Raw genomic sequence first — 71,883 nt, 5'->3', positions numbered from 1 at the left:
GCGCAGCTGCTTCAATCCCTGCCCCAGCCTCCAGCCCTAGATCATTCCCTCAACCAAGCTCCGTGTACCCAGCAGATGGGCCACCCGCCTTTAGCTTAGGTGTTCTCACAGGCCTCAACGGGCTAGGCCTGACCTCCTGTAGTTTCCCCGACCAGCCAAGCTCACTGATGTGGCAGCATGTCTCTGTGCCTGAGTTTGTGGCTCAGATCATTGATGACCCTTTCATCCAAGGTCTGCTGTCCAACACAGGCCTGATGCGCCAGCTGGTTCTCGATAACCCCCATATGCAGCAGCTGATCCAGCACAACCCTGAGATCGGGCATATTCTCAACAACCCCGAAATCATGCGGCAGGCATTGGAGTTTCTCCGCAACCCAGCCATGATGCAAGAGATGATGCGTAGCCAGGACCGGGCACTCAGTAACCTGGAAAGCATCCCTGGTGGCTACAATGTGCTTCGTACTATGTACACGGATATTATGGACCCGATGCTTAATGCTGTACAGGAGCAGTTTGGTGGCAATCCCTTTGCCACTGCCACTACTGTGAATGCCACCAGCAGCAGCAGCCAACCTTCGAGGACAGAGAATTGTGACCCTCTCCCTAACCCATGGGCTTCCACATATGGGGGCTCTGTTGGCAGGCGAGGCAGGCATCCTGGGGACCAGGATGTATCCGAGACTAGAAATAGGGTTCCCACCATTCTAGGTAATATAAGGCTCTATGACTATCTTCAGCAATTACATGAGACCCCCCAGTCCTTGGGAACCTATCTGCAAGGGACTACATCCACTCTCAGTCCGAGCCAAGAACCACCACCACCAGGAAACCGAGTCCCCCCAACTTCATCCTCCTCCCAGGAACGTGAGTCAGGCCAGCCTCTCCCTAAGGAATCAGGAGCCATCAAGGGAAAGTCCTCTTGCCCATTGTTCCTGAGATATCCCCCAGAGAGCAGTACTGGACAAGATAGAGGTCAAGGTGGCACAGGGAATGGCTCCACTGGCCATGGCACCAACATGCCTGATCTTGTCTTAGGGCTGGGGCATTCTGCCAATAGGGCCCCATTCGTCCCTTCATCAGTTTCCCCTATGCCAGCTACCCCTGGGACCCCCGAGCATGCCCGGCTGCCACCGGTAGCTTATCCAAGATCTGTGAGGCCCACCAGCGTGAACCAGGTCCCACAGCTGCAGGACGAGATGCGCCGGCAGCTGCCCCTGCTGCTGCACCTTCAGGCAGCCATGGCCAACCCTCGTGCCATGCACGCGCTCCTACAGATTGAGCAGGGTCTGCAGATCCTGGCCACTGAAGCACCTCGCCTCCTACTGTGGTTCATGCCTTGCCTAACAGGGCTGGGAGGTATGGTAGGCGGTACAGAGCCTAGAGGGGGTGCCCTTATGCCTGAGGATCCCCCTCTAGCTCCAGCTCCTGAGGTACCCCCAGAACAGGGCTCTGTGGAGCTGGGCCCCCATTCCACCCCTTTCCTCCAGATGTGGCAGGCTCTAAGTGGTGCCAATCCCCAGCAGATGCAGCCCGAGATTCACTTCCGGGTGCAGCTAGAGCAGCTGCGAGCAATGGGTTTCCTGAATCCCGAAGCCAATCTCCAGGCCCTCATAGCCACTGGGGGTGATGTGGACGCTGCTGTGGAGAAGCTGAGGCAGGCATAGGAGACCTGGTTGTTCAGACCATGTCTTTTCCTCTGTGCCCTTTCCCCGTATGCCACTACCCTAACTCCCCCGATCTTGAATGCAGCTACAGTATGAACCAAATCCACTATGATGCCCTTTACTGCGGGGACAATGTTGTTCCAGAGTCAATGAGGAAGAATTGGAGTCAGAAACAGGGTGGGGGTGCTATGAGTGACCCACCCCCGCCACTGTACCATCTTGGGGCCCCAGTCTGCACTCTGCTTATGCCTATCTGGAGATGCAATTACATCCAATCTCCAGTGTCTGCAGTTGCCTGAGTCTGATTCTTTGTGGGTTATGGGTAAAGGGGGGGGATATGGGACGAAAGGTGGTAATAGGAGCTGTCTCTGCATGGGTGGGGAGCGAGGCTTGGAGGGGAAGATCAAAAGTTTGAAGTTCAAAGATTCAGAGGCATAGAGAACAAAGGAGCATGAGCTGAGGCCTTCAGCTTTCCTGGTGTCCTTCCAGAGGTCCCCCAGACTTTGTGTCCTGTAGAAGCTGCCACCATGTACTTTGTTCTTTAGAGCATTCCTGCCACCAGCCTGACCAGGAAGTGGGCACAGTTTCTTATTTCTATCACCCCTGAAGAGCAACCCACAGGTGGCTCTCACTTTCTGGATTTGATGCTGATTCCTGAGTAGAATGGGAGCCCCAGGATTTCAGGCTAAGTTCCACGATTCCCTAATCCCACCAAGATCACAAAGTACTGTCCCTGGTGGGCACCCCGGATGTTGTCTTTCTTGCAGCTCAGAAATGGAGGACTCACCCGGCGCTCAGCATTCTGCTCGAGGTTTGAAATTCAACGTGAGAGTCACGATCCTCTTTCACGAGGTTATCGTCTGGTGGCATGGAGTGTTCAAACTGTAGTTGAAGAATACTTATTATATATAGTACAAACTATGATAGGTGCTGCAAGGACCAGAAGCTGTTTAACAGCAAACAGGTTTGATCTTGTATAGGGAGACAGGCAAGGCTCCATGAGTATGTGCTCTAAGCTGACATCTTAAAAGTGGTAAGAATGAAGTAGGCCAAAATGTGATGGGAAAAGGGAGAGCATTCCAGCAACAGAGCCATTGTGGACAAAGGTACTGAGGCGAGCTGTGCACAACACACAGGAGGTGCCCTCGGCATCTCACACTAAATTTTTGTTTGCACTAGAAATGCTGCCTGTTACCCGTGTCCTTCCAGGGGAAGAGTGATACAGTTCATGAATCAAACAAGCAAACCATACCTCCCCCACATGAGTGAACATTCTGGAGAAATGCACCAACATACAGTGCGTGTTCACACTTAAATCCATCACTACATGGCCACATCTGTGTACATGTGCTCACACATACACGCAGAACAGTCTGCTAAAGTTTCATCACAGAATGAAGGTGTAAACACAAACATTAATGTGACCTTCTTGTCAAGGCAGGGAAACGGGTCTTTAACAGAGGGGACCACTATGGTAAAAGTGGCCGTGGTATGTACTTAAACATCAGAGACCTGGCATTGGGGGTTCTTCAGGAACTTGGAGAAACAGAACCTCTGCCTGGGACCCAGGATGCTGTACTAACCAACCTGTCTTACCTTTTAGCGGCCAGCAGGTGTCAGCGGTGAAATGAACTTTGCAACTTCCTCCCCCTGGTTTTGGGTTCAGTCTCTAGGTGAAGCAGGAGGCTTCAAGCCTCCTTTCTACCTCCTCTTCCCTCCCCCTCAGTTGGGCAGGAGTTGTCCTCATCAAAGGAACTACTAGGCAGGGTACTAGGCAGGCAGGGGACAGTCTTTGCCTGTCTGTCCCCTGTAACTAACAAGGTGGGTGCTGTGGACTGCCTCTGACCTGGAAAGGTATACAAGGCAATCTCTAAGTGGAATCCCCAGAAGGCTAGGTAGGTAAGACAAAAAGCCTCTGGGAAAGATATATGCCTTTCATTTGTCTTTCATTGGGCCAAAGGAGGCACGAGAGCTCATTTGGAGTAGGTCTCAGGGCAGATAGGGGATGACAGTCTGGGTCTAAAAGTTCTGGCTAAAAAGGAGAGTATTCATTTAATAGACTGTTTCCTGGCCATATCTTAGGAGAACCCTGGACAGTGGATTGGGTGTTTGGAGTATTTGCTGTAGCCTCATCAGAGACTGAACTCATGGACACATGTCCAGCTCCATGGTGGTGTCCAGGAAGAAAGGGGTTCCTGGGGCAGGGAAGGTCCTTGTCAGCCACCTAGGACTCCACCTAATGTACGGTCTGGCACATGGAAAGCAATCAAAAACACTGAATAAATGAATGAGAGTGATGAGTGAGGAAATGAGCAAGAAAATGAGAAAGAGGTTAGGGAAATGAGGCATACAGGGATCAAAAGAGGGTACCATGGGATGGGGCTTGGGAAAATGGCAGCCATTGGAGTTTGGGAAGAGGGAATCCCATCAGGCTGATGTTACTGAAAGGGCAGCCCTCCCGAGATGTCCCACTTTCTCCCTGCTCTGATTCCTCTGTTAGTAGAAGTCCAAGACCAAGTGATTTGCTAGAAATAAAAAAGAACAAACAAACACCCCAAACCCCCCCAAAAACAAACAAACAAAAAAACCAGCATTGAAGCCTGTAACGCTGCATCACAAATAGCCAGCCAGGTAGGTGGACAGCAATTTAAAAGGAAGGTGTTCTTCAAACAACAGAAAGTGCTTTTATGCACCTGTTCTTTTTTTTTTTTCCTTTAGATACTCCCCTAATACCTCTGTCATAAATATACGCACACATTTTTTTTCTAGATATTTTAGGGTTTCACTACTTAATTTTAAAAGTTAATGTTTATTGAGGCTTTCCAAATGCCAGCCCTGTTCTGAGCAATTCCTATCTGGATCCACACAACAGTCCTCTAATGCAGGTGGTGTTACTATTCCCATCTTTCAGAGGAGAAAAACTGAGACTTAGGGAGAGGGGAAAGTACACTGCTTAAAGTTGGGTAGCTCCCGCGCAGCCGAGGCAGGATTTGAAATTAGTCTATTCCAGAGTCCACTGTACTCAGTCAAGTTAATTCATGCTTTAATCCCTACCCAAAAAATTGCAAAGGGCAGGGATTTGTCGTATTTAATTGGAATTTTTGCCTCCCTGCAAATAACTACACTGGACTGAATATTTCCTTTGCCGTATCTTATATATGCTTCTACATGTGTATTTATGGTGTTTTTAAAACAATCTACTAGTGCCACTCTTCTTAAATTGTTTTAACTTTGAAATATTTTTAAAAAAAATTTTAGTGGTTATTTTTGAGAGAGAGACAGAGTACGAACCGGGGAGGGGCAGAGAGAGAGGGAGACACAGAATCCAAAGCAGGGTCCAGGCTCTGAGCTGTCAGCACAGAGACTGACACAGGGCTTGAACTCACGGCCCATGAGATCATGACTTGAGCCAAAGTTGGCTCAAGTCATGATCTTAACCAACTGAGCCACCCAGGTGCCCCTTAAGTTTGAAATATTTGATGACAAAATTTTCAATGCTTGACTCCTTATTCCTTTGCAAAATACCATTGTCTAATTTTGTCTCTTTTTCTTCATACACTTAGAGTAGATGTCAAATTTCAGAAAAGGCCAAATGAGATCTTGATTGGCTTTCCTCTACATTATGATAGAGGGAATCGAGAGAGTTACAATAGCGCTCTTTCCTTTTAGAATAGGGAATGTGTCCATTCAAGTTTCCTTTGTTTCTCTACAAAGAAGGGTAGTTTCTCCAAGTGCTGGTTAACTGAGGAGGAGCAGTTGGGAGCAGACAAAATGGATGAACAGGATTAAGGGGTATAGAAACCTCCAGCCATAGAATAAATAAATCATGAGAATGTAATATACAGCATAGGGAATGTGGTTAGTCATATTGTAATAGCATTTCGTGACATAATGTATAAAAATACCAAAGCACTGTAATGTGCACCAGAAAATAAGAGGATATTGTGTGTCGATTATACTTCAACAACAATAACAAAAGAACTACAGTTTCTTTATGTAAGTCCCACACATTTGGGTTTATTTAACTGTTATATTTTTCTGATTATTTTGAGTGAAATTTTTTCCATTATATTTCCAGGATGGATATTATTCTGATGAAACTGCTGCCACTGGTTACATTATGAATCCTTATTTTACACAGATTTTTTGCTGATTCCCATGCAAACAACTATATGCGTCCTTGAAAAACAGTTATAAAGCCTCTACGGTTCTGTTAAGCCTCTTTTCTAAAATGTAATTTAACTTGTTTTCTCAGTTTAAAAACAACATAGAAGTACAGTTGATCCTTGAACAACACGGGTACAAACCATGAGGGTCTACTTCTACGTGGAATTTAAAGTTTTGTTACGAGTTGAGAGCAAAAGCCACGAGCCATTTATTTACAACTGCCTGCCCCGGTCTCTTTGAGACCCAGTACAAGGCAACTGGCACAGAGGTCGTAACGGCTGCCCTCTGAGTACCTTGGGTGGTCCCCAAAGGCCAGGATCAGGCTGGGCTGCGGGTCACCCCATGTGCCCAAGGTGCCTCACGGGCATGAGGCTGGGCTGAAGTGGAGGAAGACGCCCAGAGGGCAGGGATGGCACTGTGCAGGGAGTCCTGCACCCCGTGTCCCCTCCCCCCCCTCCCCCCGCAGAAAGGCCAGCGCACTCACTTGCAGCGGCAGGTGCGGATGGCCAGAGGTGGGCGGCACAGCTCCAGGCTGTTGTTGCTGTCCACAGTCACCCCAGGGGCCACTGTAGAACACTGCTGTCTCCGGGCCAGGCCCATGGCTCCCTCCCCTGCCCCAGCCCTATGTGACCAACCGCTTACAGACAGATTTTCCAATAAATATACATACAATACTGTTTTCTCTTCTGATTTTCTTCAACGTTTATTTATTTTTGGGACAGAGAGAGACAGAGCATGAACGGGGGAGGGGCAGAGAGAGAGGGAGACACAGAATCGGAAACAGGCTCCAGGCTCTGAGCCATCAGCCCAGAGCCTGACGCTGGGCTCGAACTCACGGACCGCGAGATCGTGACCTGGCTGAAGTCGGACGCTTAACCGACTGCGCCACCCAGGCGCCCCTCTTCTGATTTTCTTAATAACACTTTCTTTTCTCTAGCTTACTTTATTGTAAGAGTACAGTATATAATTCATACACAAAATATGAATTAATCTACTGTTTATATTATCAGTAAGGCTTCTGGTCAACAGAAGGCTAGTAGTAGTTAAGTTTTTGGGGAATCAAGTTCAGTTTTTAGGGAATCAAAAGTTATATGCAGAAGATTTTTTATTGCATGGGATCAGTGCCCCTAACCTCGGCATTGTTCAAGGGTTAACTGTATATATCAGATAATACAGATAAGCAAAGTAAGAATATAAAAACCAGAGATGCTGTTACCATGATGTTTGTCCTTCCACATATTTTACAAAACAGTGATTCTATTATACATAATGTTTTATAACCTGTCTTTTTAACTTGATAACATATCACAAAGACTTTTTCCAAGTTGCCAAGTAGCTTTTGCAACTCATACTTTAACCAATATTTCCTGAAGGCTTATTAATGCCAGAAACTGTGTTTGGTGCTAGGAATTCAATGGTGAACAAGACTGATAAAGTTTTTGCCCTAAAAAGCTTACAATATAGTGGAGATAAGACACTTCAAAAAAACAAGAAATAGAATAGCTAACAGAACACTCACTGAGAACTAGGCATTGTTCCATAAGCGTTGTGCATATTAACATTTAATTCTTACAACAACCCCCAAATGTAGGTACTATCATTAGCCAATTTTACAGATAAATAAAGACATAGAAATGTTAAGTGTCTAATCCAAGGTTGCACAGCTAGTAAGTAGTGGAGTAGGAGCTGGGATTTGAAACGGCGTTTGTAGAGGTCACACTTTTTTTTTAAATGTTTATTCATTTTTGGGAAGGGGGGCAGTGAGAGGGGGACAGAGTATCCAAAGCAGGCTCCACACTGTTAGAACAAAACCCAATGTGGGGCTCGAACCCCAGAACCAGGGAACCATGGAACCGTGAGATCATGACCTGAGCTGAAAATGAAGTCAGATTCTCAACCCACTGAGCCACCCAGATGCCCCCAGAGGCCACACTCTTAGTCTCTATTCTATTGCATGTAATACATGCATATATTGCATTTAGAGAGAGGAGAAATATATTTTTAGAAGAGTGGTGTGAGTGTATCTCTCTGGAGGGAGTATTTATGTAGAGACTTGGAGGGTAAGAGGAAGTCAGACATTCAAAGAGCTGGGGGAAGAGTGTTCCAGGTAGAGGGGAAAGTGTAAAGGAGCTCCCTGAGTTAAATTAGAGTTCAGGGCACCTGGGTGGCTCAGTCAGTTAAGCATCTCTTGATTTCCACTTAAGTAAGGATCTCAGGGTTTGTGAGCCCCATGTGGGGTCCTGAGCTGACAGTGCAGAACCTGCTTCGGACTCTCTCTCTCTCTACCTCTCTCTCTGCCCCTACCCCATTCATTCTCTCTCTCTCTCTCTCTCTCTCTCTCTCTCTCTCTCTGTCTCTCCCCCACCCCCAAGTTAAACACATTAAAAAAAATAGAATTCAACACGTTTGAAGAAAAAGGAATGAAAGCCAGTGTGTCTGGAGTACTGAGAAAAGGAGGGAGAGCACTTCAAAGTGAGGTGGGAGAGATAGTGAGCAGGATGGCACAGGGCTTTGTTACCCCACATGGAGTGTGGATTTCATTGTCCTCTCTGTGGAGCATGAATGAGAAGGTGGCAGGGGTGGAAACCAAGTCAAGAGGGAAGATCCTGCCATCATCCAGGTGAGGGATGGTGTTGCCCTTAGATTAAGGTTCTCTACAACGGCATATGGCAAGAAGTGGACAACTGAAGAATTTTGGAAATGGAATTGAAAAAACCCTTTTGATGTGCTGATAAGACTGGGCGTGCAAGATTAAAGAAAAGGAGGAATTAGAGATTCATTTATTCAGCTAACACTAATTGAACACTCTATCTCTGTCAGGTTCTGTGCTGGGTGCTGGAGATGTTAGGTGTTCTAGATCACAAAGCCCTGCCTTCATGGAGCCAACAGAGAGGAGGCAGACATCGACTAACTGTGTAATGTAATTTCAAGCAAAAGAAGAGGCTAAGAAATACAGAACAAGGAGACCGAGATTGACAGGTGGACTTTTTGAGCTTGTAATCACCAAGAACATCACCAAAGACAGCATTTAATCAGAGATATGATCAATAATGTGAGTGAGCAAGTGAAAGTTAGGAGCAAGAGTTCCCACACAAATGGGATGTCAGTTAAAAACCAGGCATGAGCTGGGTATGTTCCAGGAATACAAGAAAGCCACTGTGACCGGGGCAGGGTGCTCAGGAGATGAGTCAGGCAGTCAGCCCGGGGCCAAATTGTCAGAGCATTTTAGACTTGGTAAGGCATTTAGATTAATCCAAGTAGAACAGGAAAAGCTTTGGTAGTTTTGCATAAAGAGGTGAGGTTTGGGGTGCCTGGGTGCCTCAGTCGGTTAAGTGTCTGACTTTGGCTCAGGTCATGATTTCACGATTTGTGAGTTCAAGTCCCACATCAGGCTCTCTGCTGTCAGCATAGAGCCTACTTAGGATCCTCTATCCCCCTCTCTCTCCTCCTCCCCCACTCATGCTCTCTCTTTCTCAAAAATAAATAAGGGGAACTGGGTGGCTCAGTCAGTTAAGTGTCAGACTTTGGCTCAAGTCATGATCTCACAGATCGTGAGTTCAAGCCCTGCATCGGGCTGTGTGCTGACAGCTCAGAGCCTGCAGCCTGCTCCGGATTCTGTGTCTCTCTCTCTCTTTGCCCTTCCCCTGCTTGCACTCTGTCTCTCTCTCACTCTCTCAAAAATAAACATTTTAAAAACAGACAGAAGTGAGGTTAATTGACCTATATTTGTTACTGTGGGAAGTAGTGACTCAAATGGGCCAAGAGAGGAAGTAGGGAAACCAGCTAGGAGGCTGTGGCGTTGTTGGAAGTGTCGAGGTGATCAGAGTTAGGATTTATGTCAAAGAAAAAGGCCCTAATACTTGCTGATAAATTAAATGTGAAAAGAAAGGACTCAGGGGTGATTCCTGTGTTTCGGGCCTGAACAACTAAATGAACGATGATCTTTTGAAAAGGGAGAAGAGGCCAGGGGGAGCAGTAACTTGAGATTCTGTTCTGACATTAGCTGTCTTGTTTGTCAAACAAGCCGGGATAAGGAAGACTATGGGAGAAACAGGTTTGCGGAGAGAGAGTCAAGAATTCATTCACTGTTTTATATGATTCCATTTATCATGACAACAAAGGATTCTTGTATATGTTTGCTCCACATTCATTCTGTTGTTGGATTTTATTTAGGTGAGCAAAACGTCACAAACTTCCATGATGATAAATCATTGTCTGTGTCCTTAATTCAATTTCTCTTTCTGCCTCCTTCCCTTCCTCTTTCCCTTCCACCTTTCCTTTCTTCCTTCCTACCTGTATTTTATTAAGGGCCTGCTGGCAATGGGGCTACAGTAGCAAGTAAGATAAGGTCCTTGTTCTCATGGAGCTTATATTCTAGTGAAGGGGAATGGAAACATAAAATGAATAGTAAAGAAGAAATATGACATAATAAATTCTGTGCAGATAATTAAAATAGACTGATAAGATACAGAATGGTTGGAAAGGGTTTTGTGAAGAGATGATCTGAAAGATAAGAAGGATGAACCTGTAAAGATTAGGTGGACAAGCATTAAAGGTTTAGGGAACGGCAATCGCAATGGCTTTAAGTATGGGGAGGCACTTGGCCTGTTTCAGACATAAGAGGGAGGCCAGTGTGGCCAGGTTTCATAAGGAAGGAGAAATCACCATCAGAAAGTCAAGGTGATAAGCAGGAGTCCAACCAAGGAAGGCTTTGTAGCTAGACAAAGGCTTTGGATTTTATTGCAAAGGTGATACGGAGGTAATCTTTGCTACTCCCACCAGGGGAGTAATCCCTTCTGGGATTTAGTTAAATTTATAAGATTATCATAAATCACACTTGGCTCAAACCGACTCAGTGGAGTATAGAAAGGAAAATAGCTCACTAGCACGTCAGAATTAGGCATTTTTCATTTAAGGGGAATCCTTACAGCAGTCCATGTCCAGTTAGCATGGCCACCCAGGAGCCATCTTCTCCCAGGTGACAATTTTTGGTTAAAAAAAAAAGTTAAACTCTCATTAGTTTTTTCTGGAGCAAATTGCTGACAAAAACACTGAAACTGCATTTAATAATAAGCTTTTCATAGAGTTTGATGTCTAATAAAACTATTATTGAGATGGGAAAACCTTAACCAATCTCTGTGAAGAATATGGGAATGTAATATGTTTTCTGGAAATTAGATCTTAATATAATAAACTTTAAGGCAGGTGCATAAAGTCAGTGCTTTATTGAACTGGTTGGACTCCTAAGAGGAGACCACACTTCCCTCACCAGTCCATCTGGAGTTGTCTCCATCATCTGCAGCTGAATATGCCTCTGGGCACTTGGTCAACTCTAACAGACATACCTATTCTCCTTGTCTCCCAGTCTAGTTACAGACCTGACCGCAGGATGTGCCAAAGCTTGGCATTGACTGTGGTATTGAAGTCATACTCAATTTGAGAAGTGTGTTCTCTGTGCCAGGTACTTTGGATGGCACTTTGTATGCATTATCTCCTTGAATCTCTAAAACAAATCTATGAAAAACTACCCATTTATAGATGATAAAACTCTGGCTTACAAAAAGGATAAATGACTTATTGATGGTTATAAAGTAGTAGGAGTGGGATTTAAACCAGGGCTACTTTACTCTAGAGAGCCCATGTTCCCCATTTTCCCCCTGGGTAGTAAGTTTTAATTGATTAAATAAAATAGCAAGTTGACTGTTTTATTTTCTAATGATAAAATGAATATAGGTACACTGTAAAATATTCAAATGGTGTCAGATTCTCAGGAAGGATGAAGTGAGATTCCTGTGCTAAATAACTCAGTGGACAATGTGGGAAAGGCATCCTCATTGAGACACAAGTGTATGAATGGTCCCCTTGTCTCCTCTCTTACAGGTTCTATTGTCAGGATCTGAGATGTCTCCTTCCTGAGCACCCACCTGACAAGAGAACCTGTGAGAGAGGAGACAAGGCAATGGTTCACCTCACAGGCTACATGGGAGGAAAAATCCCTGGAAACATGAGATATGCGAAGGCAATTCTGGAAAACTGTTACCTGGAATGTTCTTTAATTCCTGTTACAGATTAATTTATTAGTTAATGAAAAGCCAGGAAAGTTAATTTGACTATCCAATTCTGCTGGGTGAAACTCAAAGAAAATTCCCACAAGGAATTGTTTGCTAATAATATTCATACGATATAAGTTGTTCTGAGGTCTGGGCATTCCTAGGAAAGGCCCACTAGACTGCTTGCTACCAGCCAGCCATGAGGCTCACTGTATGAAGTTCCCCAGGACTGAAGAGCTCTTTTAAACTCAGAAATTACAACTTATCAGAGTCCTGCTATTAGTTTAATACAGGAGATGCTGATTCAAACTAGTCCACGTTTGGGGCCCCTGGGTAGCTTCAGTCGTTTAAGCTTCCGACTTCGGCTCAGGTCATGATCTTGTGGTTTGTGGTTTCAAGCCCCATGTTGGGCTCCACACTGACAGTTTGGGATTCCCTCTCCCCATCACTCTCTCTGCCCCTCTCCCACTCAGTCCCACTCACTCTCTCTCTCTCTCTCTCTCTCTCAAAAATAAATAAACATTAAAAATTTTCAATTATCCCAAGTTTAAGAGCATATATCAATGTCCCATAAACAATTTAGTTGTAGAGGGATCTAGATGCTCATGTTCCCCACGTCTAGCAGAACCTTCTGAAGGTGGTCTTGTAGACAGCTAAGTTCTAAATTTATAGTCCTTGGAAATCACAGAATCAGAAAAGGGGTCAAGTATATAATGGCAAAAGACTGACAGCCTGACATCTTCACAGTTAAAATACAATTACCTCAGAGATCTGACCGACTTTACCTGGGGTCTCACCTGCCTGGAGTGGTCAAAACAGTGCCTTAGAGAGTCACCATTTTCTGCTTTTTCAGCTGAAATATGTCCCCTCCCAAGTGACAATTTCCTTTTCAAATGTATCTTAAATCTAATCATTATTAAGTCATCAAGACCTAGAGTAGAATTACTTTCTCATAATCTCTTTTGTCTCAGCTCTGATCCTCGAGAGTTGAGATCCGACTTGATCTCTCTAAGAACAACTGAGTTCACAAGTTCTTGGGGAACATGATGCTGTTTTTCTTAGAACCATGTCAATAAGTCACTCAGCGTGGTAGGCCTCAGAGATACAAGCTTCCTACAAGCCTCGGATGAGGCCAAATGGACTGGTTATACTTATCTTCACTCTGTTCATTTAGAAACAAGGGAACTTATGGCCTTGACTGGGCCATGGTCCCAGTACAGTAATTTAGTGAATGACAGGTGACTAGAATCAGCACTTCCTGAGCCAGATTCTTAAGCCAGCGCCTTTTCTGCTCAGTTACATTCGTTTACCAAAAACTCAAGAGGTATGATTTTCAACAGTGAAATAGGCTGGTGCAAAACATGTTTCTAGACAGAAACATTTAATTTTTTTCTATTGCTATTTAAGTCAAATTGTAAACAGAGCCAACCTCACACAGGGAGAAGAGACCTCTGCCCTTCCCCCATTCTGGTCTACTTCTCAACTGTGACCTCATCACTGACATCATATCCCCTGAGGCTGGCCCTGGCGAAGGGCTGCTGACACCCTATGGGAGCCAGGTGGCTGCAGGGCTGCATTAGGAGGTGGTGTCCGGAGTTCGTGGGTGAGTGGACGTCCCTGAACACCCATGGTCCCTGCATCCAGGTGTGCTTAGTGCTGCATCTGGGCTTCTACATGTCCGCAGGTGGCCCTGGATTTCACGCTTGAGGACATATGGCCCGGGCTAGGGAAGAAGCAGGGGACAGCCGGCTGGTATCTCGTAGGGAGCCATCATCACGCATCATCAGAGTGTCTGTCAAGACCCCACAGGACTGCCAGGAATTTATGCTGGCAGAAAATAGCAGTGTCCACTACTTTAAGAAACAGATCTCTAAACGCCTTCACTATAACACTGACCAGTTGGTGCTCATTTTCACCGGAAAGATCCTCCGGGATCAAGACATACTGAGCCAGCGTGGCATCCTTGATGGCACTATGGTCCACTTGGTGGTGAGGACCCACCTGAAAGGAACTCCGCCTGGTCCCGGAACTCTGCTAGGCCCCACCGGCCACTGTGTGCATCGCTCTGGACCGTCCACCTCGGACAGTGCTGGGATGCTGGCCAGGCTGGGCCGGCTGGCCCAGAGGTCCCCTGATCTGGCTGACTTTCTTGGCCAGATGGCTCAACTCTTAATGGTCTTCTCGGAAGACCCTATGGTCCAAGGCCTGGCAAATGAGAAAGCAGCCAATGCCAGCCATGCTCCTGAATCCTCAAGGCCAGTACAGAAATCTGAGCCAGCTCTTAAGGCTCTGGAAACCTTGCAGAACCCAGCCCGGCAACAGCAGCTCCTGCAGGCAGACAAGTGGGGGCTAGAGGCCTTGAAGGCAGTGCCAGGTGGTGACAATGCTATGCATCCAGTCTGCTCTGATATCCAGCAGCTCATGCTCTTCACTCTGGCCCCATTACTTGCCTCCAAAGGCCACAACCCAAGTTCAGGGCTTTATAAAGAGGAGGTCAATGCTCACAGCAGTACTGACACCACTACCAACATCCCCACAGCCTCAGCACCTGCCAGGCCATTTGCACAAAAGGTCAGTGCAGAAGAGGTTACCCAGGCCAGGAGCGTGGCCTCAAATCAGGCCAATTCAGGATACGGGACTGGTATGCCAAATGTAAGTTTGGGCCAGGATCTTCTCTTTCAGGATGGTCAGCAGCCCACAGGGAAAACCACTTTAACCGGTCAGCTTAGACCCTCACCCTCTGCCTTGCATAGAACCTTGCATGTCCTGAAGCAGAATCCAGCTCTTCTCCACCAGTTGGCAACTGGAAGCCCCCTGAGACATCACATGCCACTGCTTTCCATCCTGACCAATCCACGAGCACTGCAGGCATTGATACAGATAGAAAAGGGCCTGCAGATACTGTCCAAGGAGGTGGCTGGGCTGAGACCTTACTTATGGGGCCAGGGTAGGTCACATGGGACTAGACAGTGCCCTGAAGCTAAGGCTGGAGGGCAGGGCCAGAGAGCAGACTCCATACAACCCACCTTGGCTGTTCTTCAGCTTCTCCACGCACTGGACAATGCCTGCTTCCAGTCCACTCAATCCTCACTACCCTCATCCCCCCTCACTGAAGGCCTCTACCAGCGAGAACTGGAACATCTGAGGGCCATGGGTTTTACTAATCGGGATGCCAATCTACAGGCCCTTATGGCCACAGGTGGAGATAGTCATACTGCCATCGACAGGATGCTGGGGGTACCGGAAGCCCAGGTGCCTCCAGCTGACGCCCCCAGTGCACCACCTCATGGAGAGGGAGGGAAGGGAAGGGGGAAGGGAGGGGAGAGGAAGTAGCCTATTTTGAATCCTTCCTACTTAGATCGTGTGCACACTTGAACAACTCCCCTCCCTCACTGCCCAAGCCTGTTCTACATTAAAAACATTGCTTGGATCTCATGTGTGGTGTCAATTTGGGGGTATTGTAGGCAAAGAAAATATTGTTTGGGGGAGAGATTGATCATGTTATCGGGTCTTGGGTCTGGGCTGCACCTACTCTCATACCCCTAATCTCAGAGCTTTTTCTAAATTTGAACGTGAGGTGGGGAAATCCTGAGTGTTTCCAGCAACCTAGTTCCCTATCAACCATCATCGTCACAAGCCACCTCTGGTCCAACGCCAGAGTGACTCTGAATGAATCCCCGCTCTGCCCCCTCCCCCCCCCCCACTCCACCTCGGGAAGCCCCTCTCTCTTTTCATTTTCGGGTCCGGTGTCTCCGTATTACAGAAAACCTGTTCAACCTCCCTCTCAGCTCTGGCTCTTTCCTGCCTGTCTGTGCCAGAATCCTGCTTTAGGAGGTGAACCCCCCGCCCCCCCACCCCCACCCCAGGCAGGTTTCTTCCCTTTATGTCATAAAATACTTGACTCTGCTGCCTTATCAGACACTGAACTTCTCTCTCCTTTTGTCTCTGAATTTCGTGAAACTCCTCCTCTTTCAATACCCATGTTTCCCCATCCTCTGCAATCAGACACTTACCGCAGTGAGTCACTTCTCCTCTTCCCATTATTTTTTTTTGTATGGAGTCTTATATGCAGACCCATATAGCTGCTTTATTTACACTATTTTCTTATCCTTTTTTTGTCTTTGAGTGGTGATTCCTGTGAGTATGCTACACTGATTGATTCTCCATTCACCATTCAGGGAATTTGACCATGTCCTTTGCTGTGGCTCTTACTTCCATGTTTGTGGTTCCTTAATATCTTAGTCCATTTGTACTTTCCTTAGCTTACCAGCCTACCCCTGGGTGTCACAGAGGAACCTCTGGCTGGCATGGTCAGAAAGAGCTCAGCATCCTTCCCTGGGCCCCATTCCTACTCCCAATTCTGGGGTCCTTGTGTCTTAGTGAAAGTCACCAATACTTTCCTAATCCACTCATTCTCTTTGTAAACTGTCATCTGTCAGTGAGGAGATTCATAGTGTAGGCACATGAAGCATGACCAGAAGACCAGGGGTCATATGTAGCCATGCAGCAGGATAGCAGCTGATGAAAGAGAGGTAGGAAGCATATTAGAAGCATTACTTTGGGGAAACCAGCGACTATAGATTCAGAGCCAGCTCCAGGGGTCAACTGACCCTGGGCTGAAAAACAGCTGAATCTCGTGCTTCCTGGGGGCTAGAGAGGAGGGACATCTCTGAGCTACACACTGTGACTTCATTGTTTTGTGACACCCCATGAACCTAGAGACCTGAAGGTTGTGGCCTTCAGGGACTGTGGATAAAATACCTTTGGGACCACATGACCCACCAACGGTCCTGATACACTTCACTCTATTCTTCACTTCCCTGTGGCACCAGGATGTTAGTCTGAATTTCTGAGATCAGGGATGCACATTTGGTCCCAGGGAAGAGTGAGAGTCTGGGGTGAAGTGTGAGTGATGGGCAAGGCAGTATCCCGAGCTTCTGGAAGCATGCCTCCTCTTTTATCATGTGGAGTCCCATGGTCAGACACCTGAGTGAGGTGGGAAATCTTGACAATAATGTTAATAGTCTTCCTGTGGACTGGACCCTGCTACCTCCAGTTTTATAGAAGCCTATGGACTTCTACAAATCCCCTTCCCCATCTAGGGAACTATTGCGTTTTAGCTTCAGGATGATAAAAGGGCCAAAAACAGAACTTTAAGGAGTGGAGCTTGCTGCCAGGGTTGTAGAATCCTCCATCTGTCTATTATCTATCGTGTGTGAAACTTGGACTTCAGTCAGTAATGGGAAACCCTGGGGAAGACACGCCCAGTGCTGTATCCACAGGGTATCTGTCCGGAGTACAGGCTGTAGCTAGACCGACCCCGGTACCAAGGTGTTAGCAGCTGGGTGATCCTGCATCCCCCCTTCTCTTCTATTTTCCACTCTACCCCTGTAAGCTTTCTCCTCGAAGCTTCCTTGAGACCTCAGACATGAAAGGGGAGAATTGTTGATGAATTTGTTGGGGGAGACGAGGGAACACTAGCCTGCAAACTATGTCGGACACATTTGTCCACTCCTGAACTTAAATTTACTTACCAATACCTCAGTCTCCTGTAGCTCTGTGGTACTGTAAGTCTAGCCCCCAGATGGATGCATTTTCAATATTACTATGGGAGTCCAAAGTCCTGAATCCTGGCCCTGCCTTTGATAGTAACTTCCTGGGTTACTGACTCTCTCTTTCTTCTAGGAAAAATGTGAGGTTCACGGCAGGTAATTAGCGTGATGGTGAGCGTTACCTTGTGAGGTAGACCTTTTGATCAGATGAAGCCAGCATCTTAGGGGAGCAGGCATATGGCCCACAAAGGAGCATTTCAGGAACAGAACAGCACTTCCCCTCCACATTCCCACCTTCCGCTCCTTTGTATATATTGTTCTCTGTTCCTGAGATCATTACATCACTGGGTCTCCTTACCATTTACTGCCTCAGAAGATAACAGGTCTTCACTTCCACTACTATGTGTTTGTGCAGCTGGGCATCCTCACATGTATCTCATACTGAAGAAGGTATGAGATACTGTCCATATAGATGCATAATCTTGGCACTTTTAGCTTCTCTGAATCATAGGCTCTTAATGAAAGATGCTGATAGTAACCATGTTTTGAATTATGGGAAGGAGCAACCGGTGACTTATTTGTGTATTTTAGAACTGAGGTTACTAGGGCAAAGAAGGGCTATTAAAAAAGGCACTTGGATTTTGAAAAGGCCTCTCTGAATTCTTAATGAGGGATAATTTTATGGCTAAAAGGAAAGGGATTTCAAAACAGAAGACCAGAGGAGGAATGGGAGAAAATACAGTTTTAACAGGCACTATTCATATCCCAAGACCTGTCTAAATATTTTAGAGTTGTTATTTGATATAGGTATCATAATAATCCTGTAAAATGATATAAAACCATCCTAAATAAGTTATAAGTTGACTAATAAAGTTCAGAGTGTACATAACGTTCTCATATTTATTGGTTGACCATTTTACATGTCAGGCACTGTCTTAAGTTTTCTGCATTCATTAACTTACTTATTCCTCACCACAGCATTAACAGTTAGATATTAACATTTACTTATTTGACAGTTGGACAAACCAAGGCATAGAGAGATTTAGCATCAGGCTCAAGACCACAAAAAGAGTAAGCAGAGGAACCGGGATTCACACCCAGAAACTCTGACCTTAGACTTTTTGCTCTTCATCACTATCCAAAACATTGAAATCAGACGAATTTACCTAAAATGATCATTTTTTTAAACTTGGACTCACAGAAGAATATTTCCACTATGAAACACAGACTCATTTAAGAAAAGGAATTGACTTGATCTTTAGTAAGTCATGGAAATATTTGCAGGAAAAGAAAAAAAATCAGGAGCATTCTGCACGGGCACTATCGTAGCTACTGAGATATCTCCAAGGTGTGCTTATTCCTAATTGTAAAATTTCCCCAAGAGTAAAAATATTATCATCTCTCTGAGTTATTCAGCGTTTCCCAAAGAGCCTCAAGAATGTGGTGTGTTCAATGTGATTTTTGGTATTTCCAATTCATCTGACCTTCCCTTTGCTTCCACTACTTCCTCTCCTAAAAACACGCTTATGTCATATTAGAGGCCTCCATCCATGTAAATGTACCTAGAACGCTCAGAACCCATTTACTTTCCTTATCCCTAGCCTGTACTCAAATTTCATGTTGAAATTTTCCCCAAGTGAAGCAGCCTCAGAAGTCGGCTCCGAATCTCCTTGGTCCTAGCCCCATAGATGATCGGGTTGAGCACAGGAGGCACCAGCACGTACAGGTTGGCCAGAAAAATGTGCACATTCTTGGGGACTCGGTGCTGGCCAAAGCGGTGGGTGAGGAAGGAGAAGAAGGCAGGAATGTAGAAGACCAGGATGACCCCCAGGTGGGAGCCACAGGTACTCAGAGCCTTGTGCCTGGCATCTTGAGATGGAAGGCGGAAGACAGCATGGAGGATAAAGCCATAGGAAATGGCAATGAGGATGGCATCCAGACCCATGGCCAGCAGGGCCACAGTCAGCCCATAGACAATATTGACAGTGATGTTGGCACAGGCCAGGCGAGCGATGCCCATGTGCTCACAGTATGTGTGGGCCATGACATGGTGACCACAGTAAGGCAGTCGCCTCAACAAGAAGATGAATGGGGTCACAATGGCCACACTACGGAATAGCCCAACAAGGCTAATCATGCCTATGATGGTATGGTTGAGAATGGTTGTGTATCTCAGTGGGTTGCAGATTGCCACATAGCGATCAAAGGCCATGGCTAGAAGAACTGAGGACTCCAGAGCATAGATAGAATGGACACAAAACATTTGGGCCAGGCATCCACCAAAGGAAATCTCTCCAGCATGCAGCCATAAAGTGGACAGCATCTTAGGCACCGTGGTGGAGCTGAGAGCCAGGTCGGTGAGCGAAAGAAGGCACAGGAAGAGGTACATGGGTGCATGAAGAGCACTGTCTGTCACAATGACCAGGATGAGGGCAGCATTCCCAGCCAGCGCTACCAGATACATGGCGCAGAAGGGGATGGCGATCCAGACATGGGCCCACTCCAGCCCTGGGATGCCCGTCAGGATGAGTGTGCCTGGGAGACTATCATCACTGAAGTTGGAAGCTGACATTCTGCTTGGAAATAAACGCCTCTATCCAAGGGGTCATGGTATTCTGGCCCTGTAATATCAGGTTGTTGGGTCATTCACATAAAATGATGAACTTTCTGTGAAACCATCTTTTTAGGTGGAGAAAAATATTTATTATTATTAACTTGTTCAAGAGTCTTGAAATATGCTATCACATATAGTCTTTTTTTTCTTTATGCTAATTCCTGTACCCATCCATGATGTTTATAGTTCTATATTCCAAGCACCAAACATTTAAGCATCTTTCCAATATGATCCTTCACAACTTACCTGCTACATATCCTGTCCATCATTTATTAGTCTAGTCCACTCATATTGAGGAATATTCCTTCTCTCTTTCATTCATGCTTATAGAATCTTCTGTCTTCATTTTCCCCCTCCTTTCTAAGCTTTTTTCTCTTTTTTCTAAGCTTCAGTTAGTTTTTCTGCCTCCCAGAAGACTTTCCTTTCTTCTGGTCCTTAATGATCTTTTATTATTATTTTTTATCCTTCAACTACTTTACAAAATCCCAATGGCTGAGACTATGCCTTTATGCAATTGTATACTCTACACTGACCATGACTGAGTCCTGATGTAGACATTTTGTAAATCGTCAACTTAAGACTCAATTCCATTAACTTTACTAACATATCATTGACTTTTTGACTTCATGATATAATAATGCAATCACTGTATTTTCTGCATTTGTATGTATCTTCATAAATATACAGTGCATAACTTCATTTTATATCTTACCTGGAATGTCTAGAAAAAGGCTAGTCCACCTGATTGTGCTTCCATATCTCCTGATTATCTACAGTGTGCTGAGTATTCCCGAGGATACAGTAGAAGAAAGACAGAGATACATGAGACATTCCAGCTGAGAGACAGCACTCCCTACCGTGGCAAAGCCAACCTGAGGTCTTGTGTGACCCCCAGTGTAACGACTGGATACTGAGGCTAGATCAGAAGACCAAGTGCTGACAGAAGCACATCAGGGGAGAAAATGGAGTGTCCTGGTGTTGCTCACAGTGAAGATATTTTGGAAAGGGAATTTGTTTTTGTTGTAGAAGTCTAGCTGGTATTTTCAAACATTTTCCCTTAGTAAAACATTGTCTACTAAAAAGAAATCTGTACAGGATTCTGAGAAACTTGAATTTTAGTCCCAATTCTCTAACAGAATTGATTGTGACACTGAAGAAATATTTTTCTTCTTTGGGTTGTCTTAATTTGGAAAAATTAATGACTCAATAGTCATTCTCTGTTTTGTATCTGCTCATTATGTGGCATTGGAATAATCCCACAACATTTTCAGGCCTTCTTTTTTTATCACTAAATTTGAAATGGCATCATGCGATTTCTATCCTCAAAAAACTTACGGTTGTGCAAAAAGTAATATTCATGAAATTAAAAATATAGGCACCACAAATAATCACCCCTATTTTTTTGCAACCTCTTTATTATCTAACAACCTTCTGGAGAAAATAGAGTGCAATTATCATTGGCACTCTTAATCAATAGGAAGACAAGGTCCAGAGAAGTAAACTGATGTCATCTACATCACAGAGTATGTTAATTTCACAACTGAAATGAGGGTCCTGATTTATGTGTCCTGATTCAGATTTTTCAAGTTTTACTTCACCCAAATATGCATAAATGTGACCAATATCTGAATTCTTAGATATCTCTTTCAAATAAGGCACTTTTTCTAATATCAATTCATAAGGCTGCAATTAATTTATTAGTTAATGAATATCAAAGAGATAAAGAGAATTGGGGAGCCTCTCCTATTTGGACAGAGATTTTCACTGATGACACCAAAGTGTCTTGGTCTCAACCTTGACACGAGCCTTGACACTAGGGGAAAGAGGCTTGGATTGTAGAGGGCAGAGAGCGACAATTATTACCATCTTCCCTTCCCCTCTCTTCCCAGCCTATTCTTGCCCCTGAAGGAAGTTTTTAAGTGGTTATTATAATATAGTGGTATTCTGTGATATTCTGGGTTGTGAAGAGCAGCAAAACTGTGGTTACAGAAGAGTTGGATTTATTTCCCCTGAGAAGCAAGGGGATAAGGATATTGAGGGGGTGCCACCCTGGTACACAATGGGGGCATCCACCCAAATGTCCCAGGGTCTTGTCCTTGAGTCCCCCTCTCTGACCTAGACCTCAGTTATTTAACTCTGTGTTCTTTCATTGAACACAGTTGTTGGAATCTGATTTCAAGACCGAACCTCTGGGGTAGACACACACTTGCAGGTGGGGCATGCTGAGGTTGGAGCTATGTGAGAGGTGTCCTGAGAGTGAGGCTCTGGGGACAGAGGGTGGTCGAGTGACAGCTTGTGCAGGAGGTATGAATCTGAATACACTGTGTGACTGAAGGAGGTAAAAGCTGTGTTTCTATGCAAGTTTGGGTGGGTGTGGGATGAGGGAGCAGAGGGGGCTGAATGTGTAATCTGGGTTGAAGTAGCTGATCTTTCTCTCACCTGAGTTTTCTGGGCTCAGTGAATGTCTTCGGCTCAGCTCTATGGCCCAGCCTCCTCTGGTCAACGGGCTTGATAAGTGAGCTTATTTATTGACTCTGTCTGTGATGCTCAGGAGTGTAAAGCAAAGTGGCGACCTCCAGGGACTTGGTCCATGAAAAACACACTTTGAGAAAGAGAACAAGAAGGGGGGTGGTGATAAAATGAGGAAGAAATAAGGAAGGAGAATCTTCCTTGATGACTTTGCCAGGAAAGTGGAAATGAAACATCCGGTATACTTTGTTTTATGTTTTATCCTTTCCTCTCATCTCTCTGTTTCTCTTTTCTTCCTTGTCTCTTCCTTTCTTTTCTTCTCTTTGTTTCTGTCCTCCTGGAACTCTTCTCACTGTGAACCCACCAGAATTCTATGCTCATGGGCAGGAAATGATGGTAGTGGACAAGTGCATACATCATTGTACTGTAGGCTTCACTTACAAAGTGATCTTACAAAGTGAACACAAGTTCAAATATCAAATTGCCAAGAATTTCAATATGATGACAGCAGAGCTTTAAGGAAAGCACAAGGACCTTCTGAGCATGGGCACCATGTAACTGTCCTGCTCATTTGCCATGAAGCCAGACCTGGTTGGAAATGACATCAGTGCTCTAGGTAGATCCCCTCAGCTCCCTAACTCCAGCCATCTCTCTGGTCCCTGCACCAGGGATTCCTGGCATCAAAACCCTTTGAAGAATAGGTAATTTTTCTTCCATGACTTCAGAGTACTCACCTCTCTTATTTTGTAATATATATATCTCCTTTCAAATTATTGTAATCTAGTGGTCTTCAAACATTTCATGTGGATATACCCTAAAAGAATTTTCAAATCACTATATTCTCTTCAAAACTTTGAAAGGACTCTAAGAACTTTCATTAAAATTTTAAAGAGCAGAAAAAGACCTAATTTCTAGTATTTTGTGAATATTGACATTAGAAATAAAACTCCCATAGGACAGTTTTTAATTTATTTTATGGAAATTGTATGCCCTAGAAATTTCCAATTCAGCAATGCCCATTTAAAAGTATTTGAGCTAGATTTTCTTAATTTTCAGAAATTCAAAAATATTGCTCTCTCTCTTTAAAGTTGGTCTGTATTCCCACATGTATATTTTTGCTTGAATATCTCATTATAACACTTATATGTTTCTAATAATACAAGGAGATTTTATTTCTTGTAATTATGGGATGCAAATGTTAAAATGTTGTAATATAACAATTATTATAATAATTAATTAATAAAAGCAATATGATAATGTTTAAATTTTATAAATTATATACATAGGGCTAATTTGTTTTCAGAATATTCTTTCTTAATGAGGTTGGTGGAGCTTTTACTTTTTTCCAACTAACCTCATGTATTCATTAGTCCATATTGATTCAGTGAAGTAGGGTTTGTACTTAGATGCTCTTAATTGTACCTTTATAAAAATAAGCTCTAAGAACCCATAGTTAAGTAAGTAACTTAGTTGGGAGTGGAGGGAGTTTCTTCCGCACTGTGGGAATCCAGTCATAATTGAGAGTAACTGCTGTAATCAGCAATGGTCCTGAGAGAGGAGTTTCTGGCAAAGGAGAGTGCCCTCATAGTGGGTACTCTGAGGAGGGATTCCAGCCAGGTGATGCTGGTATATCTGAAGAACATGACGAGGTTGTTTCAAAGTAAGGACCAAAAAAAAAAAGCCACTTAAAACCTACTGTTTCTTAGAATCAACTGGTATCACCAGTGAAAACAGGGGAACCTGGGTGACACGAACAGGAACTGAGTGTGCATGGGATAATCAAATCCCCTAGCCCTGACCCAGCTCTCTAATCGGCCTCTACTGCCCTCTACTGGCAGCGTCTAACAGCCAGCCAGCAGGTGGAGGGAAAGCGTGGTCCCAGCCTAGGCATCCCCAAGCAGAGCACAGAAGGGTTTGAAGCTGAGAGACGATGGCTTAGCAAGTAACACAAAAACCCTGTACTCATATTTGTGCATGCGTGTGTTATAACCTGTATGACATTTTGGGATTTAATAAATATAAATCATATATAAAAATCAAAATAAATCCATTCGTTTAGCTATACTTGATAATTTTTTATTATAAAATAAATGAGAAACATATCACTAAGAACATGGGAAAAATTGTCTGAGATTAACGAAATTTAGGATTTAATAAAACTCAAAAATATTTTATAAAGTTTATAAAAATAGTGTTTAATGAATAATACATAACTTTTCTAACGTACATCTTCACTAAAACCAAAAACATGTATAAAACATGACATAATTTTTTTATCTTTAGAAATCATCTAATGAATTTTGAAAAATAGAGGAGTTCATAAAATATGACAGTTATATTTACAAGTACTAAATTTAATAATTCACCTTTCAGAATTATTTTTCTTTCCAGTTAACAGCATAGTCTAGTGATAGATATTTAAATAAAATTGCAAAAATTACCTGAAGTTAACCAAGTAAAAAAAGAGGTCTTTACTCTTTGAATCTTTCTTTAATTATCTTTCATGTAACTCCTCATTAAGAACTATGACTTGGGGCACCTGGGTGACTCAGTCAGTTAAGCATCCGACTTCAGCTCAGGTCATGACCTCTCAGTTCATGAGTTAAAGCCCCATGTCAGGCTCTGTGCTGACGGCTCAGAGCCTGGAGCCTGCTTCAGATTCTGTGTGTCTCTCTCTCTGCTCCTCCCCAGCTTGTGCTCTCTCTCTCTTTCTCAAAAAATTTTCAAAAACATTAAAAATTTAAAAAAAAGAACCATGACTTACTTAGTCATGACTGAACTTAGTCATGACAGAACTTTATGACCTCATTTACTTTAATTATGCCTCTAAATGCTAACTTCCAACACAGTTACATTAGGGCTTAGAACTTCAACTTCAAAAAAGTAGTGAATGGAGAAACAAGTTTTCAAACCCAAGCACTCTGATTACACCATTTGTGCTCTTATGCTCTTAATCACTGCTCAGAGTTTTGAAGCTCAGATTCAGATTCATTCCAAATATGCTGTTTTTGTTGTTATTCTACTTCATTGCCCAGTAGAATATTTCTACAATGAGAAGCAGTGTGAACTACAGATAGAGATGCATTGCTTCCTGGTAAATTATACTCCCTGTTTAGATGACAGAAAAAAATATAATCTCATTCTGGGCAATTCAGAATTGCTAAAGGGGGATATTCAGTGTAACCCTTAACATGTCCAAATTATCTGGCCATTCCCTTTTTTCCAGTGCTTCCTTACAAGTGATTATCCTTCTCACATCAAAGGCTTCCACCCATACACATGCATCCAGACAATTATCAGGTCTATTTAGCAGTCTTGTCATCTCCAACCACTGGTCAGAACTCACAATGAGACCTTCCTCATATGTAGCAGCCTCAGAAGTCGGCTCCGAATCTCCTTGGTCCTAGCCCCATAGATGATCGGGTTGAGCACAGGAGGCACCAGCACGTACAGGTTGGCCAGAAAAATGTGCACATTCTTGGGGACTCGGTGCTGGCCAAAGCGGTGGGTGAGGAAGGAGAAGAAGGCAGGAATGTAGAAGACCAGGATGACCCCCAGGTGGGAGCCACAGGTACTCAGAGCCTTGTGCCTGGCATCTTGAGATGGAAGGCGGAAGACAGCATGGAGGATAAAGCCGTAGGAAATGGCAATGAGAATGGCATCCAGACCCATGGCCAGCAGGGCCACAGTCAGCCCATAGACAATATTGACAGTGATGTTGGCACAGGCCAGGCGAGCGATGCCCATGTGCTCACAGTATGTGTGGGCCATGACATGGTGACCACAGTAAGGCAGTCGCCTCAACAAGAAGATGAATGGGGACACAATGGCCACACTACGGCATAGCCCAGCAAGGCCAATTTTGCCTATGACGGTATGGTTGAGAATGGTTGTGTATCTCAGTGGGTTGCAGATTGCCACATAGCGATCAAAGGCCATGGCTAGAAGAACTAAAGACTCCAGGGTATAGATAGAATGGACACAAAACATCTGGGCCAGGCATCCACCAAAGGAAATCTCTCCAGCATGAAGCCACAAAATGGCCAGCATCTTGGGCACAGTGACAGAGCTGAGAGCCAGGTCGGTGAGCGAAAGAAGGCACAGGAAGAGGTACATGGGTGCATGAAGAGCACTGTCTGTCACAATGACCAGGATGAGGGCAGCATTCCCAGCCAGCGCTACCAGGTACATGGCGCAGAAGGGGATGGCGATCCAGACGTGGGCCCACTCCAGCCCTGGGATGCCCGTCAGGATGAGTGTGCCTGGGAGACTGTCATCACTGATGTTGGAAGCAGGCATTCTGCTTGGTAAATAAAGGCCTTTATCCAAGGGGTAATGGAATGCCTTCCCTGTAACATCATTCACATAAGATGATGAACTTTCTGTTAAATAATCTTTTTAGGTAAGAAAAATATTTACTGTTATTAACTTGTTCAAATATCTTGAAAGATTCTATCACATACAGTCTGCTGATTTTTCTTTCTGTTAATTCTTGTACTTGTCAATCATGTTTTGAGTTCCATATTCCAAAGTATTTAAGCATATTTCCAAGCTGATCCTTCACGACTTACCTCCTACACATCCTGTCCAGCATTTTTTAACTTTTAGTTGACTCACGTTGATGGTTGTTCCTTGACTCTCTCGTTCATGCCTTTTCCATGCCTATGGAGTCTTCTGTCTTTATTTTCCCCTTCTCTTTTTTCTACGCTTCAGTGAAAGTTTTTCTGGATTCCAGATGCCATAACTTTCTTCTGTTCCTTAATGGTCTTTTAATTTTTGATCATTCAAATAGTTTACAAAATCCTGTTGGCTGAGATCATGCTTTTATGAAATTGTGTACTCTACACTGATCATGCCTGTGTCTGGATCTAGACATTTTGATCAATGTTCACTCAAGACTCAATTTTGATAACTTTAGTAAGATACCATTGACTTTGAAAATTCATAAGAATAATAATACAATCTATATTTTCTGTATTTGTAATGTATCTTCATATATATACAGTACACAACTTCATTTTGTATCCCACCTCGAATGATTATAAAGAGGCTAGGCCACCTAAATATGTTTACAATTCTCATGATTGAGTGTCTACGGTGGTTTGAGTATTTGTCAGGGTATGATAGAAGAAAGCAAGTGACATCAAACATTGTAGCTGAGAGAAGGCACTCCCTACTGTGGCAAAGCCAACCTGCATGCCTCCCAGTGAGATGGCTGGATACTGAGGCTAGATCGGAACACCAAGTGCTGAAAAGGCAGACTAAGGGAGAAAATGGAGTGTCCTGGGGTTGTTCACAGAGAAGATATTCTGAGAAGGAATCTGGTTTTGTTGTAGAAGGGTAACTAATTTTAAAAGCACATCACCTACTGAAAGGAAACCTATGTAGGATATCGAGAAACTTGAATTTTAGACTGGATTCTCTAACAAAACTGATGTGTGATTTTGAACAAATCTTCCATTTCTTTGGGCAGTTTTAATTTAAAAAACCAATGACTCTAGTCATTCTTTCCTCTGAGGTCTGCTCATTATGTGGCATTCGAAAAATATGACAATCTTTTTGGGACTTCTTTTTTTTTCCATCTCTAAATCTGAAATGGCATCATGTGATTTATTACCTTAACAAAATTTATGGTTCAGCAAAAAGTAATATTCATGAGATTTATAATTTTGACACCCCAAATAATCACCCCCCCTTTTTTTCAACTTCTTTATTTCCTAACAGCCCTCTGGATAAAACAGAGAATAATCATCATTTGCACCCCTAATCAGTGGGAAGACAAAGTCCAGAGAAGTAAACTGATGTCATCCACATCACAAAGCATGTTAATTGCACAACTGAAATGATTTACGCGTCCTGATTCAGAGTTTCAAGTTTTACTTTACCCAAATGTGCATAAATGTGACCAATATCTGAAATCCTATGTTTTTCAAACAAGGCACTTTGTCTAATATCAATTCATAAGGCTGTAATCACTTTATTTGTTACCTGAATAAGAAAGAGGTAAAGAGAATTAGGGAGCCTCTCCTGTTTGCACAGACTCTTTCACTGATGACCTCAACTGGCCCTGGGCTCAGCCTTGACATGAGCCTTGTCACTAGAGGAGAGAGGCTTAAATGGTGGAGGGCAGAGAGCTCTCTTTCTCTTCCCCTCTGTGTGGTTATTTGTAGAGAGTGTATTGTAAGCCCTGGGAAAGTGAATGGGGTAATTGCTGAAACATCAGCGATGTTCTGGTCTCAAGGCTGTAGAATGCCACAGCACCATGAGAACAGAGCCCCAAGATCCCCCACCCCAGGAGCCCTTCAGGGGACAGACCCACTGTAGTTGCCTAGCAGTCCTTGAAACTGCACACCTTCCCTGCATGCTTTCAGGTAAACACCAGATGTGTGTTTGGTCTATGTCTGGAGGCTCTTTGTGTTTTCCTCCCAGACTGTAACATTGTTTGATGTTTATACCTGGCGAACATAAAATAAAAACTATGTGCAGTTTGCTGCTTTTGCTGCCGCTGCTGTTTCTCTAGCAGAGGCAGCCCTGCACGTCTGCTCAACCTAAGTGTCTGAGAACTTTATCTTCAGTGTGCGGCTACACCCTCTCTTCCCAGGCTATTCTTGCCCCTGAAGGAAGTTTTTAAGTGGTTATTATGAGATAGTGGTACTCTGTGATAGTCTGGGTTGTGAAGACCAGAAAAACTGTGGTTACGGAAGAATTGGATTTATTCCCCCGTTAGGAAACAATGGATAAGATATTGAGGTAGTGCCACTCTGGTCCACAATAGGGGCATTCTCCCCAAATTGTCCCAGGGTCTTGTCCTTGAGTCCTCTCTCTGACCTAGACCTCAATTAGTTAACTCTGTGTTTTTTCCTTGAACATGGTTGCTGGAATCTGATTTCAAGACCGAACCTCTGGGGTAGACACACACTTGCAGGCGGGGCATGCTGAGGTTGGAGCTGTGTTGGAGATGTCCTGAGTGTGAGGCTGTGTGGACAGCTCGTCCAGGGACAGCTTGTGCCGGAGGTGTGTATCTGGTTTTACAGTAAAGGAGGTAAAAGCTGTGTTTCTGTGCAAGTTTGGGTGGGTGTGGGATGAGGGAGCAGAGGGGGCTGAATGTGTAATCTGGGTTGAAGTAGCTGATCTTTCTCTCACCTGAGTTTTCTGGGCTCAGTGAATGTCTTCGGCTCAGCTCTATGGCCCAGCCTCCTCTGGTCAACGGGCTTGATAAGTGAGCTTATTTATTGACTCTGTCTGTGATGCTCAGGAGTGTAAAGCAAAGCGGCGACCTCCAGGGACTTGGTCCATGAAATACACTTTGAGAAAGAGAACAAGAAGGGGGGGGGGTGATAAAATGAGGAAGAAATAAGGAAGGAGAATCTTCCTTGATGACTTTGCCAGGAAAGTGGAAATGAAACATCCGGTATACTTTGTTTTATGTTTTATCCTTTCCTCTCATCGCTCTGTTTCTCTTTTCTTTCCTTGTCTCCTTGATTACTTCTCTTCTCTTTATTTCTGTGTGTCTTCTTGAACTCCCTCTCACTGTGAATAGACCAAAATTCCATGCTCATGGGAAGCAAATAAGGGTGGCAGGTACATACATGCATCACTGTACCATATGTTCACTTACAAAACACAAGTTCAAAGATCGAATTACCAAGAATTTTATTATGATGACAGCAGAGCTTTAAGGAGAGCACAAGACCCTTCTGAGCCTGGGCACTGTGCAACTGTCCTCTGCCCCACTCATTAGCCTTGAAGCTGGGCCTGGCAGGAAATGATATCAGTGTTCTAGGTAGATCCTCTCAGATCGCTTAACTCAGCCATCTCTCTGGTCCCCGCGCCAAGGATTCCCTCTGTCAAAGCCCTTTCCAGGATTAACTGTATTTTCTCCCATAACTTAAGAGTAATCTATTCTCTTCCCTTGTAACAAGCTTTCTCCTCTCAAATTATTTCATTGTAATGGTCTTCAATCTTTTCATATGGGAAATTCCTAAAAGAATTTTCAAAACACTGCATTGCCTTCATACTCTATTTTTTTTACTTTTAAACATTTTTTAACATTTATTTATTTTTGAGAGAAGAGAGAGAGAGAGTAAGCATGAGTGGGGGAGGTGGAGAGAGAGAGGGAGACACAGAATCTGAAGCAGGCTCCAGGCTCTGAGCTGTCAGCACAGAGCCCAATACAAGGCTTGAACTCAGGAGCTGTGCGATCATGACCTGAGGTGAAGTCGGACGCCCAACCGACTGAGCCACCTAGGCACCCCAATTCCCTTCATACTTTAAGTTGACTCTAAGATTTATCATTAGAAGTTTAAAGTGTAGAAAAAGATGTAATTTCTATTATAATGTAAATATTGGCATTTAAAAATAAAAGCCCCTTAGGACACTTTTTAATTTATCCTATGGAAACGTTATGCCCTAGAAGTTTACAACTCAACACTACCCATTTAAAAGTATATGAACAAGCTTTTCTTAACTGTCAGAAATTCGAAATTATTGCTCTGTCTCTTTGAAGTTGGTCCATTTTCCCACATGTGTATTTTTGCTTGAATATCTCATTATGATAACTCATATAATTGTAATAGTACGAGGAGTTATTTTATTGACTGTAACAATAGGCTCCAAATGTTAAGATGTTTTGTTATAACAATCATTATAATAATATATTAATAAAAACAATATAATAATCTTTATGTTTTGTAAATTATAATCATAAGACTAATTTGTTTTGGACATTGTATTCCTTAATGAGGTGGATGGAGTTTTGCTTTTTTCCAAATTACCTCATGTATTCACAAGTCAATATTGATTCAATGAAGTGGGGTTCATACTTAGCTATTCTCAATTTTACTTTTATAAAAGTAAGCTGGGAGAACCCTTGGTTATGTAAGTAACTTAGTTGGGAGTGGAGGGAGTTTTGTTTCTGTGTTGTGGCAATTAAGCCACATACATACATAATTGAGAGTAACTGCTGTAATCAGCAATGGTCCTAAGAGGAGGTTCTGGCAAAGGAGAGTGACTTCATAGTGGGTACTCTGAAGAGGGATTCCAGCCAGGCAGCGCTGGTATACATGAGGGACATGATGAGGTTGGTTCAAAGTGAGGGGCAATTTAAAATTGCCACTTGGAGCCTACTGTTTCTATTAGAATCAGTTGCTATATCCAAGGAAAACAGCAGATGCTTGGGTGACACTGACAGGAACAGATGTGCATAGGATGGACAAATCCCCTAGCCCTGCCCGAGCTCTCTAATCAGCCTCTACTGCCCTCTACTGGCAGAGTCTAACAGCCAGCCAGCAGGTGGAGGGAAAGTGTGGTCCCAACCTAGGCATCCCCAAGCAGAGCACAGAAGGGTTTGAAGCTGAGAGACAATGGCTTAGCAATTAACACAAAAAACCCTGTGACTCATATTTGTGCATGCATGTGTTATAAACTATATAAACTGGGGGACTGAGTATATATAAATCACATATAAAAATCAAAATCCACTTGTTTTGCTATATCTTACAATAAGTATTTATTATTAAATGTAAGAGAAACATGTATCCTTAAGAAAACAGGAAACATTTCATAAGATTAAATAATTTTAGGATTGAGTATAACTCAAAAATATTTTATAATATTTATAAAAATAGTGTTTAATTGAATAATGCATAACTTTTCTAATGCACATCTTCACTACAACCAATCCTATATACACATGACTTAATTTTTTCATGTTTAAAAGTCATGTAGTGAATTTTGAAAAATATAATAGTTCATTAAAAATGTCAGTTTAGGGGCGCCTGGGTGGCGCAGTCGGTTAAGCGTCCGACTTCAGCCAGGTCACGATCTCGTGGTCCGTGAGTTCGAGCCCCGCGTCGGGCTCTGGGCTGATGGCTCGGAGCCTGGAGCCTGTTTCCGATTCTGTGTCTCCCTCTCTCTCTGCCCCTCCCCCGTTCATGCTCTGTCTCTCTCTGTCCCAAAAATAAATAAACGTTGAAAAAAAAAATGTCAGTTTATTTACAAGTACTAAATGTAATAAGTCACCCATTTGGAATTATTATTCTTTCTCATTAGCAAAATAATCTAATAATAGATATTTAATTATGATTGCAAAAACGACCTGAAGTTAAACATGTGAAAAAAGCAATCCTTACTTTTTGAATCTTTCTTTAATTTTCTTTCATGTAACTCCCCACTAAGAACTATGACTTATTTAGCTTTAGATCGGGGAGGAAAGACACAACACGATTCCCACTGCCCTGCTGATTTTTAACAGTATATTTATATTCAGAATATACAAACACTGCCAAAATACTCTGATCCAAAATCATACGTGGCTCTAAAATAAATATGCATAACCAGACACAGCAAGCCGTAGCCAAGTGCATGGTGATTTAATGACTCATGAAGAGGACTTGCCTCTATATCCAGAATTGAAATTGTTCCCTTGCATGATGCCTAGAAGAGACAGAGGACTGGATGAGAAAAGTAGGCTTGAAGTATAAATGATTTTAAGAACACAGAATTTTTTCCACTATGCAATCATAATCCTAACAGAGCAAGAATGATAAAAACGAATCTCTTCCCACCAGAGATTGTTTGTCTGGCAGGGGAGGATTTGTCCTTCCTTCAGGATAGCTCTCTGGCTCCTAACCTGGATAAATCTCACCATGCAGCCCCTCTGCTTCTTTTTCTCGTAACGGGGGAACACTGTAGTGATCTGTTGGGGCTGCTGTGACAGAGTGCCATAGGCTGGATGGTTCAAACAATGGTCATTCATTTTCTCACTGTTCTGGACTCTAGAAAGTCCAAGAGAAAGGTCAGGTAGGCTTCAATTTCTGGTGAAGACTCTCTTCCTGGCTTGCAGACAGTACTCTGTCTTCACTTCACCTTTCCTCTGAGCATGAGCAGAGAGAGGGAGCTTCTCTGGTGCCTTTCTTAGAAAGACACTAATCCTATCAGCCTAGAGCCCAAACTTTATGACCTCATTTAACTTTAATTACCTCCTGAAATGCTGTCTTCCAACACATTTACATTGGGGGTTAGAACTTCAACATATGAGGGTTATTTTATTTTATTTTATTTTGTTTTATTTTTGGTGGCATACAATCATCTAGAAAATACTATGAATAAAACTCATAACCATCCACAAATTAACACAATGAATGAGGAATATCTCTGGCCTCAAACCTTAGCTTTATCCAGCAATCATTCTGCCTGCTCTTGTTAATTTCCTCTATTTCCCCACTAGGGGTCATCTCAAAAATTCATTGCACCTTTGGAATTGTCTGACTTATACTCAGGATGTAGAATATTTAGGGTTTGGTGACTACTGAAGTGGATATGGGGAATGAACGAAAAAAATATGGGCAAAGGATACTTGCTCTGGATTAGACAGTGTAATTGTTAATTTTATGTGTTCTCTTGACTGGTTCCCATGGATACTGGATTGATGGCTTAACAGTTTTCTATGTGTGCTTCTTAGAGTGTTTCTGGATGAAATTGGTATTTGAATTGGTGGACTCAATAAAGCAGTTTGTCATCCCCAACATCAGGGAACATAATCCCAACCAATGAAGGCCTGAATAGAGAAAAATTAGGAGGAAGAAAAACCTAGGTGCTTCCTCTGTTTGCTTCAGGTGGAACATCATCTTTTCTGGTTCTTGGTACTCCTGATTCTCGGGCCCTCAGAAGTGGACTAGAATCTCTACCTTCAGCTGCTCTCGTTCGCAGGCCTTCAGATTTAGATAGCATTACACCACCAGCTCCCCAGGGTTTCCATCTTGCACATGACAAATCATGGGACTTTTCAGCCTCTACAATTATGTGAACAAGAGTCAATTCCTTATAATAAATCCATTTGTTTATCTATCTATCTCTCCATCTACTATCTATCTAATCATCCTATTGATTCTTCCTCTTCAGAGAAGCCGAAGTAATACTGATCAGCTACACAAATACAAAAAAAAAAAATCATGTCATTTATTGAGAAAAGTACTAGAAAAAACAAGTTTACATTCATATTTGGCACATGTTGACTTTTGAATTATATGAAGAGTCCAACTATAAATGCCAAACTATTACTTGAAAAGTAATTATAAATTATAACTAAAGATGTAACTTTGAAATCTGATGTTTTCCAAGATCATCCGGTGAGAATACACAGATCCAACATTGAAGCAGGCTGAGAAAGAGCATGGAGAATGTTAGTATTTAGGAGACAAAATAGGAGAAACATTTGTAATGGAAACTGAAGAAAGGTAAACATGGAAATAGGAGGAGGACCAAAGAAGTGCGGCAGTTAGTAATCCAAGAAAGGAAACACAATCGGGGCGCCTGGGTGGCGCAGACGGTTAAGCTTCCGACTTCAGCCAGGTCACGATCTCGCGGTCCGTGAGTTCGAGCCCCGCGTCAGGCTCTGGGCTGATGGCTCAGAGCCTGGAGCCTGTTTCCGATTCTGTGTCTCCCTCTCTCTCTGCCCCTCCCCCGTTCATGCTCTGTCTCTCTCTGTCCCAAAAATAAATAAACGTTGAAAAAAAATTTTTTTAATAAAAAAGAAAGGAAACACAATCAAGAAATCTGGAACAATCAACTGTCAGTCTCACAAGTGAAAATCCAGCACAAACAGTAATGGTGAGGTCAGCAGTGAGAGTGGACACACAGTTTTATGGTACAATATTACTAAAATATTGTCCATGAGGGAGTGAATGAATCCCAGGAAAGAAGACATAAAGGAATCCTATGGCAAATAAGCATGACCTTGAGCAACAGATGGTATAGCAACTTGCACTAGGCTATAATATACACACTTCTTTTACTGCCCAATAACAGAAGAAGATTAAGTATTCTAGCCAAAAATCAATAGGTAGAAGTAGAGAGATGAGTTAAGACTGAGACCTGAAGGATGATTCACACCTCGGTCGTTACCCAATTTTGAAAGAAGGATAATGTGTATGCTTTGATGAATTCACAAGGAATATTTGGATTTTAGAGGGATCACTCTGTCAGCCAAGGGAAGAAATTGATGCATTCTGGCAGAGATGTGTAGGGAAAAATTAGGAGATTGCTTTGGTAATTCAGATGCCAAAAATCTACACTTGGGCAGCTATGGTATAAATGAAGGGGCAGGAATGTTTGTAGAAAGGCTATGAAACTTGACAACTAAATGTACACGGGGATGAGAGTAAATAGTCAAAGAGGAGTGGAAGATTTGAAACCAGGGCTGAGAATAGCAGTGCCCCTAGGAGAAAAGTGACAGGAAGATATATGCACATTTGCCTGTCCATCTGTGAAGTCAGAAGTTCCCTTCTCAGTCCAGAATTTCTGCCTAAGAACATCCACAACTGACAGGAGACAAGTTCTCTAATCTCTACCCTGTCTGTCCTATCATTGTCCCACAAAGGGAGTAGATGATGGTGAAGGAAAATAACATCTAACTCCTGCCATCTTGAAACCTAAGTAAATAATCCATAAGATACTCACAACTGCATAATGAGGAGGTTGCAAGATATCCTTCCTCAAGATATCCTTCCTAAGGATGAGGAAACTAAGGTTTCAATCGTTGTTTAGATACCATCATCTACTTGATAAGTGGCTGACCTAGTATTCATAACAGGTCTGATCCAAAAACCACTTCCTCCCTTTTCCCTAATGGTTTTTTTTTTTTTTTTTGGCTCGCATGTCTTCCCCAGCAAAGAAATAATACGGAGAATGGTGGTGACATCTATGAAAATGGCAGAGTAAGGACCTTGGAAATTTTCTTCTAACATTGAAACAATGAGAAAATGGGCAAAAATGGTCTGAATCAACTTGTTCAGAATTCTAGACATTAAAGCAAGGTTTACATCTATTCAGGGAGATTGTATTTAGGAAAAATGATTGAATTTTGGGTAATATCAGTGGCTTTGTGTCATTCTAATATACTTTAATTCCCATTCCCTTAAAAAAAAACAACCAGAGTGCGCAGTGAAAACCAATAACCTGGTGACATCTAGAGGGAGCAGATTGGAGCTGGACTTCTTTCAAAATCTCCTTTCCTGAAAATTGTCCTTATTTGGTCTGTCTGATACTTCCTGTGAGGACCACTCTTGCAAGGCTGTCTCTATCTGATGTGGTCCTTATCTCTCTTAATGCAAACATCCTTTTTTTCATATGGATAATTGTCAAAAATAATTAAAGGCAATCAGTTAACATTGCAGCTTCCTATGATAGTGGGTAACACTTCAGGAAAGTAATAAATTAACCAAAAAGCTAAAAAGGAAAAGCTTTCAATATTTTTTTTTTTTTTAAATTTTTTTTTTTTCAACGTTTATTTATTTTTGGGACAGAGAGAGACAGAGCATGAACGGGGGAGGGGCAGAGAGAGAGGGAGACACAGAATCGGAAACAGGCTCCAGGCTCTGAGCCATCAGCCCAGAGCCTGACGCGGGGCTCGAACTCCCGGACCGCGAGATCGTGACCTGGCTGAAGTCGGACGCTTAACCGACTGCGCCACCCAGGCGCCCCTCAATATTTTTGACATATCCCTGAAGTATACAAGGCCATGTGCATGTCAGGGCTCTGCACATGCCCAGGACTATCTGAGAAAGCTGTCAGACCTCATCCCTGGCTCACCTTGAGACTGTGCACAAGCAAGTCTCACTATGGGCATAGAGGCCCATAGTGAATGGCTAAGTGTTGGATTTGTGCTCCATCATGCGTATAGATTTCTGAGCAAAGACAAAGAGTTACTGCTTCTAGGTATGTTAGGAAATCTCTTTCCAATTATTAGCTGACCCCTGAAATAACTCAGCAGAGACATCAGTCGCTACACCTAATAAACAATTGATGTTACAAAATTAATTCAGAAAATCACTAAGCAAATGCTAATCACAATAACAACAACAAAGAGCAACAAAAACAAATTCTAGGGAAAGTGGAAAATGTGATTCACAGCGTTGTGCATGATATTATTTAAAATGTCTAGGGGCGCCTGGGTGGCTCAGTCGGTTGAGTGTCCGACTTCGGCTCAGGTCACGATCTTGCGGTCCGTGAGTTCGAGCCCCGCGTCAGGCTCTGGGCTGATGGCCCAGAGCCTGGAGCCTTCTTCCGATTCTGTGTCTCCCTCTCTCTCTGCCCCTCCCCCGTTCATGCTCTGTCTCTCTCTGTCTCAAAAATAAAATTAAAAAATGTTAAAAAAATTAAAAAAAAAATAAAAAAATAAAATGTCTAGTTTTCATCAGGTTATGGGTCATCAAAAGAAACAAATGGCTCATACACAGGAAAAAATGACAAGAGAAACTGTCCCCAGGGAAGCCAAAATATTGGACTTAATAAACCATGCTTTAAATCAGCTATTTTAAATATACTCAATGAACTAAAGGAACTTGTGATAGTGATAATATCAGTAAAGAGATAATAACTATTTTTTAAAAATCATACGTGAAGTCTGGAGTTACAAAATACTATAATTGAAACTAAAAAAAAAAAAAAAAAAACTTACCCTAAGGCTCAACAGTACATTTGACAGTACAGAAGAAAGAAAGACCTAACATGAATATTGGTCAATGGAGATTATTCAGTCTGAGTAACTGAAAGAAAAAGAAGGAAGGGAAGTCAGCAGAAGTTCAGGGACTTATGAGACATCATCAAGAATGCTAACATATATGTATGAACGTATGAAAGGAGCAGAATGGACAGAGAGAAAGAAAAAGAAGGAATATTTGAAGAAATAACAGTTAAACTCTCCCAATCTGGTGAACAATTTTAATTAACAGAATCACAACAAACTTCAAGTATGATAAATTTAAAAGATATATTTAGTTACTAAAATGAACAAGGGTTATGCAGAAAGGCACTGGGACTCTGAACATCCTCTGAACATTCTGGGACTCCTGTATATCCTTAATAAGGGATAAATTTGTGGCTAAAAGAAGATGGACCTCACAATCAGAGGAGTGGATAGTAAAGGGGAGAAAACATGGTTTCAGTGAGCGCTAATTATATGCCAAGCAGTGTCTAAATTTATACAGCAGTTATATAACATCACAACAAAAATAATGTCAGATGAGATAATACAAAATTATTCTTAGATGAGTTAAAACTAAAATAATGTTTTCAGAAGTTACATAACTTTTACATCTTACATTTCTTTATTGAGCATTTTATGCTTCAGACAGTATTCTAAGTTTTATACATTCAGTCACCAATTTATTTTACCCTCACCACGACCTCAGGAGTTAGATATTATTATCCCCTTTATAGTTGACCTAAATAGGCACAGAAGGATATCGCAATAGCTCAAAACACAAAAATTAGTGAGTGGATAACTCAGTGTCAAACCCAGCCCCTCTGATTATAATCCTTATGATCATGTGCTCTTAATCATTGCTCAAAGGTTTGGAGTTAAATTCATATTTATTTCAAATGTTCTGGTTTTTGTTTATCACTTCACCTCCCAGTAGAATAATTCTACCATGAGCTATAGTATGAACTTCTGATGGGGAAGCATTGCTTCTTGGCAAATTTTAGTCCCTACTGAGACGACAGAAAAATTTAATCTCATTCTGGGCAATTCAGAATTGATCAAGGGGCACATTCAACATCTTATTCAATGTATCCAATTTATCTGACCATTTCTCTTCCAGTGCTTCCTACCATGTCACTCTGCCTCTCACATCACAGGCTTCCATCCATGTTAAAGTTCTAAACAATCATCCTTTACCTTTATCATTTACTTTATCTTTTACCAATTATCATTTACCGTTCTTCATCATTTCCAACAGCCACTCAGAAGTCATACTGAGACCCTCCTCAAGTGAAGCAGTCTCAGAAGTCGGCTCTGAATCTCCTTGGTCCTAGCCCCATAGATGATCGGGTTGAGCACAGGAGGCACCAGCACGTACAGGTTGGCCAGAAAAATGTGCACATTCTTGGGGACTCGGTGCTGGCCAAAGCGGTGGGTGAGGAAGGAGAAGAAGGCAGGAATGTAGAAGACCAGGATGACCCCCAGGTGGGAGCCACAGGTACTCAGAGCCTTGTGCCTGGCATCTTGAGATGGAAGGCGGAAGACAGCATGGAGGATAAAGCCGTAGGAAATGGCAATGAGGATGGCATCCAGACCCACGGCCAGCAGGGCCACAGTCAGCCCATAGACAATATTGACAGTGATGTTGGCACAGGCCAGGCGAGCGATGCCCATGTGCTCACAGTATGTGTGGGCCATGACATGGTGACCACAGTAAGGCAGTCGCTTCAGCAGGAAGATGAATGGGGAGACAACAGCTATACTACGGAGTATGCTGGCAAGGCCAATTTTGCCTATGACAGTATGGTTGAGGATGGTTGTATATCTCAGTGGGTTGCATATAGCTACGTAGCGATCAAAGGCCATGGCGAGAAGAACTGAGGACTCCAGAGCATAGATAGAATGGACACAAAACATCTGGGCCAGGCATCCACCAAAGGAAATCTCTCCAGCATGAAGCCACAAAATGGCTAATATCTTGGGCACCGTGGTGGAGCTGAGAGCCAGGTCGGTGAGCGAAAGAAGGCACAGGAAGAGGTACATGGGTGCATGAAGAGCACTGTCTGTCACAATGACCAGGATGAGGACAGCATTCCCAGCCAGCGCTACCAGATACATGGCGCAGAAGGGGATGGCGATCCAGATGTGGGCCCACTCCAGCCCTGGGATGCCCGTCAGGATGAGTGTGCCTGGGAGACTGTCATCACTGATGTTGAAAGCAGGCATTCTGCTTGGAAATAAAGGCCCTTATCCAGGGATGATGGAATACTTTCCCTGTAACATCAGGTGGTTGGGTCATTCACATAAAATGATGACATTTCTGTGAAATAATCTTTTTTATGTTGAGAAAAATATTTATTGTTAGTAACTTATTCAAGAATATTGAAAGACTCTATCACATATAGTCTGCTGTTTTGTTTTGTTTTTTTTTCTGTTTGCTAATATCTGTGCTCATCAATCATGTTTTGAGGTCTGTATTCCAACCACCAACCTAACTATTTAAGCATCTTTCCAATCTGATACATTATGACATATCTCCTACACATCCTATCCATCCTTTATTACTTTGGTCAACTCACATCAACAGTTGCTCCTTGCCTCTTTCATTTATGCCTTTTTCATGCTCATGGAGTCTTTGGTTTTATTTCCCCCCTTCTCTTTTTGCTAAGCTTCAGTGAAAAATTTTCTGCCTCCTAGAAGCCCTCCCTTTCTTCTGGCCCTTAAGTTTTTTGTTTTGTTTTGTTTGTTTGTGTTTTCATCCTTCTACTACTTTACAAAATCCCGTTGGCTGAGACTATGTCTTTATGCAATTGCGACCTCCACACTGACTATGCCCATGTCTGGACCTAGACATTTTGATCAGTGTTCACTAAAGTCTCAATGTTCACGAAAGCCTATGTAACATAACATTGGCTTTTGGACTTAGGATATAATAGTTCATCCAGTTTATTTTCTGTCCAATGTGTCTACATTGATATACACCACGTAACTATAGTTTCTATCTCACCATTAATGCCTAGAAAGAGATTAGGCTAACTGAATATGCTTACATATCTACAATGATTTGAGAATTCATCAGGATATAGTAGAAGAAAGCAAGACATACATGAGACATTCTAGCTGAGAGACAGCACTCTCTACTATGGCAAAGCCAGCCTGAGGTCCTGCATGCCTCCCAGTGTGATGGTTGGATACTGAGGTTAGGTCAGAATACCAAGTGCTGACAGGCAGATCTCGGGAGGAAATTGAGTGTCCTATTGTTGCTCACAATGAAGACATTTTGGAAAGGAAATTTGTTTGTCATTGTCGTTGTTGTTTTTTCATTTGAGAGAGAGAGCGAGAGAGAGACAGCAAGCGGGGGAGAGGGGCAGAGGGAGAGAGGCAGAGGGAGAGAATCTTAAGCAGTCTCCATGCTCAGCACAGAGCCTGATACAGGGCTCCATCCCACTACCCTAGGATCATGACCTGAGAGAAAATCAAGAGTTGGACGCTTAACCAACTGAGCCACCCAGGCACCTCAGGGGAATTTATTTTTGTTGTAGAAGTCTAGACAGTATTTTCAAATGTTCTCACTAGTAAATATATGGTCTACTAAAAAGAAATCTGTACAGGATTCTGAGAAATTTGAATTTTAGCTCTGATTCTCTAATAAAATTGATTTGTGATTTTGAACAAATCTTCCAATTCTTTGGCCAGTCTTAATTTGGAAAAATTAGTGACTCTATAGTCATCCTCTCTTACCTATCTGCTCATTTTATGGCACTGGAACAATCCCATAACTGATTTGGGCCATGTTTTTTTTTCCATCTATAAATTTGAAATGGCATCGTGGTTTAGTATCTTCACAAAGTTTCTGGTTGAGCAAACAATGTTCACGAGATTAAAAAAATTAGACACCCCAAACAATCGCTCCATTCTTTGCACTTCTTTATTTCTGAAAAACCTTCTGGAAAAAATATAGTCATCATTTGCACCCCTAATCAATGTGAAGACAAGGTCCAGAGAAGTAAATTGATGTCATCCACATCACAAAGCGTGTTAAGTCATTAGCACAACTGAAGCACAAATGAAGCACAACTGAAATGAGGCGCCTGATTTATATGTGCTGATTCAGAGTTTCAAGTTTTACTTCACCCAAGTGTTCATGAATCTGACCAGTATCTGAATTCCTATCTCTTTCAAACAAGGCACTTTGTCTAATAACAATTCATAAGGCTGCAGTCACTTGATGCATTAATGAATATCAACGAGATGAGGAGAATTAGGGAGCCCCTCCTGTTTGCACAGACTCTTTCACTGATGACACCAATGGGTTTTCTCAGCCTTGACATGAGCCTTAACAGTAAGGGAGAGAGGCTTGGGTGGTGGAGGGAAGAGAGCTGGAATCACCACCATCTTATCTCCCCTCTCTTCCCAGCCTATTCTTGTCCCTTAAGGAAGATTTCATGTGGTTATGATACGATACTAGTACTCTAGACATTCTGAGATGTGGTGAGGAAAAAACTATGGTAAAATCAGAATTGGACTTTTTTCCCCCGGGGAAGTAATGGGAGAAGGATATTGAGAGAGTGTCACTCTAGTGCACAATGAGGATGTCTCCCCAAAATTGTCCTAGAATGTGTCCTTGTGTTCCCTTGTCTTACCTAGACCTCAGTCTGTATTCTTTCATTGAACACAGTTGTTGGAATCTGATTTCAAGACCATACCTGTGTGGTAGACATGCACTTGCAGGTGGGGCATGCTGAGGTTGGAGCTGTGTTGGAGATGTCTTGAGTGTGAGGCTGTGTGGACGGAGGGTGGTCCAGTGACAGCTTGTGCCGGAGGTGTGTATCTGAATCCACAGTGTGACTGAAGGAGGAGAAAGTTGTGTTTCTGTGCAGGTTTGGGTGGGTGTGGGATGAGGGAGTAGAGGGGGCTGAATGTGTAATCTGGGTTGAAATAGCTGATCTTTCTCTCACCTGAGTTTTCTGGGCTCAGTGAATGTCTTCAGCTCAGCTCTATGGCCCAGCCTCCTCTGGTCAACGGGCTTGATAAGTGAGCTTATTTATTGACTCTGTCTGTGATGCTCAGGAGTGTAAAGCAAAGTGGTGACCTCCAGGGACTTGGTCCATGAAGCACACTTTGAAAAAGAGAACAAGAAAGGGCGTGGTGAAAAAATGAGAAAGAAATAAGGAGAATCTTCCTTGACGACTTTGTCAAGAAATAGAAATGAAATGTCTGGTATATTTTGATGTTTTATCCTCCCTCTTGTCTCTCTGTATCTCTTTTCTATCCTTGTTGCCTTGCTTTCTTCTCTTCTCTTTATTTCTGTGCCTCCTGGAACTCACTTTCAATGTGAATCCACCATAATTCTATGCTTATCAGCAGCAAATAATGGTGGTGAAACATGCATACATGATTGTATTGTAGGCTTCATTTACAAAACACAAGTTCAAAGATCAAATTACCAAGAATTTCATTATGACGACAGCAGAGCTTTGAGAAAAGCACAAGGCCCTTCTGAGCGTGGGCACCATGTAACTGTCCTGCTCGTTTGCCATGAAGCCAGCCTGGTAGGAAATGACATCAGTGCTCTAGGTAGATCCTCTCAGCTCCCTAACTCCAACCATCTCTCTGCTCTCTGCACCAAGGATTCCCTCCGTCAAAGCCCTTTCCAGGATAGTTCATTTTTCTCCCATGTCTAAAAATACTCGACTCTCTCCCCTTGTAACAGATCTATCTCCTCTGAATTATTTCAATCTAGAGGTCTTCAAACATTTCATATGGAGATTTCCTAAAAGAATATTCAAAACATGATATTACCTTCTATAACTTTAACTTGACTATAAGAATTATCATTAAAAGTTTGAAGAGTAGAAAAGGATGCAATTTCTGTTATATTGTGAACTTTGCCATTTAAAAATTAAATTCCCATAGACAATATTTAATTCATCCTATGGACACTGTATGCCCTTGAAATTTGTAATTCGTCACTATCCATTTAAAAGTATTTGAGCAAGCTTTCCTTAGCTGTCAGAAATTTGACATTATGCTTTTTCTGTTTGAAGTAACTCCATTTTCCCACATGTATTTTTTTGCTTGAATGTCGTTATGATAACTCTTCTATTCTTGTCAAAGAATAAGCAATTGCTTTATTTCCTGTACACTAGTCTCCAAATGTTAAAATGTTTTATTATAACAATGATTATAAAATACATTAATAAAAGCAATATGATAATCTTTAAAATTTCTGAATAATAATCATAGGGCTACTTTGTTTTGGAAATATTCCTTAATGAGGTAGATGGAGCTTTTACTTTCTTCCAAATCACCTCATGTATTCACAAGTCAATATTGATTCAATGAAGTGGGGTTCATGCTTAGTTATTCTTAATTTGATTTTGATTTTGATTTTTTTAAATGTTTTATTTATATTTTTGAGAGAGAGAGAGAGAAAGAGAGTGAGTAGGGGAGGGGCCAAGAAAGAAAGAGACACAGAATCAGAAGCAGGTTCCAGGCTCTGAGCTGTCAGCACACAGCCCGACCTGGGGCTTGGGCTCATGAACCACGAGATCATGACCTGGGGAAGTTGGATGCTTAACTGACTGAACCACTCAGGTGCCTATTAATTTTATTTTTAAAAGTAAAATCTTGGAACCCGTGGTTATGTAAGTTACTTAGCTGTGATGGAAGGAGTTTTGTTTCTGTGTAATGGCAATCAAGCTATAATTGAGAGTAACAGCTGTAATCAGCAATGGTCCTAAAAGAGGAGGTTCTGGCAAAAGAGGGTGCACTGGTAATAGGATTCTGAGGAGGGATTCCAGCCAGGCAGCGCTGGTATACATGAGGGACATGATGAGGTTGGTTCAAAGTAAGGGGCAATTTTAAAATGTCACTGGGAACCTACTGTTTCTTATTTATTTATTTATTTATTTATTTTTTATATATATGAAATTTATTGTCAAATTGGTTTCAATACAACACCCAGTGCTCATCCCAAAAGGTGCCCTCCTCAATACCCATCACCCACCCTCCCCTCCCTCCCACCCCCCATCAACCCTCAGTTTGTTCTCAGTTTTTAACAGTCTCTTATGCTTTGGCTCTCTCCCACTCTAACCTCTTTTTTTTTTTTTTCCTTCCCCTCCCCCATGGGTTCCTGTTAAGTTTCTCAGGATCCACATAAGAGTGAAAACATATGGTATCTGTCTTTCTCTGTATGGCTTATTTCACTTAGCATCACACTCTCCAGTTCCATCCACGTTGCTACAAAAGGCCATATTTCATTTTTTCTCATTGCCACGTAGTATTCATTGTGTATATAAACCACAATTTCTTTATCCATTCATCAGTTGATGGACATTTAGGCTCTTTCCATAATTTGGCTATTGTTGAGAGTGCTGCTATGAACATTGGGGTACAAGTGCCCCTATGCATCAGTACTCCTGTATCCCTTGGATAAATTCCTAGCAGTGCTATTGCTGGGTCATAGGGTAGGTCTATTTTTAATTTTCTGAGGAACCTCGGGAACCTACTGTTTCTATGAGAATCAACTGGTACAGCCAAGGAAAACAGCGGATGCTAGAGTGACACTAACAGGAACAGAGTGTGCATAGGATAGACAAATCCCCTAGCCCTGCCCGAGCTCTCTAATCGGACTCTACTGCCTTTTCAGGGCAGATTCTAACAGCCAGCCAGCAGGTGGAGGGAAAGTGTGGTCCCAGCCTAGGCATCCCCAAGCAGAGCACAGAAGGGTTTGAAGCTGAGAGACAATGGCTTAGCAATTAATACAAAAACCCTGTGATTTGTATGTGTGTACGCATATGTTTTAACCTGTATGACACTGGGAGCTTGAGTACATATAAATCATATGAAAATAAAAATAAATCCACTTGTTTTGCTATATCTTACAATAAGTTTTTAATTATTATTAAATGTAAGAGAAATGTATATCACTAAGAAAACAGGAAACATTTCAATAGATTACATCATTTTTGGATTGTATATAACTCAAAATATTTCATAAAACTCATAAAAATGGTGTTTATTTGAACGAAGCATAACTTTTCTAATTCACGTCTTCTCAAACCAAACACATACATACATGTGACATGACTTTTTCATGTTTAAAGTCTTCCGTGATTTTTTAAAAATATTGTAGGCCATAAAAACATGTCAGTTATATATACAAGTTCTAAATGTCACAATTCACCTATTTGGGATTATATTTTTCTTTCTAGTTAACAATATAATCTAATGATAGCCATTCAGTCACAATTGCAAAAATGTTCTGAAGTGAAACATGTGAAGAAAGAGATCTTTGGTATTTGAATCTTTCTTTCATTTTCTATCATCTAACTCTCCATTAAGAACTTTGACACATTTAAATTTGGATCGGGGAAGAAAGAGACAAAACCACTCCCACTGCCATATTTCCTTAATAATATATTTATATTCAGAACAAACAAACACTGCCAAAATATTCTGCTCCAAAGTGATTGTTGCTTTTAAATATGTATAAGAAACGAAAGCAAGCCTTCAGCAAGTCATACAGTGATATAATGACTCATAGAGGAGACTTGCTCTAAATGGAGAATTAAGTGTTCCTTTGCTTATTGCCTAGATGAGACAGTGGACTAGATGAGAAAATTAGGCTTAAAGTATAAATGACTTCTAAGATCACTGAAATTCTTTAAAGATTATTTATTTTTGAGAGAGAGTGAGAGAGTGAAGGTGGGGCTGAGACAGGGAAAGAGAATCCCAAGCAGGCTCCACACTGTCAACACAGAGCCTGATGCAAGCTAGAACTCATGAACCTTGAGATCATGACCTGAGCTGAAGTCGGACGCTTATTCGACTGATCTCCCTGCACCCTTGAGATCACAGAATTTTTATAACTATATAATCATAATCCTAACACAAGAATGACAAAAACTAATCTCCTTCCACCAGAGATTGTTTGTCTGGCAGGGGAGGATTTGTCCTTCCTTCAGAGTAGCTCTCTGGCTCCTAACCTGGATAAATCTCACCACGCAGCCCCTCTGCTTCTATTTCTCGTACTGGGGAACACTGTAGTAATCTTCTGGGGCTGCCATGACAGAGTGCCATAGCCTGGATGGTTCAAACATGGCAATTTATTTTCTCACTGTTCTGGAGTCTAGAAAGTCCAAGAGAAAGGTCAGGTAGGCTTCAATTTCTGGTGAAGACTCTCTTCCTGGCTTGCAGACAGCACTCTGCCTTCTCTTCACCTTTTCTCTGAGCATTAGCAGAGAGGTGGCGGGAGGGGGGGTTCTCTGGTGCCTTTCTTAGAAGGACAATAATCCTATTATCCTAGAGCCTGAACTTCATAATCTCATTTAACTTTAATACCCCTCTAAATGCTAACTTCCAACACAGTTACATTGGGGGTTAGACCTCAACATATGAGAGCTTTTGTTTTTGTTTTTGTTTTTGTTTTTGTTTTGGTGTCATACAATCAGTACATAGTAAATACCATGGTCAAAAATCATAAATATCCACAAATTAACACAATGAATATCCCTGGCCTCAAATCTTAGCTTTGTCTAGCAATCATTCTGCTTGCTCTGGTTAATTTCCTCTATTTTCCCCCATTAGGTGTCATCTCAAACATTCACTGCACCTTGGGAATTGCTGTTTGACTTATACTGAGGGTGTAGAATATTTAGAATTTGGTGACTACTGGCATGGATATGGAAAATGAATGAGAAACATATGTGCAGAATGACACCTGGGTTTTTCCTTTAGTCTGTGTGGTAGTTAATTTTATGTGTCAACTGACTGGTTCCCATGGTGCCTGGATAGTTGGTTAAACAGTTTTGGATAGTTGGTTAAACAGGTGTGTTTGTAAGAGTGTTTCTGGATGAAATTAGTGTTTGAATTGTGGACTTAAAAAAGCAAGTTGCCATTGTCAACAGCTATGAGCATCACCCAATCCACCGAAGGCCTGAAGTGACCAAAAAGTTGGAGGAAAAAAAAAAAAAACTCAAGAGCTTCTTATCTGTTTGCTTCAGTTAGGACATCATCTTCTTGGGTCCTTGGTGCTCCTGATTCTCAGGCCATCAGATGTGGACTAGAGTCTCTACTATCAGCTGATCTTGTTTGCAGGCCTTCAGATTTAGACAGCATTACATCACCAGGTTCTCTGGGTTTGCATTTGCACATGACAAATAATGGGGCTTTTCAACCTCCATAATTACATGAACATGAGCCAATTCCTTAATATAAATCCATCCTTATATCTATATCTATCTATATCCATATAGAATATCTATATCTATCTAATCTATCTTATTGATTCTGACTCTTCAGAAAAGCCTAGGTAATGCAGTTCAGAACAAAAAAAAATCATGTCATTTATTGAGAAAAGGAAACTATCAAGAACAGGTTTGCATTCATATTTGGCACATGTTGACTTTCCAATTCTATGCACCAACCAACTAACTATAGATGCCAAACTATTAGTTGGAAATATTATAAATCATAACTAAAGATATAGATTTGAAATCTGATATTTCTAAGATCCCTCAGCAAAAATACAGAGTTAAAACTAGAGCAGGCTTAGGAAAAAAGCTGTGCAGAATTTAGGGAAAAAAAATTGAAGAATCATTTGTAAAGGAAACTGAAGAGAGGTGAACATGGAAATCAGCCTAGGACCAGGGAAATGTGGCTCTACCTAATCCAGGAAAGGAGAAAGAATCAAGAAATAAGGAACAGTCAACTGTATGAACCTCTGAAGTGAGAATCCAGCACATACAGTGATGGTGAGGTCCGTGGTGGCAGTGGAAGCACAGTTTTATGGCACGATATTACTAAAGTATTACCCGGGAGTGAATGAGAAATAGGAGAGAAGACATGAAGGAATCTGATGGCAAATAAGCATGTCCTTGAGCAGCTCCTGGTACCCTGACTTGCACCAGGCTGTAATATACACACTTCTCTTTTTACTGCCCACGAAAGGGAAAAAGTTTAATTATTTTAGCCAAAATCAATGGATAGAAGTAGAGAGATAAGACCAATTCCCAAAGGATGATACATGCCGGCATCATTTCCCAAGTTTTTTTTTTTTTATTTTTATTTTTTTAAATTTTTTTTTTCAACGTTTTTATTTATTTTTGGGACAGACAGAGACAGAGCTTGAGCGGGGGAGGGGCAGAGAGAGAGGGAGACACAGAATCGGAAACAGGCTCCAGGCTCCGAGCCATCAGCCCAGAGCCTGACGCGGGGCTCGAACCCACGGACCGCGAGATCGTGACCTGGCTGAAGTCGGACGCTTAACCGACTGCGCCACCCAGGCGCCCCTCCCAAGTTTTAAACAAAAGATAATGTGTATATTTTAAGGAACCTCACCAGGAGTGTTTGGATTTTAGAGTGAGCACTATGTAGGCCAAGAGAATCATTGATGCATTCTGGTGGAGCTGGTACAGGGAAAAATTAAGAGATTGCTTTGGTAATTCAGATGGTGAAAGTCTCTACTCAGGCAGATATGGTATAAATGAATGGGCAGGAATGTTTGTAGAAAGGCTATTAAATGTGAAAACTAAATGGACACGGGGATGAGAGTAATAATAGTCAAAGAGAGGTGGAGGATTTTAACCCAGGGCTGAGAATGACAGTGCTCTTAGGAGAAAAGTGACAGGAAGTCCTTCCTCTGTGAAGTCAGAAGTTCTCTTCTCAGCCCAGCATTCCTGCCTGAGAACATCCACAACTGACAGGAGACAAGTTCTCTGGTTTCTACCGTGTCTGTCCTATGATTGTCCCAAAAGGGGGGTAGATGCTGGTGAGGGAAATAACATCTGTTGCTCTCCTGCCATCTTGCAACCTAAGTAAATAATCCATATGATACTCACAACTGCACAACAAGGAGGTTTGTAGGATACCTCTTGCTAAGGATGAGGAAACTAAAGTTTCAATCATGGTTTAGATAACATCATCTAACTGATAAGTGACTGACCTGGTATTCATAACAAGTCTGATCTAAAAACCATTTTCTCATATATAACACACTTCCTCCCTTTTTCCCTAATGGATTTCTTGGCTCTCATGTCTTCCAGCAAAGAAATAATAAGGAGTACTGCAGTGACATCTGTGAAAATGGCCAAGTAACAACCTCAGAAATTTTCCTCTTCAATTGAAACAATGAGAAAATGAGAAAAATGATGGTCTAAATCAAACCTGTTTGGAATTCTAGACATTAAACCAAGGCTTGCATCTATGCAGGGAGATTGTATTTAGGAAAAATGGTTGAATTTTTGTAAGATTTGTGGTTTTGTGTCATTTTGATTTGTTCTAATCCCATTTCCTCACTCTCCAGCTCTATAGAAGTCTTAAAGATTGTCAACCCGTGTGCAGAGTGAAAACCAATAGCCTGGTGGCATCAGTAGATAGCAGACTGGGGCTGGACTTCTTTCAAAATGTCCTTTAGAAACTTGTAATTATTTGACTTATTTGATACTTCCTGTAAAGACCACTCTTGCAAGGCTGTCTCTATTTGATCTGATCTATAGCCGTCCTAATAGAAATATCCTTTTTCCCTGTGGGCATTTGTTAAAACCAATTACAGGCAATCAGTTAACTTTGCAGCTGCCTGTGATAGTGGATAACAATTGGGGAGAGTAATAAATTAAGTAAAAAGCCAGAAAGGAAAAGCTGAAGAATGAGATATTTATAAGAACTTTGAATATTTTTGACATATCCCTTAGATATACAAGGCCATGTGCAAGTTAGGGCTCTGCACATTCCCAGGGCTGTAGACATGACCAGAAAAGATTTGAGTTGGTTAAGCGACCAACTTCAGCTCAGATCACACAGTTGATGAGTTCGAGCTCCACATCGGGCTCTGTGCTGACAGTTCAGAGCCTGGAGCCTACTTCAGATTCTGTGTCTCCCCCCTCTCTCTACCCCTCCCCTGCTCATGCTCTGTGTCTGTCTCTCAATAATAAATAAACGTTAAAAAAATTGTTTTAAAGTCCAGTTTTCCAGGGGTGCCTACGTAACTCAGTTGGTTAATTATCTGGCTCTTGGTTTTGGGCTCACATCATGATCCCATGGTTTGTGAGATCAAGCCTAACATAGGATTCCTGCTGACAGTGCAGAGCCTGCTTGGGATTCTCTCTCTCCCTTTCTTTGTGCCACTCTTTCACTCAATTCTCTCTCTCCTTCTCTCTTTCTCTCTGTCAAAATATATAAATACACTTTAAAATGTCCACTTTTCAGCAGATTATGGGGCATCAAAAGAAACAAACAAAAAGAATAAAAAAAGTATGGCCCATACACAGGAAAAAAATATACCAATAGAAACTGTCCCTGAGAAGGCCAAAACACTGAACTTAATAAACCATGACTTTAAATCAACTATTTTAAAAATGCCCAAAGAACTAAAGGAAACGATGATAGTGATAATATCAGTTAAAGAGATAGTAATTATTTTTTAAAAGAAATAGGGGCAATTAAAAATGCCACTTGGAACTCACTGTTTCAATTAGAATCGATTGCTACTGCCAATGAATACAACAGATGCTTGGGTGGCAGTGACAGGAAAATAATTTATAATATATATATATTTTAATGAAAAACATTGATTTTTACATGCAAAAAACTCAACAAATTCCAACTATGATGAACTTAAAAAGACACAGCAACTGAAGTCAACAATGGACTATGCATAAGGGTACTGGGACTGGTCAGGTTTCTATAACAAGGGATGAAATTATGGCTAAATAGAAGTAAACCTTACAATCAGAAGAGGGGGGGGGATAATGGGAGAAAATGTGGTTTTACTGAGCACTAATCATATCCCAAGCACTGTCTAACCTTTATTAGCAGTTATAATAATTATGTCAGCTCAGATAATACAAAATAAATCTTATATAAGTTGTAAAATGGAAATAATGTCTAGAGAAGTTACATAACATTTACATCTCATATTTATTTATTGGGTATTTTATATTTCAGACACTATTCTCAGATTTCTACATACACTCAATAATATGTCAATCCTCACCACAACCTCAAGTGTTAAATGTTATCATTATCCCCTTTTACTGTTGAGCAAAGTAGAGATAAAAGGCAGAGGAGCCGGGATTCAAACACAAGCACCCCCATGCTAGTTCTCATGCTCTTGGCCACTGCCCAGCGTTTTGGAGTTCATATCCAAAGCACTCCAAATGTTCAGGTTTTTGTTTGTTTTTCACGTCACTTCCCAGTAGAATATTTCTGCCATGAGATGCAGTGTGAATTCCAGACAGGAATGCCTTTCTTCTTGGTAAATTATAGTCCCTACTGAGATGACAGGAAAAATTTAACCTCATTCTGGGCAATTCAGAATTGCTCAAGGAGCACATTCAACGTCATATTCAATGTATCCAATTTATCTGACCATTTCTCTTTCAGTGCTTCCTGCCATGTCACTCTGCCTCTCACATCACAGGCTTCCATCCATGTTAAAGTTCTAGACAACTATCCTTGCTCGTTTGCTTTTCTTTAACATTTCCAACGCTGCTCAGAAGTTATACTGAGACCTTTCCCAAGTGAAGCAGTCTCAGAAGTCGGCTCCGAATCTCCTTGGTCCTAGCCCCATAGATGATCGGGTTGAGCACAGGAGGCACCAGCACGTACAGGTTGGCCAGAAAAATGTGCACATTCTTGGGGACTCGGTGCTGGCCAAAGCGGTGGGTGAGGAAGGAGAAGAAGGCAGGAATGTAGAAGACCAGGATGACCCCCAGGTGGGAGCCACAGGTACTCAGAGCCTTGTGCCTGGCATCTTGAGATGGAAGGCGGAAGACAGCATGGAGGATAAAGCCGTAGGAAATGGCAATGAGGATGGCATCCAGACCCATGGCCAGCAGGGCCACAGTCAGCCCATAGACAATATTGACAGTGATGTTGGCACAGGCCAGGCGAGCGATGCCCATGTGCTCACAGTATGTGTGGGCCATGACATGGTGACCACAGTAAGGCAGTCGCCTCAACAAGAAGATGAATGGGGAGACAAAAACTATGCTGCGGAGTATGCTGGCAAGGCCAATTTTGCCTATGACAGTATGGTTGAGAATAGTTGTATATCTCAGTGGGTTGCAGATAGCCACATAGCGATCAAAGGCCATGGCGAGAAGAACTGAGGACTCCAGAGCATAGATAGAATGGACACAAAACATCTGGGCCAGGCATCCACCAAAGGAAATCTCTCCAGCATAAAACCACAAAATGGCTAATGTCTTGGGCACAGTAGTGGAGCTGAGAGCCAGGTCAGTGAGTGAGAGAAGGCACAGGAAGAGGTACATGGGTGCATGAAGAACCCTGTCTGTCACAATGACAAGGATAAGGGCAGCATTCCCAGTCAGCGCTACCAGATACATGGCACAGAAGGGGATGGCGATCCAGATGTGGGCCCACTCCAGCCCTGGGATGCCCGTCAGGATGAGTGTGCCTGGGACACTGTCATCACTGATGTTGGAAATTGACATTCTGCTTGGCAAACAAAGGGCTGTATCCAAGGGGTGATGGAATGCCTTCATATATTTGGTTCATCACCTAAAATGGTAACCTTTCTGTGACACAATTTTGTTTACGTTGAGAAAAACATATATTGTTTTTAATTTTTTCCAAATCTTAAAATAATATGTCTCATACAATCTATTTCTTCCATCTGCTATTTTCTTTACTCAAAATCATGTTTTGATATCCATGTTCCAAGCCCCAATCATACCTAAGAATGCTTTGTAAGGCACCTGTATTCCTAAACTTTAGTCCTAATTTGTCAAATAATGATGCACAACCTTGAGAAAAAAAATCTTTTCCCTCCTCTAAGCAGCCTCCAGTTATGAAAACCAATGAGTCTGGAATCCTAGTCCCAAGTCTTCTGCATGTTCATGTTCAGCATTGGATAGTCCCACAATAATTTAAGATTCATTTTTTTCATTTATCTGTTGGAAATGAGACCACCTGCCTTACCTATCTCACATTTTTGTGGGTGAGAAGGTGTTAAGTATATGGGATTAAAACGTTGGACACCAAAAATAATGTCCTCCCCCTTTGTGCAAGCTCTTTTTCCTGTAGCCACATACTGGAGTGATAAAGAGTATCATACCTATCATACCTGTTTTACCAAGGGAAAGTCCACATTCAGAGAAATAAACTGATGCAATCCAGATCACAAAGCAAATTACTATCAGGACTGAAATTATGTCTCACATCTCATGATTCAAAGTTGGATATTTTCACATCACTTGGCTGTCCATTTATTTGGCCAATATTTGAATTCCTTTATTTTTCTTGCCAGACGCTCTAATATTAATATTTAATGCTGTAATCATTTTACTCATTGTCTGGATTTCGAAAAGACCGATACAATGAAAGCCCTTCTTATTTGCCTGGGGACTTCCACTGATGGAAGTCCAGCCAGTACCGGAGAAAACTGTGGGCGGTCAAGTGGAAAGCTGGAGTCACTACCACCTTCTCCTGCCCGCCCTTCCCAGCCTATTCTTGCTAGCAAAGGGAGATTTCCAAAGATTACTGTAAGGAAGCTGCTATTTCGTGAGATACTCTGGTATTCTATGTGAGTACCAGAAAGATGAGGTCCAAGCAATGTTTCCGCCCCCCACCCCCTGCCCAGGGAAACAACGTGAAAAAGACACTGAACTGGAGCACCACTTTGGGTGGAATGGGAGAACTCTCCCAAATTTGCCCCACTCAGCCTTGGCTGTGGATCACCATGATGCCTTGGAGACCTAGGCTTTTATCATTAAACTCTGAGTTCTTTCTCTGAGCATAATCTTTTTCTAGAATGTGATTTCAAAAACATACCTGTGTCGAGGGCCATGTGTTCACAAGCTGAGCATGCTGAGCCTGGAGCTTTGTGATGGGTGTCACATGTGAGTGTGGGGCTATGTGGGAGAGTATGTGGTAGAGCAATAGCTTGTGCAGATGTCATATGCCTGAAGGCAGTGGGTTGTTTAGGGATGTGAAAGCTGTGTTCTTGTGCAGGTTGTATGGACGTGATTTGGAGGGTAAAGGGGGCTGAGTGTGGAAACTGAGTTCAAAAGTCTGATCTGTCCTCAATTTTGTGAGCCCATTGAGTATCTTCAGCATAGTTTTGAGTTCCAGCCTCCTCTGATTAAGGGATTTGGTAAGTGAGGCTATTTACGGACTCTCTGTGATGCTCAGTTATGAAATCCCAAAGCTGCTTGCTCTAGAGATTTGATCCGTGGTGTTTATTCCTAGGGAGATAATAAGGAGTGGTTGGGAAACAAAGATTAAGGCATGAGGAAAGAATATTTTCCGTAGGATATTTTCAAGGAAAGTGGAAATAAAACCTAGTAGGTTTTATGTTTCTTTTCCCTTCTCTTCTCTTATATCCTCCATTCTTTCCTTTTCTCTGCTTTCCCTTAATTTTGTGTATTTCACTGAATTTCCATGTATCGTGGTCCACGGTATTCTATGTAGACAGGGCATCACGAATGCCATATGTAAATACAGTGGTAAGAAATGGCAGTGGAGATGCTCATGCTCTGTTGTCTCATTAGTCTTAATACGTTTAAAAATTAATTATTAATAATTTTAACAATATGGAAGCAGAATATTAAATCAAACACAGGACCCATCTAAGTGTGGGCCTTATGCTACTGTGCAGGTTTCACACCCACGAAGCTTGCCTGGAAGTGGAGTGATCACTTCTTTAGCCAAATCCCCCCAGATCCTTTGACATCAGCCATCCATCAAACCTTCACACCAAAGATTCCTTCCCCCCAAAGACTTCAGAGTACTGCATTCTTTTCCTTTGTTCATGCCTATTTCCTCTCATGTTAATACATACCAGTGGTCTTCAAAAACCTTTGTCTGGGAACTTGCCAAAAGAATTTTGAAATAGTATATGCCCTCTCAAAAATATCAAGTTGACATCTAAGAATTGTCATTTAATACTTAAGCACTAGAAAAGGATATGATGTTCAGTATAGTGTAAATATTGACATTTTTATGATAAAAATATCACTTAATCTTATAAGTCCTATGGAATCTAAATAGCCTTGAAATTTTCTTCCCCACTTTAAAGTGGACCAATAAAGGGGTCCAATAAAGTGGACCTTTATTATCCACTTAAAAATACATGAACAAGGTTTCCATAACTGTCACAAATTTAACATTATTGCTTTGTCTCCTTGAAGTTGGTCCATTTTCCTACATATTAATTTTTAAGCTTAAAAATCCTGTGATGTTCACTCTTTCATCATTGTTTGCAATAAAAATATGTATGCAAATTGTAATGATTAATTTTATTTTCTTTAATCATTTGGCTTTGAGTATTAAAATGTTTGATAATTACAATTATTTTAATTATACATTAATAAAGCCATATAAAGAAACTTTAATTTCATAAATTATTAAACATACACCAATTCTTTTCAAAAATCAAGTTTTTAATAAGATTGATGGGGTTTTCTGGACACTTTCTGATACCATACACAAAAATAAAATCAAAATGGATGAAAGGCCTAAATGTAAGATAGGAAGCCATCAAAATCCTCGAGGAGAAAGCAGGCAAAAACCTCTTTGAACTTGGCCGCAGCAACTTCTTACTCAACACGTCTCCGGAGGCAAGGGAAACAAAAGCAAAAATGAACTACTTGGACCTCATCAAAATAAAAAGCTTCGGCACAGCGAAGGAAACAATCAGCAAAACAAAAAGGTAACCGACAGAATGGGAGAAGGTATTTGCAAATGACATATCAGATAAAGGGTTAGTATCCAAATCTATAAAGAACTTTTCAAACTCAACACCCAAAAACCAAATAATCCAGTGAAGAAATGCATGACATGAATAGACATGAATAGACACTTCTCCAAGGAAGACATCCAGATGGCAACCAACACATGAAAAAATGTTCAACATCACTCATCTTCAGGGAAAGGAAAATCGAAACCACAACAAGGTATCACCTTACACCTGCAGAATGGCTCACATTAACAACTCAGCCAACTACGATGTTGGTGAGGATGCGGAGAAAGAGGATCTCTTTTGCATTGTTGGTGAGAATGCAAGCTGGTGCAGCCACTCTGGAAAACAGTATGGAAGTTCCTCAAAAAACTAAAAATAGAACTACCCTATGACCCAGCAATTGCACTACCAGGCATTTATTTACGGGATACAGGTGTGCTATTTCGAAGGGGCACATGCACCCCCATGTTTATAGCAGCACTATCAACAATAGCCAAAGTATGGAAAGAGCCCGAATATCCATCGATGGATGGATGGATAAAGATGATGTGGTATATATATATATATATATATATATATATATACATACACAGTGAGTATTACTTGGCAATCAAAAAGAATGAAATCTTGCCATTTGCAACTACGTGGATGGAACTGGAGAGTATTATGCTAAATGAAATTAGTCAGTCAGAGAAAGACAAAAATCATATGACTTCACTCATATGAGGACTTTAAGAGACAAAACAGATGAACATAAGGGAAGGGAAACAAAAATAATATAAAAACAGGGATGGAGACAAAACAGGAGAGACTCATAAATATGGAGAATAAACTGAGGGTTACTGGAGGGGTTGTGGGAAGGGGGATGGGCTAAATGGGTAAGGGGCATTAAGGAATCTACTCCTGAAATCATTGTTTCACTATATGCTAACTAATTTGGATGTAAATTTAAAAAAAAATAAAAAAATAAAATTAAGAAAAAAAAAGATTGATGGGGTTTTTCTTGTTTTTCCTTCAATGAATTCATATATTCAAAAACCAATAATGATGGTATGAGACAAGTTTCACCCTTAGTTATCTCCATTTAATTTTTATAAAATTAAGCTCTGAGAACTCTTGTTTTTATATAAATAGTTATGGATGGAAGAAGTTTGAATTGCAGGGCACACTGACTTGATAGAGATTTGGTAACTGCTGTAATGAATTTCTTCTGTGAGAAAGAAGATTCTGGTTATAGAAGTTTAAAGGACACTGCCCAGAGGGCTGGGGCCCAGACTTCTAAGAATGGGCCACCAAGAGATGGCGCTGGTATATATAAGTTACATCACAAAGCTGTTTGGAGGTAAGAGTGGGGGGAAAACCGCCCACAAACTGGAACCAGCTGCTTATGTTAGAATCAACTGCTGTTGCGAAGGATAAAGCAGTTGCTTGGGTGACAATTACAGGAGCAGAAAGCTAACAGGAAAAGTACACCCCTTACCCTTCTTCCAGCTTCCAGTCTGCATCTAATGACTTCTTTCGTCAGAGCCTAACAATATATTTAATCTTAGAACTTCCAGATACTTCCAAAATATTATAATCTAAAGCCACATATTATTCTTAAAATAAATATATATAAGGCAGGGAAAGTAAATCCTTGGCAATATGTGGTGATTTAATGAATAAAGTGGGTTGCTCTGAGTCAGTTATTGAAACTGTTCTACTTGCTGCTCAGGAGGGGTAGTGCACCAGAGAAGAACATGAGAAAGAAAGAAATTGCAATTGCAATTTGGTTTTCAGATGACTGAATGTTTACAGGTAAGTTTGTAATCATAATTCTGACAAAGTTAAAATCAATATCATAAAAACTGATCTTTCTATCAGAGATGTTTTTTTCTGGCAATTTAGGCTTTGTTCTTCCATCAAACTAGCTCCTTGGTATCTATCCTGGATCATTCTCTGTATCTAGTTTCCCTGATGTTAGCTCTAGGACTGCTTAACACTAGAAAAAAAATCACGAATATAAACCAATTAACACACGGCCTTACACTTCAGCTTTACTAAGCAACTATTCTAATAGTTAATTATCTCTTTCATCCCTTTTACCTGCCATTTCAAACACCCACTTCTCGTTTAGAGCTTGCTTTACCACTTATCCTAAGTGGTAGGATATTTAGAATTTGGTGCCTACGTAAATAGACATAAAGAACGCATGAAAGAAAGAATGTGTGGAATGATAGCTAGATTTCTGACTTAGTTACTGAATTTCTGCCACTTGCTGAAAAAATCAATCTAAGAAGAAAAAAAATTATATTCATATTTTGGGCATTTTTATCTTAAAGTTCCTATGAAACAGACAATTAAAGGTGCCAAGTAGTCAGTTGGAAAACAAGAAATAAATGAAAGCAGAAGATACAGATTAGTTGATCAGCATGTTTCAAAAATAATGGAAATCTGGTTTTTCTTCCAAGATCATTCAGAGAGATCATGTGGAGTCAAAAGTGAGCTAGCTTGGGAAAGAACCATGGATAATGTTAATATTTAGGAGGGAATAGAAGGAGAGCTGTTTATAAAAGAAATTGAAGAGAGAGACATAAAGATAGGTGGAAGATCAGGGAAGAGAGGACTTACTGGTCCAAGAAAGGAGAAAAAAAATCAAGAAAGAAGTGAAGTCAACTATATCAATCTCTATACTGAGAGTCCATTGTATTTAGCAATGTTGAGGTCAGTGGTGACCTTGCAAGCACAGTTTTGTGGTGTGACATTACTAAAATATAATCCATTATGGAGTTCATGAGGAACAAGAAAGAAGAGACAGTGAGAAGAGGTGGTGGCCCATGAACATGTCCATTAGTAGGTCACAGTGCATCCACTCACCCCAAGCCATAGAAAGTGCACTTCTCCTTGTAAGACTTGAGGAATAGAAGGGATTAACTATTCCAGCTAAAAAGCAAATAGGTCAGAAGAAGTAGAGATGAGTTAAGACCAATTCCGTCATTGTTTAGTTTTTAAAATAAGGGAGGTCTGTCTATTTTGAAGAGTTTAAGCAGGAAATTTGGGTTTTAAAAGTCACTGTCAATAGAGGGAAGGGATGGCTGGGTGCTGGCAGATTTGGTGCAGGGGCCAGTAGAAGTCTGTTTTGGGAATTCAGGTGTTGAAGGTCTACTCTTAGGCATATATGGTATCAATGAAATGGCAAAGCAATTTGAAGAAATGTTATAAGATTTGACAACTAATTGGACAACACAGTTGAGAGAAAATAGCTAATGATGCATAGAAATGGTTAGGCCATGGCTGATAGTGTCAGTGCCCTTAATAAGAAAGCTGGAGGAGAATATAGTGGGCCTTTGCCTGTCCTTCCTTAGTGAAATCAGAAGATCCCTTTGATTCTTATTGTCCATGCCTGAATATTCTCCAAAATCCTTTTACTGACCAGAAACAGTATCTCAGATTTCCATGCTGTCTGTTCTCTCTTTTGCAAATCTAGATTATTTGAGACAGTATGATACCAATGTAAGGGGTAAACATACAGGCTAATGGAAGAAAACTGACAGTTCAGAGGTAAACCCATACATCTATGTTCAATGAATTTTCAACAATGATACTAAGACTGTTTAATGGGTAAATAATAATTTTTTTTCAACAAATGTTGGTGGGATAATTGAATATCTACATGAGAAAGACTGAAGTTGGACCCTTCTCTCAACTTATATATAAAAATTAACTCAAAATTTTAAAAAATTAACTCTGGGGCACCTGGGCTGCTCAGTCAGTTGAGTACCTGACTCTTGATTTTGGCTTCGGTCATGATCTCACAGTTGTGAGATTGAGCCCGGTGTCAGGCTCTGTGCTGAGCATGGAGCCTACTTGGGATTCTCTCTCTTTCTCTCTCTCTGCCCCTCCTCCACTCATACTCTCTTTTTCAAAATAAATAAACATGTAAAAAAATTGATTCAAATAGATAAAAGGTCTACATGTAAGGTGTAAAACTCTTAACACCTTTACACTTGATCTTAGCCAAAAAGCTAAGAAATGACAAAACTATAATACCTTTAGAAGAAAACTCAGATGTATTAGACAATGGTTGTTTTGGTATAACATGAGAAGGACAAGAAACCAAAGAAAAAATAGATAAATTGGACTTAACAAAAAACAAACCTTTTGTGCTTTTAAGGACACTGCGAAGAAAGTGGAAAAAAAAATTTGCAAATCATATATCTAACAATAGTTTCATATCCAAAATACATAAAGAGATCTTACAACTCAACAACAAAAAGTCAAATAAACTAGTTTAAAAATAAGCAAATGATTTGAGTAGACATTTCTGCAAAAACAGACATACAAATAGCACATGGTAAGCACACCAATAAGCACATGGTATGAAGTTGAGCTTCATCGGTCATTTGGGAAATGCAAATCAAGACTGCTATGAGATACCATTGCATTCCTATTAGGAAAACAAAACAAAACAAAACAGAAAATAACAAAGTTGGCAAAGATGTGGAGAAACTGGAATCCTCAAACATTGCTGATGAAATGTAAATTGGTGAAGCCACTTTGGAAAACCTTTAGGCTTTTCTTCAAACAGGTGAACATAGAGTTACCAAGTGACTCAGCAATTTTATTCTTGGCTACATGCTCCAAAGAACCAAAGATATATTTCTATAATAAAGCTTATACATTAATATTCAAAGAAGTATTATTTGCAGCCTCAAAATGAGAACAATCCAAATACCCATCATGTGACTATTACACAAATAAAATGTGGTATATTTTATACAATGGAAATTTTATCAGACATTAAGTACTGATATATAATGAACCTTGAAAACATGCTAAATGAAAGAAGCCAGACATGAAAAGCAGCACATTTGATTATATTTAGATAAAATGTTCAGAAATGGTCAAGTCGAAAGCAACAGAAAATGGATTAGTTGTTGTCAGGGGCTAGGGTAGATGAGAATGGGGAATGACTGCTAATGGCCAGGAAGTTTCTTTTCAGAGTGATGAAAACATTCTGTGATTTGATGTTGGTAATGACTGCACAACTTTGCAGATACACTAAAGATCACTGATTTATATACTTAAAAACTGAATTTTATAAGACGTGAATTATATATTAATAGCAAAATTTTAAAAAAGAAATCAGAGAATCAAGTAATCTTTGAAACTTAAAGGTTCAACTGCCTGGGACTCGCTGTATATGTGATACCATAGATGTGATGTCATGCATATAGCAAATACAAGCCCTGGGTTTGGTTGGGGGGTACTGAGGAAGGAGTCAGGCTTGTCTCCCAGATATTAGCTAGTGGTCTTATGGGAAAGCCAGACATTTACAGTCATAGGATGAGAGAGAATAATTTTTGTTTCTTTTATCCTTTTTTCCTCTCTTGTTTTCTCTAGTTATTTTTGAGGGAGTTTGCATAAAGACAAAGAAAGACAAAGGCAAGAAAGACAATCAAATATGAAAGATAGGATAAATGGGGAAAAAGATAAAGATGATAGTGATTAGCAGGCATATGATGCATGTTTCAGGGTCATTGCTGGATAAATTTTTTTAGGTTTTCTGAAAATGTTAAGTGAATAAATGAACAGTCTATGGATGTAGCTCTGCCACTCAGTGATATAATTTTGGACTTAATTTAACCCCCTTGGCATCATGTTTCTCATCCGTAAAATGAGAAGTGAACATTTCCATCTAAATGTGGTTGCTAGGATAGAAAGAGACAATGCTCATAGAGCTCTTGAAGGAGTTTAGGGAACATTGTAAACACCCAGTATCCTTGATGATTATTGTTTTTCTGTCACCAATGACCCAAGCCAACCTTACATTCTGGTTTCCGAAAGTCCCCTAAGAAGAGAGCCTTAGGGTAGGGACATGGTGTGGGGAAAAGAAATTCTGGAGCTGAAGATAAGGAAGAATGAGTTATATTCTTAGCTTACTGTTTGCAATCACTGGGCTCCCTGGTATTCACACTCCTCATATGCCAGAGGTGCCTCAAAACTCATCCTTAAGAGGATCTCAGGAGCCATGAAGACATGGTGTGGGGGCAGGTAAGCCCTGCTCAGCTAGGAGAAGAGTCTGAGAGTCTTGGTCTTCACAAACAGGTCTGGATCATCCATGGAATAGACAGCAAGCAGAGTCCGCTGGGATCCCCTGTGAGGAATCTATTCCCAGCTGGGTTTGACTGGGGGATATGAATGGCTTCCCATAGCCCCTCCACTTCCCAGAGCCTAGCAGGCAGCTCCCATGAAATGTGGTGTGTCTAGGGCCTTCTACATCCTTGGCCTAGCTTGGGGAAAACCCAGCCCACCCTCATGGAGCTGCTGAGGCATCACGTTGTAATGTTCTCAGTGTTCTTAAGAGGTGTTCTTGGCCTTATTTGTCTTCTTTCTTCCTCTCCATCTTTAATGTTCTAGTCACTGTCTCCCTATGTTTGGCACCCTCTTTCCTTCACTTGACTCTCCCATTTCCATATTATTTCCTCTGTATTTTTTATCCCCTCCTTTCTGTCTCTTTCCTGTCCTTCAGTTCTTCTCTCTTTGTCAAGTTATCATTTCTGTCTTCATCTTCTGCCCCACTTTTTGCTTTGCCTGAACACTGAGAAAATAAAGAACAGAATAGAACATTCAGCTGAACTCTATCATCTCTAATTAGGACAGGAAGGAAGTACTAAAACTGACCCTCTCCAGGAGTAGTCTTTTACTTGGGACAATTTAGACTTCCTTATAGTGGAACATGTGGCATGATGGGATGAAATCCAGGGGTGGGTGCTCAAGAAGAGAGTGACCCATGCATCTCCTTAAGACTATCTCCTCTAAAATCCTCAGTCAGTTTCTTTGTGTGGTACTAATGGGAGCTCATTGCACTGTACAGGTTTCCCAGGGCTTATCTGCTCCATCCTCCTCCCTCTTCAAGTCCAGTGCTGCTGCTCAGCATCCCCATCCTCAGCAGTAGTTCTCTGAAGCTTTGTCTCAGACCCTTATCCATCTAGCAGGGAATTTCTCTCTGATTTATAATTTGATTGTTCATTGATATAATATGTGCACCATGGCAGGGCTAAAGCAAATTTCCCCCCAAAGTTTACATAAATAATAAATTACTCAATGGTGAATAATTCCACTCAAGGGTTAGGAAACATCCATGAGAAGTAGAAGGCATCTAACACCTAAATTCCAAAACCAGGGGTGCCTGGGTGGCTCAGTTAGTTAAGCGGCCAATTTTGGCTCAGGTCATGATCTCATAGTTCATGGGTTTGAGCCCCGCATTGGGTTCTGTGCTGACAGCTCAGAGCTTGGAGCCCGCTTTGGATTCTGTGTCTCCCTCTTTCACTGCCTCTCCCCCACTCACACTCAGTCTCTCTCTCAGAAATAAACATTAATTTTTTTAATTAGAAAAAATAAATTCCAAAAACAGCAGGTAAAGCCACTTATTACAGGGTATGCAAGGTTCTCTGGACATATTTTAGAATATTACAAAATATTCTTAAATGTAACTCCCTCCCTAAATTTTTTTTTTTTTGAAATTCCACAATGCAGGAGACCAAAAGGGAAGATGTAAAATTAATATTCCTTTATCACCTCTCCTCACAACCTCACTTGGGCTGATGTCAGGCAGTGTTTCGCATTTTCTACTCCCTATTGAACTTTGACTGTCTCTGAGATGAAACACAATGGTCTGTTATGGAAATGAAAGAATGCTATTCCTTAACAACTCATAGGAAAAAATAAGGTAATGGATAGAATGTTTCCAGTGTTATAATTTTTTTTTGCTTAATTTTCAACCTTTTGCAATTTACTTCTGCTTGTCTGTACCATGATCTATTATGTGATAACAAGTGATTTAAAAATACAAATTTAAGTTTAATATAAACACATTCAATGACTTTTGTGTTTTTGGAAATCACGATGTGCGATTTATTTTCCATCTAAACATGCTATTAAAATAATAACTTTTAAATAATAACAATAATAGCAGTACTTATGTAATGCTTACTGTGGGCAGGACCTATTTCAAGTCCAAGTTCTCTCTCTCTCTTCCTCTGTCTGTTTCTCTCTTTCTGTCTTACATATGCATGTATCCATATCCATAGGGCAACTTTCTTTTATTCCTGTCTTAAAAGTAAAGACACAGGAGAAGAGAGTTTAAGAAATTTACCTAATGTCACTGGACTCAAACCCAGGATGTTCTGGCACCATATTCTTAACTAGTATTCTCCAATGCCTCTTGAGATATTTTGATTTTCCAGGGGTCCTGAATGGACTCTTCCAGTATTAAATGTGGGACTGTAGACCACGTAAGTTCCTCAGGTAGAAATTGGATTAGTGAATGTTAGTTCCAGCCATGTAACTGCCTCCCAAGAAAATCTGGACTAATTCTCTTTCCTTTCTTGAACACTTGGTTCCTCATCTGTCAGACTGGATGTAAGTGTGAACATCTCTTGGGGGTTAGCTAAGATCATGGCTATGAAAGTTGAGGCATTTGAAGGACAGATGTTATGATGGCCACATTGAAGGTGTCCAGAGGGTTGCCAATGACACTTAATGAGCTAGTCAACCACCCTGAAGAAGAGTCTTAATCTAGTCTTTCTGAAAGATTTCTAAGAAAGAAGTCTTTCTGTTGATGGCTAGCATTTCATGACCTCCTCTTCATCCTCCCAATCCATCCTTTTATTTATTTATTTTGAGAGAGAGAATGCATGCATGCACATGGGTGAGGGATAGAGAGAGGGAGAGAGAAAATCCAAAGCAGGCTTCATTCTTTCAGCATAGAGCCTGATATGGGGCTCAATCTGATGAACTATGAGATCATGACCTGAGCTGAAATCAAGAGTTGGACGCTTTACTGACTGAGCCACCCAGGTGCCCCAATATCAGTGTATTTTAGGAATAAAATCTATGTGTGATCACAGTTTATAAACTTTTGTGTTGTTTTTCCTCTCTAGGAACAATAGTAGTCTTAGACACAGTTGTGCTGGCTGATAACACATGTAGCCAGCTTCTCATGGGTAACTTCAAAATCAATGCCTCTGATGCTCCCACCTTTATCTTGACGGGCTTCCCAGGAATGGAAACCATGGAATCCTGGCTATCCTTCCCTCTTCTGCTGCTCTACACCATCTCCATTGTGGGAAACACCCTGATCCTCCTCATTGTTAAGGAGGAGCAGAGCTTGCACCAGCCCATGTACTACTTTTTATCTCTACTTTCAGTCAATGACTTGGGAGTGTCCTTTTCCACATTGCCAACCGTGCTGGCTGCCCTCTGCTTCCATGCCAGGGTGATTGCCTTTAATGCCTGCTTGGCCCAAATGTTTTTCATCCACCTCTTCTCTTGGACAGAGTCTGGCATCCTTCTGGCTATGAGCTTCGATCGCTATGTTGCCATCTGCCACCCACTGCGCTATGCTACAGTGCTCACTAATGCCCGCATTGTGGCAATGGGACTGTGTGCTGTCCTCCGAAGCTTTGCCCTTATCCTTGTCTTCCCACTGCTGCTGCACAGACTCCCCTTCTGCCACTCCCAGAACATCCTCTCCCATGCCTACTGCCTTCATGTGGATATGATTAAGCTGGCATGTACTGATGTCTCCCTCAATAGCCACTATGGGCTGTCCATTGTGCTATTCACCTTTGGCCTGGACTCTGCACTCATTCTCATCTCCTATGTACTAATCTTGCGATCAGTGCTTGCCATTGCCTCCGGAGAAAAGCGCATCAAGACACTGAACACATGTGTGTCCCACATCCTAGCTGTGCTCATCTTCTATGTGCCCATGGTAAGTGTTTCCATCGTGCATCGTTTTGATGCTGGCCTGCCCCATGCTGTCTATATCCTCATGTCTATTCTCTACCTCTTTGTGCCTCCCATGCTCAATCCTATCATCTACTCCATTAAGACAAAGGAGATACGTCGCAGGCTCCTCAAGATGCTCTTTAGGGTTAAGTCCTGAGTCTTTGGTAGAGCTGAAAACTGTTAAGGATTTTGTCTTGGAGGTATAACCATCCAGACACCATTGGAAGAGAGGATCAATCCAAAGAATGTTAGTGTTACACTTTGAGGTATAAGATCAATGCACAATCATTTAGTCTGGTATATTGGGCCAACACCTGCCAGAACCATCTTGGGTCTTATCCATAAATCAAAAATTCAATGTCCTTTAGAAACACAAAAATGGTCTCTTTTCAAGAATAACCCAAAGAATGTCAACTATCACTACAGGGTGAGATTATTTTCTGGAGAAGCAGGGAACTATTTTTAAGATACTTGGTGACATGGTTAGGACTTCTGGTTATGGGCCTGCACAATTCTGAAAAAGACAAGGGCAAAGAGGGACTAATTACGGGCTAGGTATCACATCTTTACCAGTATGCGAGCTTAGCTTGGGTGATTAGTTTCTGATGTTTCCAGGAGACAGAGCTCTTCCCATCATGCCGATTGAAAAGTCAAGTTGTGATGGTTAATATTACATGTGAACTTGACTGGGCCACAAGGAGTCTAGATATTTGGTTAAACATTATTTATGTGTGTATCTGTGAGGGTGTTTTTGGTTGAGATTTGAATTGATAAACTGTGTAACGCATATTGCCTTCCCCAGTGTAGGTGGGCCTCATCCAATCCACTGAATGACTGAATAAAGTAAAAGTCCAAGAATAAAAGAAAGACATCTCTGTCTGATTGTCTCAAAGCAGGAAGGTTAGTCTTTTCTTGCCTTTGGTCTTAGGCTTGGACTTATACCATTGGTTTTCCTGGTTCTCAGGTTTTCATATCTGGACTGGAACTATACCAACAATTCTCCTAGGTCTAGACTTCTGCATCTCCGTAATCGTGACAGCCAATTCCTTATAGTAAATACAATAAATCTCTTTATATACACATCTTATTGGTCCTGTTTCTCTGGAGAGCCCTGACTAATCCAACAGCTACAATATTTAAATAGTCAGAATTAGACTTAAGGATTCCTGGTATATTCTTTTCACATGGGAGGTGCTGAAATATGCAAGCACTTGGCTCTGCCAACCTCCATTGAATTCAACAGCCCTTTGCTTCTCTCCTATGACCTTTCCCTCACTCTTTCATATCTATCTGCTTTCCCCTTATGGAATCTGAGCTCCCTAAAACAGCAACTTTTTCAACCACTCTGTCCATCCCCATAAGACTTTTTATAGTCCCTCCATTCAGATAATGTCTGATGATGCTACAGCAATAATGAAAGAGTAAGTGAAAAAAATAGATTAATACATAATAATGGATGAACAATAGAAGAAAAGCATAAGTGAATAAATTAATGAATAAACATATGGACTAATAATACATTTTTTAAGATCAGAATCTCATATCGAGAAGCATTTCCTCTCTCTCTGTCCCCCATTATTATGGAGAGAAATGTAAATCACAGGTGACATCTTTTTTTATCTTTATTTTTTTCCAGCTTTATTGAGATATAACTGAAATCGATGTTGTATAAGTTCAAGATGTACAATATGATGATTTACTGCATGTTTATATTGTGAAAACATCAGCACAATAAGGTTACTTAACCCATCCAAAGAGGTGACTTCTTGAGTAAGTGGGCTGAACTTCTCAGTCTTAATTTCCTCATCTGTAAAATGAGACATAATCTCTGATTTATCTACTTCATATGTTTGTTTTGAAGAGTGAATAAAATAAACTGCTTTAAAAATTATATGATAATACACATATTTTATTTGCTTATATTATTTTTATTTAGCAAGAATAAATGCAAAATTCAGGGTTTAGCTTCAAAACATCATGGGTATAAACCAGAGTCTGAATAAATATTTTGTCTAAGACTTTCTTGAACCCTAAGTAGCACTGTTCTATACTTGCTTTCCATCCCCACTGTCCTTGGAATTTAGTTTAATCATATTCATTAGTTTGGGTAGTTTGTCTCCTCCACCAGACTGTAAACAACTCATGCACAAGGACTGTGTCTTATGTATGTTTATACCCTTCAGTCTCTAACAGAGGGCCTGAAATATACCAGACATGTTCAAATAAGTAAAGAAATGAATTAATAAGTGATTATCTTTCCGTATATTTACCTACCAACCATCTCTTTATACTTAAATGAATTACCATATTCCTAAAATATTTTACTCTAACATAGATCATAATTTTATTAAAGAACAATTCTATATGAAGACTTACGTTGTTCATAGTCTAAATACCATATGCATTATGGATCTGGCCAGAGGAAATAAAAAATAAATTGTACTTGCAACCTTCAAACCTGCTGCAAATGTACCTTGCATATTTATATTGCTCAGACCTTATATGCTATATAAAGTATACCCATAGCAATTTCAGTACAGTGGCAGCACTATGCCTGGCCTTTAGCAGGTACATAAAGAAATATTTTTTGTGTTTTTTTTTTAATTTTTTTTTCAACGTTTTTATTTATTTTTGGGACAGAGAGAGACAGAGCATGAACAGGGGAGGGGCAGAGAGAGAGGGAGACACAGAATCGGAAACAGGCTCCAGGCTCGAGCCATCAGCCCAGAGCCTGACGCGGGGCTCGAACTCACGGACCGCAAGATCGTGACCTGGCTGAAGTCGGACGCTTAACCGACTGCGCCACCCAGGCGCCCCAAAGAAATATTTTTTGAAACAATATTGCTGTTTAATGATCTTGGCTCTGTCACAAATATGACTTATAATAAGGTTATTGCCTTAATAAGTGGACAATATATGCTTTCGGTGACAGTACTTTTGTTTGATCCTTTAAATCTGATGGATTTTGAAGCAACTATTTGGCTCATTTCCATACCTGTGAAAACCTTTCTGGGAGCCTCTGGCCTATTTTCCACATCACATTCTATAAATAAAAACACTCAGTACTTTTCTCTTGGCCTTAAAAATCGGCCTAGTCTAAAAGAAATTCAGCAGATATTTTTTGTTTAAGTCTTCTTCTGTCAGTCCATTAGATAGAACATTTATGACTCTGCCTGGATCTGTAACTTGCCAATATAGAGGTAAGTGTCAGACTGTGACCTGGTTTACTGAAGAGAACTGTGTTTACTCCAACATGCTCACAGGTCTCTGGGTGTCCAGGTCATCAGATACATCTTATCTGAGCTCTTGGCTTCTTTAGTCTCTTCTTGTGACATGAATTGTATGCGGTCTCTTCAAGCAAAACCAAGTTCACCCACTTGTTATGAGCTGGAAGTACCTCCAAGGACCATCCAAGTCTGTGTGTCTGCTTGAGCAGACACATTTGTTGGAAGCAAATGCCAATATATTTATTTCATGGAACAGAAAGTTAAGGCATTCTTCATGTTGGTGTTGGTTCAATGAGAACCTTCTGGACGCACACATTGGAGTAGAGGGCATAGGAAGTATCACTGTATGGAATCTGGGTCCCTTCTACACAACTTTGAAGCTTCTTTTGGGGGCCAAGAGTCTTTCTGTGCCTACCTCCCTTAGGTTCTACTCAGCACACCTCACACCGCTATCTGAGGATATATGTTGCTATACCTCCATCTCATAAAGGGCTTCCAGTGTGGACCCTCACAAACATATAGCAAGGAAATCCCTCTTATCCCCCTACTTGTAACACATCTAGGGTGGATATAGAAAAATAAAAATCAGATCTGACTCAATGATTTCAGAGCAATGAAAAAAACCCCAGTCATATATAGTCTTATCTGCTTTCTATTTTCTGTTTCCCAGATGAAGAAATGTCCATAATTATCCCCTTGAAAAATAGGTGACTATGTTTCTACCCAGGAAGGTCAAGAGGATCATGACTTGCATATTATTTTATAGTTATGTGTCCCAAAATAAGATATGAATTTTGTGAGGGTGTGCAATATTGTGATTTAGAAGAAATACATATTTGCTCATTCAGATGGCCAAATATAGACTTCTCATAGATATTGTCTTTATCCACAGCTCTTGGTTCACAGCTCCCCAAACCCTTGGAATTTCTTAAGGGATAAGAGCAATGGGAACATCTTTTTTTATAGCATTTGTTCTCTTGTCCTCAGTTCCTGAAAACATTTCAGAGCCATAAAAGTGAAATGGGTGTCTTATTAATAACAAGCTTCTTTCCACCAACAACTGTGCTTGTGTTAATGAGGTGACTTGGGGAAGGCACTGAAGGATAAGAACTGGTTGCCAGGGGAAACAACCAAAAATAGAGGGGTAGAAATTTCTGTCTCACCCTGCAATTTCTGAGGAGGGGAGGAGGATGGAAGCTGAATTGATCACCAATGGCCAATAATTTAATCAATCGTGCCTATGTAATGAAGCCTTCACAAAACCCCCAAAAGAGGAGGCTTGGAGATCTTCCAGATTAGGTGAAAGAACATTTCCATATGTTACTGTTCCAAACTTCATGAGAATAGAAGATCCCTTGTTCAAGACCTTGCTCTATGTATCCCTTCATCTAGATAGTGATTGTTTTAACATCATTTAGTATCTTTTGTAATAAGCCAGTAATCTAGTGAGTAAATGGGGTTTCCTGAGTTCTGAGAGATACTCCAACAAATTAAGAACCCAAGGAGCAGGTCATGAGGACTTCTGATTTGTAGCCAATTTCTCAGAAGTACAAGTAACAATCTGGACTTATGACTGGTGTCTGAAGTCCAAGGAGTAGGTCATGGGAACTCCAATCTGTTGCAAGTCAATCAGAAGCACAGGTAACAACCTTGGCTTGCTAACGGCATCTGAAGCAAAGGGCAGACTTGTGGGACTGAGATTTAAACCTGTGGGATTTGAGGCTGGGTAGACAGTTGTCAGAATCGAGTTGAATTATAGGACACCAAGCTGATATCAGAGAATTGCTTGGATGTTGAAGGAAACCCTCCGCCCTCACACATACATGCAGTGGGATTGCTACCAAATATTTAGGGTACTTAGCACCATGGATGGCACAGGAAGTTTTTCTACAAACAGGGAAAGGAGAGAAAAACAGGGTTGCATAGAAATGAAAAGGCGGTATGCAATTTAATAAAAAATGTTGTCCTTAAAATAAAGTGTGAAGAAGAAAGACCTCCAGCAAACAAATATGGATGCTGACAAAAGAGGAAGATACATGATCCAAGAAATGGAATTCCAACCCCAGGAGAATAAGAGGACAGATTCCTTGCTGCTATTTGCATGAGAGACCTGAGAAGCAACTGATATAGACTGAAGCAAGAGAACAGAGGGCTTCAAGGAGAACTTACCAAGAAGATC

The 71,883-nt window shown here is 41.3% G+C and overlaps 7 protein-coding genes across 7 annotated transcripts in view; 3 read left to right on the top strand and 4 right to left on the bottom strand.

Annotated features, from left to right (window-relative positions):
- Nucleotides 1-1,664, top strand: part of LOC115526170 (ubiquilin-3-like) — a 1,968-nt gene extending 304 nt beyond the window's left edge. The window contains exon 1 of the mRNA XM_030333653.1: nt 1-1,664. This exon is cut by the window's left edge and continues 304 nt beyond it. Coding sequence (XP_030189513.1) covers nt 1-1,664 — 1,664 coding nt within the window.
- Nucleotides 1,665-13,594: 11,930 nt separating this feature from the next.
- On the top strand, nt 13,595-15,214 carry LOC115526292 (ubiquilin-3-like). Its single transcript, XM_030333741.1, has one exon. It carries the CDS (start codon nt 13,595-13,597, stop codon nt 15,212-15,214), a length of 1,620 nt encoding a protein of 539 aa, XP_030189601.1.
- Nucleotides 15,215-19,048: 3,834 nt separating this feature from the next.
- LOC115525476 (olfactory receptor 52D1) lies at nt 19,049-20,005 on the bottom strand. The gene has a single exon (XM_030332686.1). The coding sequence runs from the start codon at nt 20,003-20,005 to the stop codon at nt 19,049-19,051; it is 957 nt and encodes a 318-aa protein (XP_030188546.1).
- A 5,853-nt stretch (nt 20,006-25,858) lies between these two features.
- Nucleotides 25,859-26,827, bottom strand: LOC115525459 (olfactory receptor 52D1-like). The gene has a single exon (XM_030332661.1). The coding sequence runs from the start codon at nt 26,813-26,815 to the stop codon at nt 25,859-25,861; it is 957 nt and encodes a 318-aa protein (XP_030188521.1). The 5' UTR covers nt 26,816-26,827.
- Nucleotides 26,828-39,266: 12,439 nt separating this feature from the next.
- Nucleotides 39,267-40,223, bottom strand: LOC115525440 (olfactory receptor 52D1-like). The gene has a single exon (XM_030332633.1). It carries the CDS (start codon nt 40,221-40,223, stop codon nt 39,267-39,269), a length of 957 nt encoding a protein of 318 aa, XP_030188493.1.
- A 12,275-nt stretch (nt 40,224-52,498) lies between these two features.
- Nucleotides 52,499-53,467, bottom strand: LOC115525560 (olfactory receptor 52D1-like). Its single transcript, XM_030332794.1, has one exon. It carries the CDS (start codon nt 53,453-53,455, stop codon nt 52,499-52,501), a length of 957 nt encoding a protein of 318 aa, XP_030188654.1. The 5' UTR covers nt 53,456-53,467.
- Nucleotides 53,468-65,686: 12,219 nt separating this feature from the next.
- LOC115525833 (olfactory receptor 51I2-like) lies at nt 65,687-66,634 on the top strand. The gene has a single exon (XM_030333218.1). The coding sequence runs from the start codon at nt 65,687-65,689 to the stop codon at nt 66,632-66,634; it is 948 nt and encodes a 315-aa protein (XP_030189078.1).
- The last annotated feature ends 5,249 nt before the right edge of the window (nt 66,635-71,883 follow it).

This window comes from Lynx canadensis, chromosome D1 (assembly GCF_007474595.2).
Source record: "Lynx canadensis isolate LIC74 chromosome D1, mLynCan4.pri.v2, whole genome shotgun sequence".
NCBI lineage: Eukaryota > Metazoa > Chordata > Mammalia > Carnivora > Felidae > Lynx > Lynx canadensis.
This window is presented reverse-complemented; position numbering and strand designations above follow the sequence as displayed.

Excerpts from the sequence above, each read along its gene's own strand:
- LOC115525476 (XM_030332686.1), bottom strand. The coding sequence starts at position 20,005 with ATGTCAGCTTCCAACTTCAGTGATGATAGTCTCCCAGGCACACTCATC.
- LOC115525560 (XM_030332794.1), bottom strand. The coding sequence starts at position 53,455 with ATGTCAATTTCCAACATCAGTGATGACAGTGTCCCAGGCACACTCATC.
- LOC115525833 (XM_030333218.1), top strand. The coding sequence starts at position 65,687 with ATGGGTAACTTCAAAATCAATGCCTCTGATGCTCCCACCTTTATCTTG.
- LOC115526292 (XM_030333741.1), top strand. The coding sequence starts at position 13,595 with ATGGCCCGGGCTAGGGAAGAAGCAGGGGACAGCCGGCTGGTATCTCGT.
- LOC115525440 (XM_030332633.1), bottom strand. The coding sequence starts at position 40,223 with ATGCCTGCTTTCAACATCAGTGATGACAGTCTCCCAGGCACACTCATC.
- LOC115525459 (XM_030332661.1), bottom strand. The coding sequence starts at position 26,815 with ATGCCTGCTTCCAACATCAGTGATGACAGTCTCCCAGGCACACTCATC.